At 37.4% G+C, this 70,685-nt stretch overlaps 6 protein-coding genes, 1 long non-coding RNA gene and 1 other non-coding gene across 13 annotated transcripts; 6 read left to right on the top strand and 2 right to left on the bottom strand.

Moving 5' to 3' along the window:
• Positions 1–23,526: 23,526 nt before the first annotated feature.
• Positions 23,527–23,600, top strand: TRNAT-AGU. Its single transcript has one exon. It is a non-coding gene; the product is annotated as a tRNA-Thr (tRNA).
• A 911-nt stretch (positions 23,601–24,511) lies between these two features.
• LOC113282876 (selenium-binding protein 1-like) lies at positions 24,512–28,225 on the top strand. Of its 2 annotated transcripts, none has more exons than XM_026531980.1 (7): positions 24,512–24,862; positions 25,735–25,930; positions 26,176–26,400; positions 26,593–26,824; positions 27,082–27,189; positions 27,278–27,550; positions 27,761–28,225. In XM_026531980.1, the coding sequence occupies exons 1-7, from the start codon at positions 24,712–24,714 to the stop codon at positions 28,040–28,042; spliced, it is 1,467 nt and encodes a 488-aa protein (XP_026387765.1). In that variant the 5' UTR covers positions 24,512–24,711; the 3' UTR covers positions 28,043–28,225. The 2 variants fall into 2 exon arrangements, with proteins under 2 accessions (XP_026387765.1, XP_026387766.1); XM_026531981.1 differs by lacking the exon at positions 24,512–24,862 and adding an exon at positions 25,284–25,483.
• Positions 28,226–28,383: 158 nt separating this feature from the next.
• Positions 28,384–30,624, bottom strand: LOC113282875 (O-glucosyltransferase rumi-like). Its single transcript, XM_026531979.1, has 6 exons — positions 30,483–30,624; positions 29,817–30,391; positions 29,423–29,615; positions 29,251–29,315; positions 28,966–29,176; positions 28,384–28,841 (listed from the first exon to the last, which is right to left on the bottom strand). The coding sequence occupies exons 1-6, from the start codon at positions 30,585–30,587 to the stop codon at positions 28,485–28,487; spliced, it is 1,506 nt and encodes a 501-aa protein (XP_026387764.1). The 5' UTR covers positions 30,588–30,624; the 3' UTR covers positions 28,384–28,484.
• Positions 30,625–36,524: 5,900 nt separating this feature from the next.
• Positions 36,525–39,836, top strand: LOC113282878. Of its 3 annotated transcripts, XR_003327224.1 has the most exons (6): positions 36,525–37,102; positions 37,425–38,541; positions 38,724–38,952; positions 39,133–39,240; positions 39,331–39,505; positions 39,616–39,734. It is a non-coding gene; the product is annotated as an uncharacterized LOC113282878 (long non-coding RNA). The 3 variants fall into 3 exon arrangements; XR_003327223.1 differs by lacking the exon at positions 39,616–39,734 and adding an exon at positions 39,781–39,836 and having other exon boundaries at positions 36,525–38,541; XR_003327222.1 differs by having other exon boundaries at positions 36,525–38,541.
• Positions 39,837–39,872: 36 nt separating this feature from the next.
• On the bottom strand, positions 39,873–42,125 carry LOC113282877 (protein O-glucosyltransferase 1-like). The gene is made up of 6 exons (XM_026531982.1): positions 41,912–42,125; positions 41,272–41,825; positions 40,934–41,126; positions 40,764–40,828; positions 40,455–40,665; positions 39,873–40,306 (listed from the first exon to the last, which is right to left on the bottom strand). The coding sequence occupies exons 1-6, from the start codon at positions 41,933–41,935 to the stop codon at positions 39,950–39,952; spliced, it is 1,404 nt and encodes a 467-aa protein (XP_026387767.1). The 5' UTR covers positions 41,936–42,125; the 3' UTR covers positions 39,873–39,949.
• Positions 42,126–48,799: 6,674 nt separating this feature from the next.
• On the top strand, positions 48,800–51,330 carry LOC113277867 (uncharacterized protein At4g15970-like). 3 transcript variants are annotated; one of them, XM_026526839.1, is made up of 5 exons: positions 48,800–49,136; positions 49,325–49,690; positions 49,813–50,297; positions 50,408–50,504; positions 51,274–51,330. In XM_026526839.1, the coding sequence occupies exons 1-4, from the start codon at positions 48,918–48,920 to the stop codon at positions 50,469–50,471; spliced, it is 1,134 nt and encodes a 377-aa protein (XP_026382624.1). In that variant the 5' UTR covers positions 48,800–48,917; the 3' UTR covers positions 50,472–50,504; positions 51,274–51,330. The 3 variants fall into 3 exon arrangements, with proteins under 3 accessions (XP_026382624.1, XP_026382625.1, XP_026382623.1); XM_026526840.1 differs by having other exon boundaries at positions 50,408–50,443; positions 51,274–51,314; XM_026526838.1 differs by lacking the exon at positions 51,274–51,330 and having other exon boundaries at positions 50,408–50,789.
• A 3,478-nt stretch (positions 51,331–54,808) lies between these two features.
• On the top strand, positions 54,809–58,958 carry LOC113282879 (O-glucosyltransferase rumi-like). The gene is made up of 7 exons (XM_026531983.1): positions 54,809–55,105; positions 55,234–55,420; positions 56,749–57,338; positions 57,432–57,624; positions 57,728–57,792; positions 57,940–58,150; positions 58,470–58,958. Exons 2-7 carry the CDS (start codon positions 55,256–55,258, stop codon positions 58,824–58,826), a joined length of 1,581 nt encoding a protein of 526 aa, XP_026387768.1. The 5' UTR covers positions 54,809–55,105; positions 55,234–55,255; the 3' UTR covers positions 58,827–58,958.
• A 348-nt stretch (positions 58,959–59,306) lies between these two features.
• LOC113279690 (rapid alkalinization factor-like) lies at positions 59,307–59,687 on the top strand. Its single transcript, XM_026528363.1, has one exon. The coding sequence runs from the start codon at positions 59,307–59,309 to the stop codon at positions 59,685–59,687; it is 381 nt and encodes a 126-aa protein (XP_026384148.1).
• The last annotated feature ends 10,998 nt before the right edge of the window (positions 59,688–70,685 follow it).

Here is a 70,685-nt window from a genome sequence, read left to right on the forward strand (position 1 = left end):
AGACAGATATGAGAAACACCGTTCACCTAGTAAACATCAAAACCATCTATGTTTTTCTATATCCATCTTCTTGATCTATCCATGTGATTAGTTTTGACTCCGGATATTGATGTCCATAGTGCAACTATCTGAGTAGAGCTCTGTCACTTCATATGAGTTTTAGTATGCTTGAGAGCAAACTCGTGTACAACAATTGGAATTTCGCATCAGGGTACTTCCTCCTGTAGTCAATAAGTATGCCAACCAAGGAGATTCTTTAGTGCCTTCCAAGGTTCTGTGTAGATAGCTAGGGTCTGGAGTAAAAAGGTTTTGTGGGTATACCTCTGGTAAGCCCTCCGGAGACAACAGTCCGCCACTAGGGACACCTAGGGGTTTAAAGGATTATTGCATACGCTAAATGCAATCGACGATGCCTGCGACAGTGAGTTAAGATTTTATTTCTATTTTATTTTTGCTCGAGGACTAGCAAATAATAGGTTTGGAGGTATTTGATAGACACATTTTTGTGTCCGATTTGTCTCGATTCTATAAATTGTTAGGGCTCATTTTTGTACTTATTATGGTGTTTTATTTATTTGTAGGTATTTTTTGCTAATAAACATTTTTGGAAAAAATTCGCTCGAAAAGTTGTCGGAAAGCACCCGGAGGACATTTTTTTTTCGGACTCTCACTTTGGATAAGGGGTAACCTAATTACTAAGGGGCATCCCATTTCCAGGCAGTTGCTAATCGCACCCCTATTCTGGATAAGGGGAAACCATCTTCAACGTTAAAAAAAGGATTTTGGATGGAAAAAAATGCAGTTAAAGAGCAGTTTTGGCAATCGTGATTTGAAGGAGTTTGAGGTCGATTAAACCTCTGATTTTCATAGGATAGACTCCTTATGGGTCTAGGAATCTGATATGGGTGTTTAAATCGATTAGAATGGGCTCAAACGACGGATTTTTCTCACAACAAAAAAATATGGAAAGTCACGTGTGTGACTTGTTTTAGGGAATTTTAGAGTGATTAAAACGCTGTAAACCTTCCCAAAGATTTGTATCTATCTAAGGAAGAGTTTAGAATAAAAAAGAAAGCTCGGAAACGCGTAGCCTAAAACAAGAAATTGTCGCAACTTGGCCGTGAAGAGAAGGAAAGAGATTTTGGAAGATTTGGGAGAGATTTAATCGGTATTTTTCATAAAAATAGATATCTTGGGTCATATATAAGAGGTGTCGAGAGTTTGGGAACCTAAGAAGAGCCAGAGAAGAAGAAATCAGAGCTTTACCAAACTCTGTTTCTGCTGCTGCTGCTGTTGAAGAAGAAGAACACGAAGAACATTGACCCTCGGTAGACAGTCGCAGAAAAGTGTCACTGTTTAACAGCTGAAGAACATTAAGCTGTTCAGGGCAGTCTTATTCTAGGGTCTTAAAATCAGCGACAAAGCAACAGTTTTTCTGTAACAATTCCATTGTAACATCTGTTTTGCAACACCAATACACTGTTGCAAACAGTCTGTGTTATTACTTTTCATTCTTTTAATCATCTTTTGAGCAACAAACATATATTTTGAGATCATGATTAATATGAGGAGCTAAACCCCAACACTGGGATGACGGAGGAAGCCATATTTCATACGTGTGGTAATAATATTTAATTCTTTTTTAGGACTTTTTGCATTAATTTAATCGTTTTATGATTTTTCTTAATTAATTGTGAAGTCGTATGATGATGCATGCTTGGTCTAAGTGCTTTTGATGCATCATGCTAGTGATTTACAGATAATCTTTTTAAAATCTACACTGGCAAAGAATTAGAGTCAATAAACAAGAGCTATGATTGTCTAAGAATTAATTTTTGAACCACATGGTATGAGGTTTGGTGGAATCCTGAGTCTCAGTTATCTCTCGACATTGTGACAAACCTTGTGTATATATTTTCTTTATTTTTATTGTTTTCTATTATTAAGTTTGAAATAGAGTCTACACAAGTCCGAGTTGAACGAACTTTATTTACCACTTAAAAAACTACATCAATGGTACGACCGAATATGTGAATGTATCTTTGTGGCATGCTTTTGGAGTCTAGTTGAGGGGAGTGAAAGCGTCCCATGCTGGTAGTCCCCATGTGTGGACGACTTTCATTGCATCGCCTTGAATCCATGTTTACGGGATTCGATACAAGCTCATTATACTCTTCCGGATGTGATGCTGGGATGCTCAGAATGTCACATGGACGAAATATTCTCATGAATCTTTGATGGTCGTCGGGATGGACTGCAATGAGCAGTCCCCAGTCGCACTTTTCTTCGGTTTCTGAAGTTGTTTCCTCTTAAGCAGGTGTTGATGGTGGTTTTTAGCTTAGGGTTAAAATCGTAAAACCTTATAGCTGACATGACGTCACTACAACCACTAGCTCATTTATTGAATCATTCAACATACCTACGTAAGAATTACCAGGGTACCTTTTTTTATATACATGTGTCATGTTCCACGGCAGAACCCTTAGTATTGACCTACATCATCTTCGTACATACCGAACCCTAATTCTCATGCTACCGCGCCAAGGCATGCCAACCATGCCAGCCACATCTCCGCACCAAGGCATGCCAACCATGCCAGCCGCACCAATGCGCCAATGGAAAACCATGCCAGCCACATCTCCGCGCCAAGGCATGCCAACCATGCCAGCCGCACCACTGTGCCAATGGAAAACCATGCCAGCCACATCTCCGTGCCAAGGCATTCCAACCATGCCAGCCGCACCACTGTGCCAATGGAAAACCATGCACGCCACATCTCCGCGCCAAGGCATGCCAACCATGCCAGCCGCACCACTATGCCAATGGAAAACCATGCCAGCCACGTCTACCGCGCCAAGGCATGCCAACCATGCTATCCGCACCATGCGCCAATGACATACCAAACCCTTGGACCCACCATGCCAAGCCAACCGCATCTTGCCTTGGCCCCAACCATGCTAGCCGCACCATGCGCCAATGGCATGCCAAACTCTTGGCCCCACCATGTCAAGACAACCGCGCCTTTCCTTGTCCCCAACCATGCTAGCCGCACCATGCGCCAATGGCATGCCAAACCCTTGGACCCACCATGCCAAGCCAACCGCACCTTTCATTGGCCCCACCATAGCAAGCCGTCCGTACCAAACCCTTGGCCCCACTATGCCAAGCCATCCGCGCCATTCTCCTTGGCCCCACCATGTCGGCCTTCCCTATGCGGCTACCAAACCGAAGGCGTGCGACGATCAACGGCTACCTTTCTATCCTAGATGCAAATCCTAGTCGTCCAAGGTCGCCAAACAACGCATGGTAACCTTTGGCCCAAAACCCTAGTTTTGGCCACGCCGAACTGCGCCAAGGAATGCCATGCCACATGTTCCAATGGCATGCCAACCACCTTGCCGCGCCATACCATGTCGGCCTTCTCCATGAGGCTACCAAAACGAAGGCGTGCGACGATCAACGGCCACCCTTCCATCCTGTATGCAAATCCTAGCCGTCCAAGGTCGCTAAACAACGCATGGTAACCTTTGGCCCAAAACCCTAGTTTTGGCCACGCCAAACCGCCCCAAGTCATGCCGTGCCACATGTGCAAATGGCATGCCAACCACTTTGCCGCGCCACACCATGTCGGCCTTCCCTATGCGGCTACCAAAACGAAGGCGTGCGACGATCAACGACCACCAGTCCATCCTAGATGCAAATCCTAGCCGTCCAAGGTCGCCAAATAATGCATGGTAACCTTTGACCCAAAACCCTAGTTTTGGCCACGCCAAACCGCGCCAAGGCATGCCAACCACCTTGTCGTGCCATACCATGTCGGCCTTCCCCATGCGGATACCAAAACGAAGGCGTGCGATGATCAACGGCCACCCTTCCATCCTAGATGCAAATCCTAGCCTTCCAAGGTCGCCAAACAACGCATGGTAACCTTTGGCCCAAAACCCTAGTTTTGGCCACGCCAAACCGCGCCAAGGTATGCCATGCCACATGTGCCGATGGCATGCCAACCACCTTGTCGCGCCATACCATGACGGCCTTCCCTATGCGGCTACCAAAACGAAGGCCTGCAACAATCAACGACCACTTTTTTTTATCTAAGATGCAAATTTTATCCGTCCAAGGTTACCAGCTAACGCATGGACACCTTTGTCCCTAGTTTGGTCGCGCCTAAACAAAGCCAAAACGCTAACTTTTGGCCGCGCCTAAACTGGGACATATTAAAGCCATACTGATCATACTTTCATGCCACTAGCTACCAAACGAAAGGTTGCAATAATCAACTACTACCTTCCTCTTAAGATGCAAAATATCGACCGTTGAAGGTCACCACCGAGTCGGCAAGTCTCCCAATCTCAACTTGTCAGACAACAACAACATGCTACATGTTTTCCACGAAAACACTCGAGACATCAACACATGTCACAAACTGGGGGATGCTCATTGGGTATTGGTTTGGCGGTTTACAACGTGCGGCGTATAGTATGCTCATTATCAGAAAGTGTCATAAGGATGAGGCGGTTAGTAAATACAGGGAATAATGGTGAAACGCTTTCTTTTATGGAACATCAATTCCAAGCGTTACTGGTTACCACCTCCTCCCATTTACTCACCCGTTTTCCATTTCTTAATGAGACCAGATTACGTTTCACTTCGACTTGTATAAATAGGCATTACCTATTTCCACCGAACAACAAGTCTTGGTCAGGAGCATACAACAATCAGAAAACGTTTGCTAGATTTCCCATCTGTTAGCTTCCCACTTTCTGATACAAGTCACAAAACAACTACTCTTCTAGAATCAACTATTTTGGTATCAACACTTTCTTCGCTTCCCGCCCCAAAACCAACCATTCTCCTCCACTTTGTAACCGAAGAAAGTCTGGAACGACCATTTCTTGGTTTAGGCCGGACTTGTATAGATTGATCTCTCGAGTCTAAAGTACTCCCTTGCAGTACATTGTTTAAGGTTTAAACTCGTTTCTCTCCCACACACCCGACATTACCAAAATCAGCAGAAATCGTTTTCACCCTCAAACAATTGGCGACCATAGTGGGAGATTGGTCTTTCGGTTACAATGTCAATTTTCAATCCTCGATCTCATACTTCGACCCAGACTTCAGGACGGTAAAGGCAAACGATCCGCTCAGGGATCAATGACTCAGCTACCAGACGGCCCGATACGATCCGCTCAGGGATCAACGACTCAGTTACCAGATGACCCGATTACCAGTCATGACACGGCAAGGGGTGACTGGGGACTTCCCAGAGGTTAAAAGCAAACAATCCGCCTAGGGATTGACGACTTGATTATCAAGTGAATCAGGGATGACTGGGGACTTTCCATAATTGCGGTGCTTCTCACAAAACTCGGACTTGTACCTGACTCATTTTTCGTTAGCAGATCCAAAAAACCGAGTAAGTATTTCCTAGACAAAATACATGGTTTACTATTTCAAATTTTCACGGGAATGATAAAACCGATAGCCATGTTATGTTTCATCCCATGTCATCTACCGACACGCAACGTTCACGGTTCCATATCTTCCCTGGGATGTTTGTGTCACTTATAATCATAACCAAAAACGGCATCATCCTAAAACAGTTCATCCCGAATAATAATCCAAAACCCTCATAGGTAACACTTGTCTATCAATCCAAAAATCTAGAAAATCAAAACCATAAAGCCAGGTGTTTCATTTGCCTTTCGAAAAAAAAAAACGAAACAGAAGAATTTTAGAAGACAGAAGTGCATTCAAAGGAAGCCATTCAACGGTGTTTTGCTCTTCTCGAAGAAGGCGTCCTTCGTCATTTGGAGGACCGCCTGTTTCAGCTCCAACTCTTTGGACAACCTTTCGACCTCCGCTTCTTGTTGTTTGACCACGTCCGCAGAAGGACTTTCGGTCACCTTGGCCTGCAACTTTTGGATCTCAGAGAAACCCTAACGCCCAGTTCCCCGTGGAATTAGTCACCTACCCGTACGTACCTACTTTGCATAATAACGATTACCAGTCACTATTCTTGAGGTAGCAGACGCTACTACAGTGATATTCGAAGAGAAAAACAATATTTCTACAAATTCATGGAAGGCATACCTATGGCTAGGATTTTCCCCAAAACAAGAAAACAAATTGAAAGAGAAACGCTGGAGTACATAGTTGGAACATGCTTGCCCACTTTATTGCGACCGCGCTACCGCTAACACCAGGACGTGAGAACAAATATACGAGATAAAAACGAGAGCCAGCCCCTTTCATACGCATAACACTTTTGGAATTTGAATAAGGAAATGATTTCCTATTTGAGCTATGTATGGAAAGAGGAAACTGGGCCCGCAAGAACAAGTCTGCACCACGCCAAGCCAGTGCCGTGCGAAGCCAACAGTCCGCGCCATGCCCAGCCAACAGTCTGCACCATACCAAATCCAAGCCAGCGTCCATGCCAAGCCAGCGCCTATTCCAAGTCGATCCAGCGCTAACAACTTGCATCTTTCCAGCGCCAGCAGCTTGCATCCTTCCATCGTTGCCTTTTGAACGCCCAGTAGAAGGGAATCAGCAATCTAATTTCATCACACATAAAGATCAGGAACGACTTCTCCAAAATCGAAGCAAAGAAAATCAGCAACCGCCCTGAGTTCACAAAGACTCTCTTCTTGTCAGGAGCTGCATGATTTCCGGGGACTTCGCCCACAAAATCATGCGGTCTATGATGAAAAAATTATGTGAGATTCTGTAGGCACAACGTCAAGACATATTCGCATCCCTCAACCGCACTTCATCAGGGAAGCAGCTGTTTCCAACCAGAGAAGTCGTTTCCAAACCCCAACCTCTCCTGGAAAGCACGATTGATAGATGGAACTGGGGACTCCTAACCATTGTTCGCTTGAAGGGTTTACAGTTTGACAACATACTGATTAACGTAACCGTTCCGCTTCAACGTTCGCTCCGACAGTCGCTCCCTTTAACGCTCGCTCAAGCAGCCGCTCCGCTGCAGCTTTCTCTTCATAAGCTGCTCCAGAATCCGAAGCCGAAGCTTAATCATTTGGATCCTTAAGTTTCAACATCCTTTTCAAGAGCTAAATCTTCTTCAACGTCGTTTCTTCCTGCAAAGGGTCGTACCACCACGCTCCCCATGTCAAGGATCATGATCACAACCATCCAACCTTTGTAGTCATGACCTCCTTTTGATCCATCTCGCCAAAACTCGTGATCATGGACAGTTTTCTCGCTTACGCGTCCAGCCAATCCTTTTACTTCCATGGATGCCCATACAAATCCAGCCAACCTACTTTGTTACCATGGCAATGTAGTCTCTTCTGATTACATATGCTACCAAGAACTGTTGCCGCTCATTTGTCGATCCCAGCCAGAGCTTCACCACAGCAGTAATCACTACAAAAGTAACCTGTACTCCTCCATATTTTAAGTTCCACGTGGAAGAAGTAACAGAATCACCGGTACGAATGCACGATGGTGATGTCTTTATCATGGTCAACCCACTGACCATACAAGATGGAAACATGTAAACCATACTTGGGGACTGAGGATATACACGGAATCCCTTGACTGTCAAAGCTCAGAAGACATGTTCAACCAAAAGGTCATTGATGGGCCCGGGAAAGCGTATAAAATTGAAGCGAAATGAAACGGGCCTACAGTAATACCGCAAGTGCACGGTCGTCAGATGTAGCTCGTGCAAGTACGGGTCGATCCACAGAGACTGGGGGTGTTTGGAGTTTCTAGCTATTTGGACTCTAAATTGCTATTGGGCTTCTAATTGTGCTTTGGGCTTAGTGGGTTTTTGTAACAATGAAATGGTTTTGGGCTCAGTGGGCTTTTGGATTGACTGTGAACTTATGGGCTTTTGGTCTTTTGAATTGCACTGGGCCTTGGGCTAACAGTGACTGTGAATTGGGCTCAATGTCTTTTGATGTGAACTGGGCCGTTGGTTTCTAAACAGATACAGTGGGCTTTTGTAATGACTGGACTTGTAGCCCAGAATTGAACTGGACCTGGAGCAGCAGCAGTGGTGGCTTCAGCAGCAGCAGAAGCAGTGCATAGCAGCAGCAGCAGCAACAGCAAGTAGTAGCAGCTGGGGGAGAACTGGCAGCAAGGCCAGGGAAAGAAAAGGGCAGAAAAGCCAAAAAGACCTAGTGCAGCTGGAGCTAAACAAGGCAGCAGAGCACTAGGCCAAGGTAAAACATGGATATTTACAATGGCAAAAGCAAACAGCAAACAACAATGAAGATAAACAGTGAAGCAAAGACAATAAAATGACAGTGTAATAAACCAAGGCCTAAGCCAAGGGCAGTGATGTGAAGAAAACAGTGAAGTAGAAATAAGAAAACAATGAAGACAAGAGGATGATCACTAGGACGTTGAATCCACCATTAACCTAAGGGATATTCTAATCACAGCTAAAATAATTACCAAAGTGCTAATTGTCTGATTAAAGCACAACTAGTCTAAGGGCTTAGCAACACTGAACATGAGCTGCACATGATGAAGACTATCTCAGCATTCCAAACACAACATGAATGTCATAATTTGATCTGACTCCTTACTGGTTCATAGCTTCATCTAATCCTAGCATTTGAGGTTCAGAACATGATAGACATGAAGATAAACATACATTAACAGTTGACGGTGAAACAAAACATGAATTTAAACACAATAACATAACATGGGAAGCACATAACAGTGGATAAACTTAGAACAATTGAGGAACTAAACATTAACATCACATAGTATTAAACATAAAACATCACAGTGAACATAAATGGAACAGCACAAAAATTGGAGAGACTGGCTAATCCAGTTCTCCCAAAATCAAACCAAATGACACTGGCTATTCCAGCATCTAGATAAACATGAACAGGAGCTTGATATAAAATGTAACAATCACACACTCAAATTAAATACATGTTGGAGTTCAGAACAGCTAAAATTAACAATGCATTTGAATTGAGAATCATGGAATTGAAAAGATTGAAACCCTCAAAGCTACAGTTCATAACAAAACTAAACTATTCTACTGATGCTCTGGTTAATCCAGGCATGATTCCAACACTCACCCAATATCCCCTTTTATACCCAATTACATAATTAGGGTTTACACCCTTTTCACCCAAAAATTCCCAAAACAGTAGACATTAGGGTTCTACCTAATGTGACAGAAAATCACAGTTAGGTTCAATTACCTACCCTATATCACCCACTTTATCTTCTTCATGCTCTATCTCAACCTAATTAGGATTTATGTAAAAACCCCCAAATTGACAGAACTAGGGTTTGGTAAATTCTTACCCAAATTGATGCGATTACACGCTACTGACTTCGACCCATTCTTCTCCTTAGTCTCCTGCTCCTCTCCATGCCTCTGATTATCTCCATCTCATCATCCTATTTCACACCTAGGATTTCTGTGGCGTGAGAGGAGGTGAAATTGGTTGTTGAGGGAGGTGTAGAGTGTGCTAATGATGAAGGGTTAGGTGTTTGGTGGTGTTTAGGTGGCTATGGAGTAGGTGGTGGCGATGGCAGTGGCAGGGTAGGTGGTGGTGGTTCTGCAACAGGGATGGGTGAAGAAGAAAGAAAGAAAAGAAGAAGAAGTGGTCGATTTGGAGGTATGGGTATTAGGTTTTTAGAGTGTTGAGCGGCTTCATCAAATTTTGATGTTCTGTGACTCTGAGCTGCGGGATGCGAAGATGGTTGGTAGATCTAACGGTGAGATGAGAGATGAATCGCTGCAACCGTTGGATTTTGAAACACAACGAAGTCAACGGTGTTAGATGATGTTAGGTACTGTAGTGTAGATCGGGAGTATCTAGTTTTGATGCACATGCATAGGAGCGACCGTAGGATTCAAATGCAATCTAATCTGAAGGCTTGGAATTTAAGCACTATGGTGTTTGACAAGAACCTCGGATTTTGATGCACTCTACTGAAGCGACCATTGGATTTTGATGTAATCCCATCTAACGGCTGAGAATGGAAGCGGGTATGGATATAGAAAATGGGTTTGGGTAAGGGTTTTGGGCCTTGGGTATGCCAAGCCCATATCTTCTTTAAGAACAATTCTTCCTTCTTGAGCCCATTCCTAGCTTTTTGGTCTTGTGCGCACCATTCTTTGCGGCTTCCTTGCGTAATTTCTTCCGGCTTTTCACCACTCTTCAGCTCTTTTCCGCTCCGCAAGTCATCCAGACTTTATTTATTACCTAAAAATGCAAAATTAAGTAAGAAAAATATTTATTCTTGAAAACAATGAAAATACAGAATATGGGATAAAATGTAGAATTACTGCACAAAAGATGAGTTAAATGCCAACAAAAAGGGATAAAATTATACAATATTTGGCACTCATCAGTCATAGCCACAACAAGGTCATCTACTCTTCAAGGGTGCAGCGCAAGAAAATCATCACCTATCTATACAGAAGACGCCTTCAACACTTTACAAGGCCGTGGAGGATCCCAAGCCTGCTCAGAGGAAAAAAACTTCGGAAACTGAAGAAAAATGCGACTGGGGACTGCTCATCGCAGTCCATCCCGATGACCATAAAAAACTCATGAGATAACTCCAGAGACGCGGCTGAAACATTTTCTTGAAGAAACAGAGGGAGCCATGATAAACAACATAACTCTCTCATTCCTACCACTTCACTATCCAGGATATTTCATCATATGATATTCTGATCACCCCAGCGTCACATCCAGAAGAGTACGATAATCTTATATCAAATCCCGTGGACGTGGATTCAAGGCGATACAATGAAAGTAGGCTACACATGGGGACTACCAACATGGGACGCTTTCACTCCCCTCAACCAGGTTATTTCTGATTTCAACATCATCACTGTCGAAGTTTTACGAGCCGCGGGAATTTATCAACATGAAGTCGTACATGTGCAACGAAGACTCCAAATGCACGCCACAAAGATACATTCACATATTCGGCCAAGCCATCGGATCTAACAGAAGCATAACTAGGGACTGCTCACCACATCCCATTCCACACGATAGTCCAAGATTCGGAAGATGGTTTGAAGGATGCCACTTGTAACCAAGTCCTTGAAGACTTGATAGTAGCACATCACCAACGAAACGTCTCCCAACTCATCTATTTCATCTAATGTCTCCGGAAGATTTCGACCAATACAAGCATCCACAACATATTGTCATCGCGATCAGAGGGTCCAGGCACTGAACAACCTAAAATCAAGGATGGACCGAAAACGCAACCACATCCATCCATCCCAAGAATGCAATGGAGTTTGATAAATTTTGGAATCCACTGGAGAGACACTGCAGACGAAAGCACGGATCCGGATTAGCAACAGAAAACATAAGAAGGTCAATATCTCTTTTCATGCGTACGGAGTTTCTAGAGTTTGAACAAAATAAATATTCCTTCTTGCTCCATGAAACAGATGACTGGGCGCGAATATGCCACCTCGGGACCGAAACATCCCTCCTGAGTTCTTCCTGAATTTTACTGTCGAGCTGTTTTCATCTCCCGAAAGAGCTCAAAACCTAAATATTCCCGCGTGAGGAGATAGGAAATTCTTTTCTGTTTAGAATGGAGTGGCGGACCTTCAAAATACGAGTTCGTACGAGAATTCTACAGCGATTCTAGTAAGGGGCGCTAATTAGGGTTACAGCATGCTAAAAACTGAAGCAAGTTGTTACCTTCCCGAAGCCAGTCGTCACCTTCCCAAGGAACTGAAGCAAGTTGTTATCTTCCTGAAGCCAGTCGTCACCTTCCCAGGGAACTGAAGCAAGTTGTTACCTTCCCGAAGCCTGTCGTCACCTTCCCAGGGAACTGAAGCAAGTTGTTATCTTCCCGAAGCCAGTCGTCACCTTCCCAGGGAACTGAAGCAAGTTGTTATCTTCCCAAAGCAAGTCATCTTCTTCCCAAAGAACTAAAGCAAGATGCCATCATTCAACGGGCCAACAATTCTTCATGTATTTTACTATAGAGCTGTTTTCACTTCCCGAACGAGCTCAAAACCTAAATATTCCCGCGAAGGGAGATAGAAAATTCTTTTCCGTTCAGAATTGAGGGACGGACCATTAAAATCCGAGTTCGTACGAGAATTCTACAGTGATTCTAGTAAAGGGCGCTAATTAGGATTTCGGCATGCCAAACCCTAATTCAGACAAAGTTGTCATCATCCCATGAAACTGAAGCCGGTCGTCATCCTTCCACGGAACTTTATACTTCCAAAGAACTCAAGCTAGATCCACTCCAAGCCGAGCAACGCAAGCAACTCCACTACAAGACGACCAATGTTGACGGATCCCATGCCAAGCCGACCAACTCCTGCGGCTCCCATTCCAAGCCAACCAACGCCTGCGGCTCCCATTCCAAGACGACCAACGCCTTCGGCTTCTATTCCAAGCCGACCAATGCCTGCGGCTCCCATTCCAAGCCGACCAATACAAGCGGCTCCGCTCAAGCCGCACCAACACCGACAACTCGTTAATCCAGCACCTCCGTGTTCCCTAGCCCATCCAAGATGACGCGTCACCAAGCCAAGCCGACAGTCTGCATCTCAACCAGCAACCGCCTCTACCATTTCAAGGTCTAGCCAGCAACACCACGAGTAGAATTTACGCAAGGCCGCAAACACAAGAATCACGAATTCTCCTTACCTCTAAAAAAGGGTTAGTCGGGTCTTCCTGACCATCTTTTCATGACTTGCCATTTCGATTTTATCCTGGACAGTCACCATCTTATGTTTACCTCATAACAATGCTCCTGTTCCGAGCTAAGCAGGGGACTTAATATTGACGGTGGTTTTTAGCTTAGGGTTAAAATCTTAAAACCTTACATCTGTCATGATGTCACTACAACCACTAGCAAATTTATTGAATCATTCAACATACCTACGTAAGAATTACCAGGGTACTTTTTTTTTATATACATGTGTCATGTTCCACGGCATAATCCTTAGTATTGACCGACATCATCTTCGTACATACCAAACCCTAATTCTCATGCTACCGCGCAAAGGCATGCCAACCATGCCAGCCGCACCACTGTGCCAATGGAAAACCATGCCAGCCACATCTCCGCGCCAAGGCATGCCAACCATGCCAGCCGCACCACTGTGCCAATGGAAAACCATGCTAGCCACATCTCCGCGCCAAGGCATTCCAACCATGCCAGCCACACCACTGTGCCAATGTCAAACCATGCCATACCGGCCCAAGGCATGCCAACCATGCTAGCCGCACCATGCGCCAATGGCATGCCAAGCCAACCGCGCCTTGCCTTGACCCCAACCATGCTAGTCGCACCATGCGCAAATGGCATGCCAAACCCTTGGCCCCACTATTTTTGTTGGGACTTTATTATAGGGGTATTTAATTAATGTACCCTTGATTATGTCTAGTAAATCCTCAATGGATCGATACTAGGTGAACTAGAAGTTGTCTATTTTATCTGGTTTATTTGAGGTGTCATTTCCTTCAATGTATTCACCATAGTATGAGTCGTGAAAACCTTAAAGACAAACCCAATGCAAAATTAATGATCTTAACTGGTTACTTTTATCTTGTCAAAATTGTTCATTGTTTTGGACTATAAGAAATTGCACATCACAAAAACGCCTAACAAATGAGATTCTACATCCATAGCATCAGTGTACGTTGTGACTGTAATCACAACTAGGCTTCACTCACAACAAAAAAATATCATTTTGCAGGGGCGAACCTCTAGAAAATAAAATAATATATACAAGGGGATAATGAACACACGCACATCAAGCTTTCAATATAACTCCTATTATAAATCCAAATCTTCCAGTAATCCAGTAATATAATTCCATTTAGATCATCATCATCTAAATCTAATAATAGAATACAAAGATGTTCTTCTAAAAAACCGATTGCCTTAATAAAGGGGTTCTCACATTCTCAATCAAAATGATGGTTTCATCTTTGTCTTTCCATCATCCATGCATGCACAAACACTAATAATAGTAATTCACAAAGTTAGTAACATGGATGTTGTCATAATCGAACTCACCTTTTCTTGATGCAAAGAAGACCAATATTAAAAGAATAATATTTAGTCAGAAGCTCATTTGAGGTATCAAAATCACTACTCCTTGTACTGCACACACATAAAATCAAAAAATATAAAATCATAAGCAAATAACAAGAAGCAACAACATAATCAAACTCAATATTAATCTCTTCAAAACTTACAATACCAACCAATCTGAATTAACTTGTAAAAGTTATTAAAATTAAGCAAAACTTACTGTGTAAATCAACCTAAATGATGACCCTAATTTGAAATCCCCAAATGTTTTCGATTTTACAAACCCTGATATCAAATCTAATTCATAAAGTCATAATGTCAAAGTCTGTTCAAATCTAACTCATGATTTCAAAATCAAAGAAGAAAATGAGGTAAAATGGTACACGCAAACTCAATACCTTTACTTTTATAATCAAACTCATAACCAGTCTCTTTTACTCCACCTTCTAGGTTCGAATAATGGTCAAGTTTGTTACTTGATCAAACTAAGCGAAGAAGAGGTAAAAAAAAGTAGAATAAAAATGTGATGGTGGTATTGGTGGTGGTAGTTTTAGGCTTGAGTAGTGGTGGATTGGTGGTGTTTGTCTGCTTTCAGGGAAGAACCGAAGAAAGGAGGATACAGTTTTGAGAAACTTAGGGAAGACTCGAGTGAATTTATTAGGGTAAAATATCTACTTACATCCATGGCTAATATTATTTCAATCCTATAGCCAGTAATAATTGGTTAACCAATAGGTTTTCGGTTTGGTTTTGGGGTGAAACCTAAACTGAAACCGATAGTGTCGGTTATCTGGAACTGACAACCATGAATAAACCATTGGGATCGGTTTCGGTTCGGTTTAAAATAAGCGGTTTCGATTTCGGTTCATGATTTAGGTTCGGTTTTGTGCAGCCCTTGTAATAATGGAAAGAACAAGATAAAAAATAAATAAAAATAAATTGTTATCATCCATTTTGATTGGTACCAAAGGATGTTATCATGTCTCCTCGTTTAATTTATTTATTGATAAGGTTTTTGTAGTGTCAATGGCAAAACCAACATTCAATCTTTAAAGAGGCTATTTACCTATCGGGGTAGGACCGTTGACATGATTAGGATGACATAATCTTGACATTTTAGCGCCATTTTTTTACTGAATCCAACCGGTAATGAATATGAAGGCATTTTTTTGGTGACATGTTATTCTTATAAGTATCTACACTCCAACCAAAAATGGGAGCGTTCCGGGATGTATAAGACTATCACCTGCAATTTTGATTATCGACCGTTGAAGATTAACGATTGAAATTAAAATTGGTGGATGGAGAAGTTTCATATTTTGGAATACTATCATTTTTGGTAGGAATGATATAAACCCTTGAATGAATATTTTGAATCAACATTAAAAAATGTGTCACCATATCATGCTAATTTCATTCTAACCATGTCATTGGATCCTTCCCCTTACCGTCAAAATACATGAAATAATAAGTGGGAATGATATAAACCCTTGAATGAATATTTTGAATCAAATTCAAAATATCTCCTCGGATATTTAGAACAAAATTAACGGCTTTATACTTCTCAAGAATTATTAATGTTTGGCTAAACTCAACTAATTTAAATGACTTGAACAAAGAAGTGACTCGAAAGGTCTAAGCATGCGATCTTACTATCCCCGGTTAAGTGTTTTGTTTGAGAGGATTGTGGAGCAGTTCATGTTTTTGCGTGCAATGCATAAGTTGCAGCTTCAGGATGGAAAAATATGATAAGGACAAGGAAGAGAATGGATGCTCGCCGGATTATGTAAGAAAACCAGGTTGTTGAACTAAGAAAATTCTTATGGTAGATATTTGGCACACTTTAACTGAAAAAATATCAGAGACAATATCTGTAGACCGGAGTCGATCAAATTTTACTACTTGAAGAGTTGGTCCTAGACACTCTTTTTTTCTTTCTTGATAATAATATTTTATTAAAACCAAAGAATAATCCAAAAATACATAATTTCCTAGGCCTCAGGCAGGGAAATAAGAAACACGAGCATTTATAGGGTAGGCTTACAAGTAAATGAATGTTAATAAAATCCAAGATATCTAAAAAAAGGAGTTTCAAGTTTTGATAGGAAGGGAGGCCTTTCACTATATACAATATACTCCCTTTTATTCATCCCTGCACCTTTCTTAGCTAAAGAATCTGCTGAGAAATTAACCTCCCTAAAGTTGTGTATGAATTACCATTGTATTTTGCTGCAGATTTTCTTCCATCTTGTGATGGCTATCTAAGGAAGTTTTCCATTCTTAAATGCTGATATAGCTGCATTTGAGTCAGTTCTGAAGCAGACACTCAGAAAATTATTAGCAACTGCCCATTCACCTACAAACAAAACTACCATGATTTCTGCTAAGAAATTTGTTGCAATACCCAAACCACATGTAGCAGACTTCCAGCCCAATGTTTTCATATGAAACCAAAACCAGCATCTCCAGGGTTCCCTTTTTGGAAGATGAAAGAAACATTCCTGAACCTCTAGATATCTCACTTTTATATATATGAGATTAAAGAATTGGGAAAATATCGTTTGGTCCTTTTTTAGGTGGGCCCATGTTTGTTTGGTCCTTTGGTCAAACGCCTTTACTGTTTGGTCCATAATTATTTAAAAATATTAAACTGACAAAAATACCCTTCCGTGTTAATTTTTATTTATTTTCTTGTAGCAGTTCAATCCAGAAATGAAGCCCATACAAAAACCTAAAAAAACAGACTTCATTCCAAAAATAAACTCCATACAAAAACATAAAAAACAGACTTCATTCCAGAAATGAACTCCATACAAAAACCTAAAAAAATAGACTTCATTCTAGAAATGAACTCCATACAAAAACCTAAAAAGCAGAGTTCATTCCAGAAATGAAGTCCATATAACAACCTAAATAAACAGACTTCATTCCAGAAATGAACTCCATATAAAAACCTAATTAAACAAACTTCATTCCAGAAATGAACTCCATATAAAAACCTAAAAAAACACATTTCATTCTAGAAATGAAGTCCATATAACAACCTAAATAAACAGACTTCATTCCAGAAATGAACTCCATATAACAACCTAAATAAACGGACTTCATTCCAGAAATGAACTCCATATAAAAACCTAAATAAACAGACTTCATTCCAGAAATGAACTCCATACAAAAACCTAAAAAAACAGAGTTCATTCCAGAAATGAAGTCCATATAACAACCTAAACAAACAGACTTCATTCCAGAAATGAACTCCATATAAAAACCTAAAAAAACATAGTTCATTCCAGAAATGAACTCTGTTTTCATATAAAAGCAGAGTTCATTTCTGGAATGAACTGCAGCATCATCATCTTCGTCGTGTTCAACGACAACAACAACATCTTCGTCTTCAAAAACACCACCGTCTTCATCATCAACGGAAGTAAAAGTAGCAGATCTTTATCTTCTTCATCTTCTTCATCATCATCATCAAAATCAAGATTAACACCATCGTCTTCATCGTCAACAGCAGCAACAACAACATATCTTCATCTTCTTCATCATCTTCATCGTCAACAGCAGCACAAAAAGAAAATCAAGATTAACACCATCGTCTTCATCTTGTTCATCATCATCATCATCAAAATCAAGATTAACACCATCGTCTTCATCGTCAACAACAGCAACAACAACATATCTTCATCATCTTCATCGTCAACAACAACAGAAAAAAGAAAAAAAACCCCTAAAAAAATTGTATTCAACAGGCTCAACATCATCGTATTCATCGTCTACAACTACCGATCTAAATATCTAAATCGATTTTCACCTTAATCACCATCGTTTACAGTAGCATGAAGAAAAATAGAAGAAAAAAATGGAGACGCCATTAACAGGAGGAAAAGAAAGTAGAAAAAAAAAAAGAGAGATTAGATCTGGAAAGATGAGAGAGAAAGTAAATCTGATAATGATTTATTGCCTCTTACTTTTTGACTATATATATATGGTCCTAATCCAAAAGGGTATTTCTACCACTACAAGGTGACATTTACATCATCCATGACATCACCCTAAGACCAAACCATAATTTTTAGGACCAAATTATAATTTATATTACCAAATAGGACCAAACAGACAATTGACTAGGTCCACTAGACTAGACTGTCTCTAATATATTATTTTTAGGACCAATTGGTATTTCCTTGTAAAGAATTTGATAAACTGGAGATCATAGGATGAATTCCACATATAAGCATACATTCTAATATCACTGTCAGTAATAGACTTTAGGATTCTTTTCTTGAGCATCTCTAAATTAAATACTTCTTCACCATAGACCACTCTGTTTCTTGTAAACCATATTTCTTTCATGGTAATGAATGCAACATTTCTCTAAATCTCCTTCACAGCAGGGCTTTTTGACTTTGCAAATGAAATAATGTCTTCAAAAGAACTTGGATTAAGAAACTGGAAAACTCCACCAAGCCATTTCCAAATAATTTCACTATAGTCACAAAAACATAATATGTGTTCAAGTGTTTCTTCTGATTTTATATAAAATGGGCATCTTTATGTCATTTGTATTTTTCTCTTCTTCATGTTGTCATCTAATGGCACCACCTTCATAACCAACTTCATACATTACTAGATATGCTAGGATGAACACTAGCATGCCATAATTGTTTAGTCCATTGCAGAGTTGGATATTTTATTCTTATTACTTCACAAGCAGAAGCTACAGAAAAAGTACTTATTGAAGAGCCACACCAAATTCTTCTATCACTTGCATTATCAGACACTGGAAGCTCATCTGCTCCAAAGAATTGAGCATAAGCTGGAGGCACAACCCATTCACCATTAATCAAAAGTTCTGACACTTTCACATTAGGATCAGAGTTCATAAGATCATTTTCTGGAAAAAATTCACATAGTGGTCAAATTTTTATCCATGTATCCTGCCACACTGAGATTTGTTTCCCATCACCTAACAACCATCTTGAATTAATAGCCACTTCATTTATTACTTGTTTTATACAAGGACATATGGAAGATTTTTTGTAATAAGTAATCCACTCACCTCTATTGTTTTTGAACTTGGCTTCAAAGAATTTTTCTCATTCTTCTTCACCATATAGGATTTTCCAGTAAAGCTTCATTAGTAGAGCTTTGTTGATTATTTCAAGTCTTATAATCCCCAAACCACCTTAAGTTAAAGGATAACAAACTTTTGTCCATTTCAGAGTGATAGCTTTTCTCACATAAGGGGTCACCAGACCACAAAAAATTCCTTATAATTTTCTCACATTCCTATAGAACTCTTGATGACCACGTATAGACAGACATATTATAAATGGGTATGATGCTTAAAACATATTTCATAAGAATCAGTCTTTCTTGGAATGAAAGTAGATGCCCTTTCCATCCTGCTAGCTTGTCTTGAAGATATTCTAAACACTCCCAACCATGAGATGCTTTAATACTCCCAGGAATTAACATTACTCCAAGATATTTGTCTGGAAAAGAAGCTAAAGACATATTGCATTCTTCTTCCAACTACAATTTTATGGTTTCACTTGTGCCTCCAATAAAGCATTTACTCTTTGTTAAGATAATAGTTTCTTCATAAGATTTTTGATAATCATTCAGCACTTGCATCAGTCTTCTTACATTTCTTTTATCACCATTGCAAAAAATAAATATATCATCAGCAAAAAATATATGAGTTGGTTGCACCCCATTTTTATTAACCATTGGAATCAATTTCTTATTTAAGACAATTGAACTCAACTGTCTACTTAGAACATCTTCTGGAATGACAAATAGCAGAGGTGATAGTGAATCACCCTGTATGAGACCTCTACTCACTCCAAAGTAGCCAGCAGAACCACCATTCATTAAAACAGAGATTTTGGCAGATTTAAGTAATATTATCCATTTGATAAAATTTGCAGAGAACCAAATGTCTTCATAGCTTGAAAAAGAAACTCCCAACTAAGTGAACCATAAGCTTGAGTTATGTCCAGTTTTAGACCCACATTACCTCCTCTTCTTTTGATGTCAAGCTCATTCACCATTTCAAAATCTAGCACAATCTGTTCTTATATATTTCTCCCTTTTATAAAAGCTCCTTGTTGTTGATAAACTATTTTATCCATTATCTAACACAATCTAGAAGTAATAATTTTGGTAAACACTTTAAAGCTGAAATTCATCAGACCAAGGAGTCTAAATTGGTTTGCTCTCTTAGCATTTTTAAATTTGGGAAACAACATTAAGAAGTTGGAGTTCATACTAGATGGAAAGAAGCCGATGGACCAACAATATTGAATGGCATTAATAAAATCTTCAGCAATTATGTTCCATGCACATCTATAAATCCATCCACTAAATCCATCAGGACCAGGAGCACTATCTGGATCCATGTCAAAAACAACTTTTTTTATTTCTTCAGCAGAAGGAGTTGTCTCAAGTAAAGTGTTATCTTCTGATTTAACTTCTTGAGGACATCACCAATAATATTTTCTACTATTTGAGTCTCCTGAAATTTGAACTTTTCTTCAAAATATGACACCATTATATCAGATATCCCCTGTTGACTAGTAATTAGAGATCCTTCATTATTTTCTAGCTCAACAACAGAATTATGTGATTTTCTCTCATATTAACATGAAAAAATATGGTATTTGAAGCTCCCTCTTTCATCCATCTAATTCTTGATTTTTGTTTCACAATTTCATTATTTTGGTGAGCTAGAACTTCAAATCTCCCTCTATTAGTAACCAGTTTATCCATTAAACTATATCTTCTGGAGTCTTATTTGAAACCAAAGCATCTTCCAAAACATCATATTCAGTCTTTTTAAGTTTCTTTCAAATATCTCCAAACATATTCCAGTTCCTGTCATTTATCACCTTTTAAAGACTTTTCAATTTATTCAAAAAAACAACAACTAGGATTACCAGTAACCTATTGCTTCCAATGGTCCTCCAATACTTTCAAGAACCCCTCATGTTCAAGCCATACTTTTAGAGATCTGAAGGGCACATTTAAGGGCTTTGGAATTGATGCATTAACACCATAAAGAACACCATGATCAGAGATCCCCTTACACCAACTTTATAACCCCAACTAGGATGTAACTCTAACCATCTAACATTATAAAAGGCTCTATCCAAGTTATAAACTATTATTTTAGCTCCAACTCTATTGTTGCACCAAGAATTTTCTAAACCAGTTTTAGGAGCTTGGATAAGACCACAACTTTGAAAACAATTATTGAATTCCAACATTGCTATCTTTAATGGACTTCTACCACCTTTGTTTTCCTCAATACTCAAGACAACATTAAAATCACCAATGACCAACCATGGTTTATCCTGAGAGTTAATTTCCAGCATCCTGCCCCACAAAAGTCTTTTATCCACTGAAAGAGATGCATCATGTACTCCAGTAATTAAAGAACCGCCCACTTCCACTGTTATTTCTTGTTTAGTATTTGAAATTAACACTGAATCAGATATTGAAGAGCTCCATAGTAACCAAATACAGTATTGCCTTTGTTAATTTCAGATGAATTATGAATAATCATATCCTTCATTCCAAGCAGCCTTAGTTTTTTAATGGTATCTTTTTTCGCTCTTATTTTTGGCTCAGCCAACCAAATCAAAGAAGGACCAAAAGAATAAACTAAACTTCTTACTTTGTCAATGGATTTTGTTCTTCTTAAGCCCCTGACATTCCAGTAAAAGATCTTCATTCAGAGGAAAGATTTTGAGAAGATTTATGACTTCTCTTACCTTAATGTTTCTTGCTACCAATAACATCAAAATCTTTTAATTTAGGATCAGAGCTTGTACCAGAAGCAACTTGTTTTCTTGTAACCACATTAGGTTTTAAGCATTTTTCTTTTACTAAAGGTTTTTCCTTCATTGGATCCATAGACACTTGGTTACCGACAGGAGTAATAGGAGGTGCAGAAGTAATAGGTGGTTTCATAGTAATCACATTATTAATACAAGGAGCATTGGAACACAAGTTTAGAAGCTTATCCACAGAATGTATTGGAAACTTCTCATGAGAATTCAAAGCTCCTTTAAACTCATCTTCTTTGTCTTGTAAGATATGAAAACTTCCTGATGAAGCTTCACCTTGATGTAGAATAGGAGGAATTATAACATCAATCTCATTGTTACTAAGGAGAGATTCTTCAAAATTTTCCTTAAATTTATCTGAAGCTTTTTCTGGAAAAAAAATGTCGAAACCAATAGTTTCTGGCTGCTTAAATGTTTTGGGTCTCCATTTATTTTTTGGCTGTCCGCCCAATTGTTTTGATCAGAAGTAAGAAGAGTTGCTTCACTTCAAATTTTGGAAGTTTTGGAATCTATAAAGCTTGTTCAAATTTTCCATACTTTGATTCAAACCATATTTTGCTAGGAATATATTTTGCTAAATCAGTTTCAACTTAAACACTAGCATAATAACCAATTTCCTTCTTCAAAGCAGTTTCATCAACTTTTATTGTTCTACCAACAACTGTATTACCCATTTGTAAAATGATATGCTCTTTCCAATATTCAACACTAAGGCCTGGAGACATTACCCATACAAAGACTGAAGTAGATTTATGATTTTCTGGGTTAAAATTAGGTTCCCAGGCTCTGAGTTTGAGATTTTGTCTTTCAACAACCCAGAGAACCTTCCAGATATAATTTATATCATCAATATTACCGAGCTTAATAATGAAGAATCCTTTTCACAGAGAAATAAGTTGAAGATTACCTTTAAGTGACCATTGTTGTCTCAATGATGCTTCAACAACCTTCATCTTCAACTTAACAAAATTGAATCGTCCAATCAAGCTGTATTTCCATTCATCAAAGCAGTCGTCAATAACTTCATCAGGAATGAACATGGAAGGAATACTTTTATTCCTCCTATTCTCAAATTGTTAAGAAGAATCTTCAAAAAATTTGCTAAAAGATGAAGAAGGTTTTTCCAGATTGGATCTCGAATGAGATCCATTTTCCGACTTATTACACCACTAATCATCAGTTTAACTGAAAAATCACCTGAGACTAAGAATCAATCTACACAAAAAACGAAAACAATCGAAGAAAATTTCGCCGAGTTGGGGCCCAGTTATCGCCGATTTTCAAAGCTCAACTCAGTTCTTAATAAGCGAGTAATTGTTGTTTTTAATCTTGAGTTGGTCAAATCACCTGAGATTAAGAATCAATCTACACAAAAAACGAAAACAATCGAAGAAAATTTCGCCGAGTTGGGGCCCAGTTATGGTCGATTTACAAAGCTCAACTCAGTTCTTAATAAGCGAGTAATTGTTGTTTTTAATTTTGAGTTGGTCCTAGACACTCATATTCTTTGGAGATTGTGAAGGCTATTTGAAGTATATGTTCCTTTATCCAGGTAATATATTTGTGAGAAGAATGGTTTTGCGTGTATAAGAGATAAATTGACTATACACGAAAAAGCTAACACGAAGCTTTCATAGCTCAGTTGGTTAGAGCACCCGTTTAGTAAGCGGGAGGTCTTGAGTTCAACTCTCAATGAAAGCAGCCAGCTTTTTAACATTTTTCATTTTCTTTTTGCTTTCTTAGGTTACGAAGAACAGCTGATCGGTCTGAGTCACTGGGGCTCTCAAAATCTGTATGGTCTACTGGAGCCCGCGGAGTCATGAAGAATCGTAAAAAGTTCACAACTTCTACTTTTTAAGAAGTGAATATCTCAAGTTTTTGGAGTCAAGCCTACTACAACTTCTAGTTTGTAAATTAAAACACGGCAGATCCCTGATAGCTCACATTTTGTTGGTATCACAAAGGACCTTTAAAGAGGTCAATTTCACTGTGGATCTTAACTGAACCGGTTTAGATTATACTAATTGATTTACTTGATACACGTTAACGTTAATGTCAGTAGTTATTATCATCATTTTCTTGGGTGTCTCATAGGAGAAAAAAACTAAGGAAATCATAGGAAGTATATATATGAAAAATACGTCAAAAAGAACATAAAATGAAAAATACGTTTCGGTTAAGGTTTTTGGAAACGAAATCCTTTTTTTGCTTAGCAACATAGTTTGAAAGTACAAAATTTTCTTGGCTTCTAATTTATGGAATTGGTTTCAGGGTTCAAAACATAGATGGTGAATATCAAAACTCATTGACCCATATCTTATTCCAGACTCCAGAGTCCTGACTCATTTTCACGTGTCACCATTCAACTGCTGCTGCTGATGCAAGCAAGTACAACGTGAACAGCCGTGTTAGTTTTTATCACACCTTTTCCCAACCAATCAAAATCAAACACCGCATTACAGATAACACAAAGCTCCACATTTTAATTTCAACACTTCCTGATACATCAAAAATGAAAGGCCGTCATCAAAACTTCTAAGCTACGCCGTCAAACTTACAAGATAAAGGTACATCCCCCTGGACATAAATAAGCATACCAAAGAACCTAGTAATGAAACTTAACTTCGTAACTCACGTGTCCTATATAAGTACAAGAACTGTAGTTGTAAAGATATGGTCCATTCTCGGGAAAGAATCCATTGCAGTGATCTCACATTGAGAAAGTAAGTGACCGGGAGAAAACTCTGTTTTTGTAGCAAACTGAACTCCATTTGAAGAAGAAGAAGAAGAAGAAAAGAGAAGAAAGATTGAGATGGATCCTGTTGTTGTCCAACATGCGGAAATGAGTACTAAAACTAATGGTACTTGTTGTAGTAATAAGAAAGGACCTGGTTATGCAACTCCAATTGAAGCTGTGTCTGGTCCTAAAGAATCTCTGCTCTATGTTACTTGTGTTTACTCAGGTAAACCAACTATTTACTCCAATTGAGGAATCCTTTTTTTTTTTTTTTTTTGAAGTTTGTTTTTGTGGGGTTTGGTTGATTAGTATTAGAACCCTGAAATTTGATTCTGGGGTTTAATTTAATTCAGAGTTGGTTAGATTGTTGCTATTGCTTTCAGAGTTGAAGAATGAGGATTGAATCTCTTTATTTACTAAAGCAATAGTATGCTTAAATCTCAAATTGGGCTTATCAGTAGATTTTACTTGGACTGAGATTGTAGGGCTTTTGAATGTCACTATCTAAATTTGCTGAGGATTCAATAATTGAAAAAATTAGGTAGGTGGATCTGAGGAATCTTTTCTTTTTGTTTTGTTTTTAGAAGATTATAATCAACGACAGTCAAGGTGTGTTTTTTCTTCCCTGATTTTCCTTTGTATTGATTTTGAATAATTTATTGTTCCTGATCTGGATCCAGTACACATCTTCTAATATTTGTTATTGATATTCTTCAAGTACAGTAGTTATTTCTGTTTTAGGATAATTAATTGTGTAAGGATGGATATTATTAACATGTCCTTATTGCGAAGACGAAGCTAGTCCATTAGTTTTCTCTATGTTAATCAGGCCGCTAAATTATTTCAGGTGTAACATACTAACATGCAATACTTATTCCTTGATCTTTTTGTCTTGTTTCCAATTTCAGATGATTTATTTTCTAATATATCCTATTTCCATCTCATAATATATCTATAAGTTTATACAACTAAATCATTTTTTAATCTCCTGCAATAGTCTAACAGCGAAGCATGAAGCTGAACAAGTTTTATCTGATTCTCAGAAGTAAAATGTATGAAGACTAATGCTCGTATTGTTGTTGCTGTGTATCTTTGCAGGAACAGGAATAGAGAAGCCCGATTACTTGGCTACAATAGATGTTGATCCAAGCTCGCCAAGCTATTCGAAAGTGATCCATAGGATGCCTGTTCCTCATGTGGGTGACGAATTGCATCATTCTGGGTGGAATTCATGTAGCTCTTGCCATGGAGATCCATCCGCCAGCCGCCGTTTCCTCATTTTACCGTCACTGTTGTAAGATTTGTTATCTTCTTATATTGCACTACCTCTCTTTCTTAGAAAACTAATTTCTTGCAGTAAGCAGAGAATTTGATATTTTCTGTGCGACTGCGGCAATTTTAAGCAATAAGTATATCAAACGATTCTCAAAACTTATCCAACTTGAATAAGTTTGCCAAAAGCATTATCTAATTCCAGCAGAAAATCACGATTTAGGCACACGCATTCAAAGTTGATAAACTATTTTTTTCTTCTATTAGGTCTGGTCGTATATATGTGGTTGACACAAAGGATCCAAAGGCTCCTAGTGTGCACAAGGTTGTTCAGTCAGAAGAAATTGTCCAAAAGACTGGATTAGCATATCCACATACTTCTCACTGCCTTGCCTCTGGTGATATCATGGTCTCATGCCTTGGAGATAAAGATGGAAATGCTGAGGGAAATGGGTTTCTTCTTCTTGATTCAGAATTCAACGTTAAGGGAAGGTTAGTATTCTTCTTGTAGTTTGAGAAACTGAACTGTATTAGAGCCAAAAGGAATTTCCATTTTTGTGCTCGCATTGTATCTGTTGTATTTGTTGGTGAACTCGAGCTTTGTGTTCTGTTCAATTTCTTCACGTTTTCTTATTGTGAGACCTCCACATTTAACTTCAATGCCGCTTTTCCGACTCTGCTCAGGTGGGAAAAACCAGGACACAGTCCTCTTTTTGGTTATGACTACTGGTACCAACCACGACATAATACCATGATCAGTACATCTTGGGGAGCTCCATTGGCTTTCACAAAGGGCTTTAACCCTCAGCACGTATCTGATGGTCTGTATGGAAGACACATATACGTCTACAGCTGGCCTGGAGGTGAACTTAAACAAACACTGGATCTTGGCAACACAGGGCTGATTCCCTTAGAGGTATGCTTTGGAGAGCTGGGATCTGTTTGACCCCTACTACTGGTTAATTACTTTAACAAAACCGCACTATCCTACCATCATATAGATTCAAATGCTAAGGTTTACTGTCGATCACTTGAGGCCTCCCACCAGAACAATACTAAGTGTCACTGTTTCTTTTGCCCTACTTTTTGGAACTTCGTGCCTTGTGTTAATTCCTTATTTTATATATCATCTTTCCTGTAAAGGTGCCTTAAGTGTATTTATGCTCATGACAGATTAGGTTCCTTCATGAACCTTCAAAAGATACAGGGTATGTTGGGTGTGCATTATCTAGCAACATGGTGAGGTTTTTTAAGGATCCCAATGATTCCTGGAGCCATGAGGTGTGTATATAGTCATGTTCTATTTCCTGTTAGCAAGAAACTTGCAGCAAATTCAATGATATCCCTGACACCGACCTCTATTATGTAGGTTTCCATCTCAGTGAAACCATTGAAGGTGAAAAACTGGATTCTTGCTGAAATGCCAGGACTTATCACTGATTTTCTTATCTCTCTCGATGATCGTTACATGTACTTTGTTAATTGGCTTCATGGAGATGTTAGGCAATATAACATTGAGGACCCCAAGAATCCTGTTTTAAAAGGACAACTTTGGGTTGGTACACTGCTTAAAAAGGGAAGCCAGGTTGTGGCAGAAGATGAAAATGGGAACGACTGGCAGTGTGATGTTCCTGAGGTTCAGGTATGTCTACATTAATATAACCTTTCTCTTTCCATATATTTAGGCTCTGATTTGCTGCAAACAAGCCAAGTATCTATGTAAGGAATCAATCACCATTTGGCATAGGACACGTGCATACTCGTAGTCATCGTTTTCTTCACAATGTTTTGTCATGCTCCATAATGTGTGTTTTTAGTGCCATTGCATTCCTAAAGGTGCACTAATTTTCAGGGTAAGCAACTGAGGGGAGGCCCTCAAATGATCCAGTTAAGTTTAGATGGAAAACGGCTTTATGTGACAAATTCTCTCTTCAGCAGTTGGGACAAACAATTTTATCCAGAGCTCATGCAGAAAGGTTCTCACATGCTACAAATCGATGTTGACACTGAGAAAGGAGGTTTAGCGATAAACCCCAACTTTTTTGTCGATTTTGAATCTGAACCTGAAGGTCCTTCACTGGCTCATGAAATGCGGTATCCTGGTGGTGATTGCACTTCGGACATTTGGGTCTAAACCATGAACTTCTCATATCAAAAAATAAATGAGGTCAACTTTGTCAATTGTCAGAATAAGCAGCCCCACAAGATTTATTTAAATTTGTAGCTCTGTATCATCAAGTTACATGTTCTGTTGGCAAGTGAAATACTGTATCCTGGATACTTGTTATGAATAAAATTGATCTGAATCTTTGCTCCACCCTCTTGGATTTTCTGGTTACGGTTCTCGTTAACATCAATTCATTCAGCAATTGCATCAGAGTCGAGCCAACGGCTTGACAAACCAACAAATGTCTCAGACTACCAAATCAAGAAGAACAATCAGCTGCTGCAACATTGCACTCCTTGGGTCGACTCTCCCAAAAGTATTACTGTATATAAATCTAAGGTAAAGTAATTTAACAAAACAAAATACCAGTAACTACATAAACTATGAATTTTGCATATAAAATTGAGCTCTACTTGGGTTGACTCTCCCAAAACTTATTCTCCCACATCTCTACTTGTTTGATAGAATCAGTTTTCTGTCTAAAGAAATATTGAAGATAAAGAGCATCAAATGGAGGAGGCATTGTACATGGACCAATCTCACTAGCATGCTCTACCATAGATTCCACCATAAATTGTTTCTGTAATCCTTCTGAAGGGCATAGCATTGTCTCAGAGCAGAACTCCACAGCGTTGAGGGGTATAACTGGTTTGTATCGCAGTAGTTTGGCATATTCGTTTAAATGATGATACAAATAGTCATAAATATAATCCATCTTTAGTTGTTCTTGAATGAAGTTACTCGCCGTTTTACCAATCTCTTTAACCTGTACAGTAAACAAAATTAGGTGCTACAATCCTTACGAAACAAAATGGAAAATGCTTTTTATTGGAATATGCATGGTGCAAGAAGTGAAGCCACCCAGGTGATGGTGCAGAAAAAAGAATTACCTTTTCTGTATGGTTTTTGCCCCATTCAACAGCAAACTTAATTGACCTGCACTTGTCGCCATACTTGATCGGCCAGTAATGTTTCATAGGTAAAAGACTTCGTGTATAGAAATCATGATACTTGGGCTTTATCAGTAAAGTTAAAGAGTCACAAGCTAGAATGTATTTTTCACTAACAGACCAAGCAGATCCTTCGACATAAATCTTATACCTGTTAAACGGTCATCAGTTAGTTTCATAAGCCATGCCAAGAAAAATTGTGTCCACTGGAAGATATAAGCTGACCTGTGAGTGCATTGATTTGCCACATTTGATTCACCGAAACCTTTTTGAGTTTCTTTATCCCAATCCTACACATTTAATTGTCAAATCTAAATACTGCAATGAACATTGAGTATACTAAGCCTTGTTAAAGTAAAACGACAAAGACAAGTCGATTATAGTATGAAAGCGTTACCTGCGCATATAGACGGGCATTCCAATCCTGCTTTTCAGACACATTGCAAAGCATGAGGTCTTTCCTAAGACCAGCAACATTTGGATTTCCTTTCCAGTAGGCATATGGGTCTCTATCCTGCCATCTTGTTCTCATATTTCCTTCTTTTAGTTCTTCTAATAATGTATCCCATGGTTTAATGTTAGTCTCAGGCCTGTAAAGTAAGCAATTTTTAAACGGCCAGACAAAATGGATTAAACGGCCTGACAAAATGGAAATTCATGCATGATCTAAAAATGAATGTGGGGGATAAGTTTTACGTCCGGGATCTTTCACCGGTCGCTGAAAGAAAGAAATGCAACTGTGATATACAAGATGTCCTACTGGAAATTTGAATGAGCAATTACTCACTTACCAACCCCAGAAGGACCAATCTGGAAGTACGAGATCCATAAAGCCGGGATGGTTGCAGTAACGAAAAATCGGTGGCGGGGCAGTCGCATTGGGACCTTGATAGTCATTAGATTTGATTACAGGTCTATCATGGGAATCAAACATCAAATCCAGGTCAGGCAACTGGTTTGGGTACTTCCTTAACAATTGCAGAATACCCCAGAGTGAAAATATGTCCCTGGAATTGGTACCTAAATCCTTTTTATATGTCTCCACGAACACTTTTCCATCAACAATCACTAATCTGAAACCTGCTCTACTCTTTGCGCTTCTCACGACCTCCTCCGTGATTCCGGTGTTCCTCCATGGTTGTAAATCTTCATGAATCCAACGGAAGTACTCAGGGCAAACTTCCGTCGACGATGATGAAATAGTACTATCTTCATTACCTGGAGAGTTTGATGGGCAGGAGTATGTCTGGTTTACTAACACGCAGCTGAGTGAAGCTTCACGTCTGTTCGGGATCTTTCCTCTTGGAATTTTGACAGTATTTTTGGAGTTTGGAGTTCCTCCGATCCTGTTTGAAAGTAGTATATTCTACAAAATATAAGCAGAAATGAAACATTGATATATTATACTTCTGTTCTTCAACCATTTTGAAATGTGCAATCTCTCTGGAAATACTTACACTGTCAATGCAATCAGAATACATGTAAGCACCGACGAAGAGGACTACGATGAACGCTGCAATAGCAGTTTTTCCAGATGCATAGCCGAAAAATTCTGATGTCATCTCCGACACATGCAATTATGTACAGTAGATCCGGCAAAAAGATTTACCCCAAGGCTGTTGCTTGATGTTTATACATCCTTCGATTAAGATATTTGTTATAACTTCTAATTGATTGTTCTTGCGAGTTCCAAAGTTTATTACTTTCAAAGTACATCTAATTAGTAGTAAAAATTAATGATCCCGATAGTCTAGCCTTACTGCAGGCAGTTAACGTCATAAAGAGGTACATTAGATATTAATTAAAGTCCTCTGTGTTGACATTTGGATGGCCTTTGCTAATTTCAGTATCCCCATGTGACAAACTTTAGCCGCCTTGCATAACTTCCGGAAGGAAGCATATCGCTGCTCACAAGTCTCACAACCTCCAAGGTTAACTACTACTATGATGCAGCAGTTTCCGCGCTTCCTTTGCTACTTTCTGACGCCTTTGAATGGGTTATAAATTTCAAAGGTGAATGAAAATTGGAGTTCCCAATAACAACAAATTTTTTTTTTTTTGATAAATTTAAGTACCACATGACAGACACGAACACGATTAATCGAGTGGAAACCTCGTATCCCCAGATTATCAATTTTACTAGGACGGTCCTTTTAGTATCGAATACTCAACCTATTTGTGCACTTGAAGTGGGATATGCACGAAGATGGTACATCCCATGGTGGTGGTAGTGGGTAGGTGCAGAGCCGAGATTTCTTGGTTGGTTAGTGTCCCCAGAGTAGATATCCACACCATACTTGACATTTTTAAGAATTTTAAACTATACTATTATGGGTGGTGTGTAAGGTGAAAAGCCACAGTTCCAGAATGAATGCTAAAAACTGAAAAAGGTATATTGCAACGAAACAAAAGTACAAAACAGAAGAGGAACCGAAAACAGACAGACACATAATAATAGTTTAGTTTGAAGCATGCAGTAAAATAGAATTTGTTAACCAGCCTGAAAATTTATCGATTTTGCTTCATTTACATGGGAAGCTCTCTTTGCCTGTTAGAGCACTGCTCGGTCGAACTCGTAAGTTTTGTTATCTTAACCTTGTTGTCAAATTTAGTTGCATAAAACTATATGTTGATTTCTAGTCTACGTATTAGTCATGTATCAGACTAAGATTAGAAGTGTGTAGTATAGTTGAGTATCAAATATCACTGAATCACTTATTAATCAGATCGGATTGGTTCAAGTCTAATGCTCGTGGTGCGTTACTGTGAATCTTTGCAGGAACTGGAATAGAGAAGCCTGATTACTTGGCTACAATAGATATTGCAATACAACCCTTTCTTAGCAAACTAATATTCTTTTTATCGCTTCTTTCTTGTGGTAAGACTGAATGTTTGAGTTATTTTCCTTTACTGCTGCAATTTTAGGCATACATATCAAATGATTTGTCCAACTTGAATAAGTATGCCAAAAGCATCAGTCTTTCCTTTTCTTGATCATGCACTTGGTTAGATAGGTTATAATATAATTCCATTAGACGATCAAGATTTAGGCACAAGTATTCTCATCTATTTGATGAGTTTTCTATGACTGAAAATGGTGCGGTAGTAAATCATCTTCATTATGTTGATGACACCATATTCTTTATGGATAACAAGAAAGAAGAGCTCATTAACCTTGTTTGAGGGTGAAAACGGTTTCTGCTGGTTTTGGTAAATTCGTGTGTGTGGATGAGAAACGAGTCTAGACCCTAAACAATGTACTGCACGGGAGTACTTTTGATTCGAGAGATCAATCTATATAACCCTGACCTAAACCAAGAAATGTCCGTTCCAGGCTTGCTTCGGTCACAAAGTGAAGGAGAAGGGTTGGTCTTAGGAAGGGAAGCGAAGAAAGTGTTGAGACCAGAATAGTTGATTCTGAAGGTGTGGTTGTTTACGACTTGTATCAGAAAGTAGAACTGGCTAGCTGAATGAAAAGCTATCAGGTGATTTCTGGATACTGTGTTGCTCTCCTGACCAAAACTTGTTCTTTGGTGGGCTAGGATTTGGCGTCGTGGCCAAAGTTAGGGCTTGACGGGGTGGCCAAGGCTAGGATTTGGCGTCGTGGCCAAAGTTAGGGCTTAGCGGCGTGGCCAAGGATAGGATTTGGCGACGTGGTCAAAGTTAGGGATTGGCGGCGTGGCAAGGCTAGGATTTGGCGCCGTGGCCAAAGTTAGGGCTTGGCGGTGTGGCCAAGGCTAAATTGGCTCGTGGCATGTTGTGGAATATGACCAAAATTAGGGTTTCATCTAATGCTACTGAAGCAAAAGTCTTGTTTTGATCATGAAATCCTAATTGGAGTCCGTTATGGCATTGGCCACGAATAGAAAGTGGATTAGCACGTAGTGGCGTCATTTTTGGCACATTGGCATGTTACTGCGGCAGAGTGGCATGTTGTCATGTTACTGCGGCAGGGTGGCATGTTGGCATGCCAATGTTGTTGTGGCAGAGCGCGTTTGGGTTGCCAGTTAGTATGGTGGCGCGGAAGGGTGTGTTTGGCCTTTAATATATAGTGGCGAGTTTAGAGCGACTTGATTGGTCAAGAAAAGGGGTCGTCCAAACATAAGGCGCGGCTACACCTCTAGTGCTCGTGGAGCATTTTAAAGTGACATGATTGGTCGGTAGGAAGGAGAGGGGCCGGCCAAGCATGGGCGTGACCACACTTCTGGTGTGAGTGTGGCGGTTTTAGAGCAACCTGATTGGTCGATGGGAAGTGGGGCCGGCAAGTAAGGGCCCAGCCACAACTTATGTGCGCGTGACTAGTTTGAGGCAACCTGATTGGTCGAGGGAAATAGGGCCGGTTTAGGATGGGGCGTGGCCAATGGAAAGTGGCGCCAGTTGGCCTAAGGCATGGCCACGCCTCCTTTTGCTGCCGCGACTCCCTGTTTTCTGATTCTGGGCAAGATTTTGCACCTACTAATCCATGGCGGATTAATTACCTAGTTTTCCTAGGCTTACTTTCGACAAGCAAGGACTGGTATACTGCGCAAGGCGTAAAAGAAATTGATTGAATTCTATGTGTTGACACAGAGTTCTTTAAGTTCATTGCCAGAGAGCAGCATGCTTTATGATTGAATACTTTATGCAAAGACCTTATCCTTGATATTTGGAAATGCGTTCTACTCTGCTGCGAGTGAACACAAATTGTCATGACATATCAACATTAAGGGTTCAGCCGAGGAACATAGAATAGAAAGCATTCAAAGAAACTTATATTAAGTGAATATAGGCAAGGCGCCGAAATTTACAGAACATCTGGGATGGTTGCTACATGCGCCAGTATGGACAAATTTCATGTAAGTATATTGAACGGCTCAATAAGTATGCCAGTGGAGAGGTTGACACTCATGACTCTGTTTTCTTAAAGAGTGACGTCACATCAGATGCAGGGTTTTACAGTTTTAACCCTAAGCTAAAAACCACCATCAACAAACCTATTTTCAACTCTAAAGTGTTTTGAGTATATTGAAGGCCTTCAGGAGATTACTTCAAAAACAAGAATCACTGCCATTGGAGACATTTCGGAAATCAACGAGTGGGCTGAAGAGTTAGGTTGTAGAACTGACACTTTACCATCACGTATCTGGGAATGCCTCTTGGTGCAAAAGTTTCTTCCAAAGCAATCTGGGATCCAATATTAGAAAGATTTGATGCTCATATGTCTATTTGGAGTCAGATCTCTCTGACCAAAGGTGGTAAGATGACTTTGCTTAAATGCATTTTTACTTCTCTCCCCATGTACTACTTCTCTTTATTTAAAGCTCCTATATCTGTTATCAATGCTTTGGAAAGGAACCTGATTATTTTTTTTTATAAAAGCATCACAGTGGTAGTGGTGGGAGTTGCTCACATCTAGTTAACTGGAACCAAGTTAATGCTACTAAAGAGAGAGGGGGACTTGGTGTGCTTAATATGAGAAAGATGAATCAAGCGTTATTGACCAAGTGGTGCTGAGATTTGGTGTTGAATAGTCTCAGTTATGGTATACGCTGAATTATTACAGAGAAATATTATCATACTGGATTCCGGGTACTGTTAAAACACGTCATGGCGTATCATGTTGGAGAACTATAAATGAAACTAGATCTCTAATATCTTAAAGTTTTATTCTCACATTACATTCTGGTACATCGATATCGTTTTGGCATGATATCTGGATGAGAAGCTGTAGTTTTGCTACTTCTTTTACTTCTTTATATAAACTGGATAGGTTACAGTTTGCAAGTGTTTCTGATCACATTAGTGAAGAAGGGTCTTGGAAGCTTGATTTTAAGAAAATTTTATCTAACTTGGAGGTAAACTCTTTGTCTGCACTGTTAAATATCATTGGTTCGTCACCTCCAGCAAGAGACACATCATCTAATACTAGGAGATGGTCAACTCACTCCTCGAGAATTTTTTCAGTCAAATCTTTATACTCCAAGCTCATTGCGGATGTAGGTATTCCATATTTTCCTTACAAATTCTCATGGCAGTCAGGTGTACCTCCCAAAACAAATTTCCTCCCTTGGTGTGTTGTGCATGGTAAGTTAAACACGTTGGATATGATGCAACATAAAGGAATGAACTTATACAGTTCTTGTATTCTCTGTGGTAACAGTCCAGAATCGCAAGATCATATTCTCATGCACTGCAAGGTAGCTTGTAAGATTTAGACAAACATTACGCCAAACTCAAAATGGGCATGGGTGTTTCCAGAGATTATGATCTTTTTGGCGTATACATGGCCTAACTCTCCTTTTTCTGGCAAACTGATATGGGACATTGCGGATGTGATTTGGGTGTTATGGAGGGAAAGAAATTGCAGAATTTTCGAAGCCAAATGCAGTTTCAAAATAGATGTGGAATTATGCATTGAAGCAAAAACTCTTATGCATTGAAGAAAAACTCTTATTCTTACTTGGACAACGGCTATGGAAAACATGATACACATTAATTTTTACTATAATGTAAACAACTGGGACTTAGAACGTGTTTGTTTGCAGCTGACTCGGCGTCTGGGTCTGAGTCAACCCCTGACTCGTGCCAAGTCAGCAGTCAGACCGTTTGTTTTCTATTTTCAGTCAGATCTGACTCAACCTCTCTGACTCAGACCTAACCCCTGCCTCATGGGACCAAACCACTTACTCATATTTTTGAGTCAATTAAGTCAGATCTGACTCAAAACAAACATATTGAGTCAGATATGACTCAAGTCAGATGATTTCAGTCAGATCCAGACTACTCAGATGAGTCAGGAGTAAACAAACATGGTGTTAGCCTTTTGTTAGTGTCTCCAGCTTCTCCTTTTGATTTTCGTTTGGTCTATATTCTGTAGACTTTGTACATTCTTCTTTCTATTAATAAATTTCTCTCTTCCTATCAAAAAAAAGATTTAGGCACAGATAGTAAGTCACGTTCACTACAACTGAACAACTATTTTTCTCTCATATTAGGTCTAGTTGTATATATGTGGTTGACACAAAGGATCCGAAGGCTCCTCGTTTGCACAAGGTTGTTTAGTCAGAAGAAATTATTGGAAAGACTGATTAGCGTATTCTCACTGCCCTGTGTTAGAGTTAGAAAATGTGTCTTGTATTTATTTCTTACACTAGATTTACACCAAGTGTTTATGTCGTCAAGTATGAATAGCATGTTGTAGTATGAGTCTTGTATTGAAACTCTTTATCAGTAATACACAATGTATAAATCTTTCATGGTATCAGAGCTAGGCCCATATGTGAGTGGTATAAATTCCATTTGTATACGATCCACATGTTAAGAGGCTTAAATCGCCCTTATACGTGAAGGGGAGTGTTAGTCTCACATCGTCTAAAACCTCTAGCCTCTATACGCATATAACTCTATGGGCCTCTCTCCGCGTATTGTCAAATTGGTTTTGAATAGAAAGCCCAAAAGTTTTTCATGGTATCAGCGCGCGAACAAACCTTTTTGCACTAACGAGTTGTTTCTTCCTTCGATCCTTCGTCTTCCGCTCACAATCACCACCACCACTGTTACCGACCTAATCTTCTGCTCCTTATTTCACTAACAAATCTCATTATCCTTTCCTTTCTTCAAACCCAAACTTCGAAAATTTTCAATTCATATATCCAAATCACTTATAATTTCTTCAAATCTGTATTTCAATAGCGACCTCTTCTACGACTCTGATCAAATTTGTTCTACCTTTTTGAGCTCTTTCCAAGTTTCAACTCCAATCAACAACAATCTTTGTTTCAATTGCTGATATTTTATCAATTCTGGAAAACCAGATGTAACACTTGCATATTATTTCTCACCGCACAAATTCACAATTACATCCTTCAAATCACTTCTGTTTGCATTGGTGATACGATTTCATGAATTTACAGTGGAGATCTGGTTGGTTTTGGAGATGGCATTTAATCCAATTTCTTCAATCTTCAGCAAAGCACTCTTATCTTCGACATCGACTCTTCTCGATCCACAGGGATTGCAGTTCCTTTGCTGATTTCAAAAGTATTACTGAATTTTTGGGTGCAATTATCGAACGAGTTGTTGAATCGGTTATGGTGAGGTACGCATTGCTTGAGTTCCGTTATTCATTTGTGATTTCTGCTCAGCCTAGAGAACTTGAATTTCTAATGCCAATTGATAAATCAATTGAATCTTGTTTCATTCTCGATTCACAAACTTCTGTTTTCTATTCTTCACATTCATCTCATGCTAGATCTAGTGGTTCCAAGAATAAATGTGGTTATAATTTTGGTAGCAGTAAGATGATGGGTATTACAACTAATCGTCATCTATTTCGATTTTTTCTTTAAGTGACTGCTTGTTCATGTGTTGCTGGTTTCTTTTGCAAAATCTCTTTGCTGGTATACACATCCCAATTGCAGATGCTCAGATTTGGCTTCAGTGTTTGGTTTCTTCACATGCCTACAGGATGAATCATTTACCTTTCTTATTATTTCTTCTCAACCACAACTGCTATAATCGCCACTTCAAATTGTAGTATACATCATAACTCTTGTGTCTGTTATCCAATACAGAACATCAAAATCCTTGTGTCTGTAACCAACACCGAACATTAAAACCCTTGTGTCTGTTAACCAACACAGAACAACTTAAACCTTTGAAGAGAATTTCAACTTTTTCATACCTATTACCACTATATCTTTTCCACATCTCATCCAATACAACACTTTTCTCATTGTTTTCTACAACTTCAACTACTTCATCAAAACCCTCTGATCTCTGCTCATCTTACTCGAGTGGCCTTGTTTCACAAAACAAATCTTGTTTTTCAGAAGGTTTCTATTGCAAGCTGGATAATACTCTTTGGTGTTATTGATCCACCATGTGATGCAGTTCTGTCAAGCTAATGTACTGTGTGGAGTCCTTCGCTTGAGGGGGAAGTGTTTGTTGCTCTTTCTTTGTAATGCAGATCTATACCTTTCGTGTAATTGCTCCAAGCACCTCCATCAGGGATAACATTATTTATCGTGTTTGATAAGCTTTAGGCTTGAGGTTTCCTGTTTGTTTCAAGACTAGACCTTGAAGATCCTTGAAATGTCATAATTCCAAGTTGTTTCTCCATGCTAAACAGCAACACTAATCTCAGTACAGTCAGAACTGCTATCAGACTTGGTTATTCTGTATTTTCCTCTTTAGTTTATAGTACTTGTTTTTTTTTCTTTCATATTATGTCTTTCTTTTGTGTGCCAAGCTGATGTCCAGTCCTGTAATCAAGCTTGAGGGGGAGTGTTAGAGTTAGAAAATGTGTCTTGTCTTTATTTCTTACACTGGATTTACACTTAGTGTTTATGTCGTCAAGTATAAATAGCACGCTGCAGTACGAGTCTTGTATTGGAACTCTTTACCAGTAATACACAACGTAGAAATCTTTCACCTTGCATCTGGTGATATCATGGTATCGTGCCTTGGAGATAAAGATGGAAATGCAGAAGGAAATGGGTTTCTTCTTCTCGATTCAGAATTCAATGTTGAGGGAAGGTTAGCATTCTTGAAAATTCAGAAACTGAATGATATTAGAGCCAAATGGGTTCATATTCTTGCATCCATATTATGTTTGTTGTATTTTTGTATGAACTCGACTATTTTGTTCAAGTTCTTCACGTCTTATGACTGCTAGACTCCCACATTTAACTTCGTTCCCACTTTTCTGATTCACTCAGGTGAGAAAAACCAGGACACAGTACAGCCCTCTTTTTGGCTACGACTACTGCACACCATAACACCATCATCAGTACATCTTGGGGAGCTCCATTGGCTTTCACAAAGGGCTTCAACCCTCAGAACGTATCTGATGGTCTTTATGGAAGACACATATATGTTTACAGCTGGCCTGGAGGTGAACTTAAACAAACACTTGATCTTGGCAATACAGGGCTGATTCCCTTAGAGGTATGCTTTGAAGAATCCAATCTTGTAAAGTTGATTATGTTCAATCATTTCACTCCTCCCACCAAAACAAAATTGGCTTTCATTTACCCACTTGCTGGAACTTCTTTCCTTTTGTATTCCTTGTATTTGATATCATCTTGCCTGTAAAGGTGCCTGAAGTGAATTTTTTGCTCATGACAGATTAGGTTCCTTCATGAACCTTCAAGAGATACAGGGTATGTTGGGTGTGCGCTCTCTAGCAACATGGTGAGATTTTTTGAGAATCCTGACGATTCATGGAGCCATTAGGTGCGTATATAGTCTTATCTTATATTTCATGTTAGCAAGAAACTCGTAGGAAATTCAGTGATATCCCTGAGGTCGACCTCTATCATGCAGGTTTCCATCTCAGTGAAACCATTGAAAGTCAAAAACTGGATTCTTCCTGAAATGCCAGGACTTATCACTGATTTTCTCATCTCTCTTGATGATGGTTACATGTACTTTGTTAATTGGCTTCATGGAGATGAAAATGGGAACGACTGGCAGTGTGATGTTCCTGAGGTCCAGCCAGGTATGTCTATAATAATAAAACCTATTTCATTACATATATTTATATAGACTCTGATTTTGCTGCAAGTAACCCAAGTGACTATGTAAGTAATGAATCACCATTTGGAACAGGACGCATGCATACTCGGATTCATCGTTTCCTTTACAATGTTTTGCTAGGCATACTGTTGGCAAGTGAAATATTGTATCCTGGATACTTGTTATGAATACAATTGATCTAAATCTTTGCTTTAGATTAGAAGCTCTCTTTGATTTTCTGGTTACCGGTTCTCGCAGACATCAATTTGTTTAGCAGCATATGCAAGACAATGGCTTAAGAATTTTGACAAACCAACAATTGTCTCAAGTTACCAAATCAAGAACTATGAATTTTAGGTAAAGTAATTTAACAAAACAAAATACCAGTAACTACATAAACTATGAATTTTGCATATAAAATTGAGCTCTACTTGGGTTGACTCTCCCAAAACTTATTCTCCCACATCTCAACTTCTCGGATAGAATCAGTTTTCTGTCTAAAGAAAGATTGAAGATAAAGAGCATCAAATGGAGGAGGCATGGTACATGGACCAGTCTCACTAGCATGCTCTACCATAGATTCCACCATAAATTGTTTCTGTAATCCTTCTGAAGGGCAGAGCATTGTCTCAGAGCAGAACTCCACAGCGTTGGGGGGTATAACTGGTTTGTATCGCAGTAGTTTGGAGTATTCGTTTAAATGATGATACAAATAGTCATAAATATAATCCATCTTTAGTTCTTCTTGAATGAAGTTACTTGCCGTTTTACCGATCTCTTTAACCTATACACGATAAACAAAATTAGGTGCTACGTACAATCTCAAAATGGAGAAGGCTTTTATTGGAATACAGTGCACGAAATGAAGCGATCCAGATGACAGTGCAGTCTACGCAGTCCTTGAGTCGATTCGAGGAGAGAAAAGAATTTACCTTTTCTGTATGGTTTTTGCCCCATTCAACAGCAAACTTAATAGACCTGCACTTATCGCCATCCTTGATCGGCCAGTAATGCTTCATAGGTAAAAGACTTCGAGTGTAGAAATCGTGAAACTCGGTCTTTATCAATAAAGTTAAAGAGTCACAAGCTAGAATGTATTTTTCGCTAACAGACCAAGCATATCCTTCGACATAAATCTTGTACCTATTAAACGACTGTCAGTTAGTTTCATTAGCCATGCCAAGATAATAGTGTCCACTGGACTGAATGAGCTATATAAACAAGAGAGGACATAAGCTGACCTGTGAGTGCATTGATTTGCTAAATTTGATTCACGGAAACCATTTTGAGTTTCTTTTTCCCAATCCTAACGAATTTTGTTGTTAAATATAAGTACTACGTATATTTAGTATCACAGGCTTTGTTAAAGTAAAACGGCAAAGAAAAGGTGACGACAGTATGCAAGTGTTACCTGGACATAAAGACGGGCATTCCAATCCTGCTTTTCAGACACATTACACAACATGAGGTCTTTCCGAGGAGTTGCAACATTTGTATTTCCCTTCCAGTAGGCATAAGGGTTTCTATCCCTCCATCTTGTTCTCTTATTTCCTTCTTTTATTTCTTCTAATATTGTATCCCATGGCTTAATGTTAATCTCAGGCCTGCAAAGTTATTGGTAAGCAACATTAAAACGGCCTGACAGGATGAAAATTCATGCATGATCTAAAAAGAACGTGGGGTATAAGATTTCCAGTTGCATATCTTACTGGAAACTTGAAACTGTTAAATGAGCAATGAAATACTTACCAACCCCAGAAGGACCAATCTGGAAGTACAAGATCCATAAAGCCGGGTAGGTTGCAGTATCGAAAAATCGGTGGCGGGGGTGTCGCATTGGGTCCTTGATAGTCCTCAAATTTAATTACAGGTCTATCATGGGAATCAAACATCAAATCCAGGTCCGGTAACTTTTTTGGGTACTTCCTTAACAATTGCAGAATACCCCAGAGTGTAAATGTGTCCCTGGAAGCGATAGATGAATCCTTTTTATATGTCTCCACGTAGACTTTTCCATCAACAATCACTAATCTGAAACCCACTCTACTCCTCGCACTGATCACGACCTCTTCTGTAATTCCTGTGTTTCTCCATGGCTGTAAATCTTCATGAATCCAGCGAAAGTACTCAGGGCACACTTCCGTTGACGATGATGATGAAATAGTACTATCTTCATTACCTTGAGAATTTGATGGGCAGGAGTATGTCTGGTTTACTAACACGCAGCTGAGTGAAGCCTCACGTCTGTTCGGGGTCTTTTCTCTTGGAATCTTAAAGCTATTATTTGAAAGTAGGAATATATTCTGCAAAATGTAAGCGAAAATGAGATATTAGACATTTGTTCTATATCAACATTTTGAAATGTGCAATGCTCTCTGGAAATACTTACACGGTCGATGTAGTCAGAATACATGTAAGCACCAACGAAGAGGACTGCGATGAAAACAGCAGTAGCAGTCTTTCCAGATGCAACTAAGTTCAGTAGATCCGGCAAACCGGTGAAAGTTGCTTAATGTTTACACATCCATCGATTAAGATTTTTTGTTAACTTCTAATTGGTTGTTCTTGGGAGTTTCAAAATTTACTACTCTCAAAGAAACACCCAATTATAATTTCATAATCTAGGCTTTCATAATCCTGCAGATAGCTAACTAAAGTCAGAAGGAGTTGCATTAGATTGGTAGTGGGGTGAACATGGGAATGATCAAAGATCTGGATTGATCGTGCCCCGAACTGGCCCATGTTAGTTGTCCCAATTTTAGAGTTTTCAATTAGAAACTAATCAAAGTCTGCGTTGATATATTTTAGATAGCCTCTAACTTCAACGGAGACAGTAAATCTCTACTGGTGCAGTATCCCATGTAATGTGACAAACTTTAGCCGTGTTGCATAACTTCCGGAAGCGACTATTATAATTTGATGCACCACTTTTCGCACTTCCTTTGCTACTTTCTGACGCCTATAAATTTCAAAGTTGAATGACAATTTGAGTTCCCAATAACAACAAAAAATTGACAATTTTGAGTACCACATGGCAGACACGATCGATGAGTTGATGAGTATCTACTGACAATCCAGTTTACTTACTGGAAACCTCATCCCGATATCACCAGTTTTATTAAGATAGTTCTTTTAGTATCTAGTACTCTACCTAACCCATGCACCATTTTTGCACTTAGGTTGACCAGACGTATGAAGATGGTATGCACGTGATTAAAGTGGGATAAATAACCTTAACGCAAGTATCTAGTACTCTACCTATCTGTTTGATGTTTGCCCCAAATCTTTTGACGAGTTTTTCCGGCAGAGACAGCAACTCCGACGATTTTTCTGGCGGCCTCTAAGTTTTCAGGCCGGCAAAGATTCTGATAAACTAGTTTTGGAAAGTCTTGGTCTTCGGAAAAAAATTAAAATCTGTTCTAGGGTTGTGGATCATGCCTCAACGATCCAAGCTCTCTCGTATGTAAGCGGATGTTACTGCTACTGTTACTGGTATCTCCGGGTGTTACTCCTATTGTTACTGGTTACTTGGTCCTGTTTGAGAGTAGTTCACGGTCAATTCTATTGTTTTTATTTTGTGATATCAGGTAAGTTGGTTGTGGATCATGCCTTAACGATCCAAGCTCTCTCGTATGTAAGCGGATGTTACTGCTACTGTTACTGGTATCTCCGGGTGTTACTCCTATTGTTACTGGTTACTTGGTCCTGTTTGAGAGTAGTTCACAGTCAATCCTATTGTTTTTATTTTGTGATATCAGGTAAGTTTCAGGTTTAGTACCTGCTTTATCTAAAAAAAAAAAGAGACCTTAACGCAAGTTTGAACTCCGTATCCGTAGTGGTAGTGGGTAGCCTCGCCTAAAAACCCAAACCTTTTTTTTGTTTTTCTTAACATAACTAGTAGTAAAACACCAAGGTGATCAAATTTGGAGTACAAAAACTTTGTTCAAATGTTGGGACCATTGAAACTCCATATTAAACAAAATTGATACAAAAACCCCAAATAAAATTGTTTTCATCAAATTCTATGATGAAACCAAATTTGGTTTCAACTTATTTTTGCTTATTTTGTATCATGAAACCAAAGATTTTAATGATGAAACCGTAAGTTTATGATGAAACCGTAAGTTTTTGACGGTACTATTTCTGGTTAGTGGTGGTGTTGGTTGGTCGTGGTGCTTTTTATGGTGATGATAGTGCTAGTATTTGTTGGTGGATGTGATGTTGGTTGCTAATAGTGGCAATGATGGTTATGAAGCTGATGGTGATGGGTGGTGCTGGTTGGTGGAGATGGTGGTGCTGATATATATTGATGGTGGATATGGTGGTGGTGGTTGGTGACGGTAGTGGTGGCGGCGATGATGGTGTTGCTGGTTGGTGATGGTAGGATAGTGGCAGTGATGTTGTTTGTCATGTTACCATTGATTAGTAATGGTGTTACTGGTTGGTGGTGATTGATGGTGGATAGTGATACCTTTGGTTTTTTTGTGTTACTTTTGTTTTGATGGGTTTTCATTGGATGGATAGTGACACCTTTGGGGTTATCACTCACGACTTGTTTTCTTAGAGCACCTAAGGCCAAACCTATAACTTAATCATAGTGAAATCCAATTACTATAGTCTTCTGTGTACTTACATGCAACAATTGATCAGATCTGATGCACCTTGTAGCTAAGCGAAATCACACGAAACTGAATTTCCGTTGAAAAACTATTTTAAGGAAACTCAGTTTCCGCGTGATTTTCAACGGATGCGTAGTTTCCGTTAGGGAATTATCGATTTTACTCTTCTAACTCTTTTATTTTTACTAAACTCTTCTTTTCTTATTATATCTCCATTTTTTCTCTTATATTTTTTTTAACGCATAAGTAATATCTATCTAAATCCCTAGAAAAAATTTGAGAAAAAAGAAACAAAAATTGAGTTTCCGTTTGACATTATTACACCGAAACTCGTGTGATTAAGTTAGGGATGCCTATCATCCACAGTGAGGTTGGTCTCAGACCCATTTCGCTTAGCTTCAAATAAGCCATTCATTGTGGACTCTTCAAAGTAATATTTGTGTAATTGGGACATTATATGGGATTAATTTGGCGTGTTTGGTTGCTCAAATTTCCGGAATAACGCTTTATGGGACTAGTCCTTTATGATGCTAAAACTTTTTTATTTCTTTTGAAGCATAATTTATTGGTTTATTGAGAGAAGTTGCTGGATTTTTCCTGTTTGAGTAAGATATATCTAAGATTTTTTCACATACACCGGGAAATTTGTATTTGCATTGATGAAGAGCTTCGAGAAGCGTATATATAAAGTTTATAATGTTATTTAATTTTATAAACCAAAACACTTGTATGGTATTTAAGAAGAAAGTCTAACCAATTCTTTCTCTTTTAGAAAATAACAATTTTCTTTAGAATATTGTTCACAATTTTATTTTTTTAATGATAAAGAAAGGCTACACCTATATTGATCAAAAAGGGAAACAAAGAACTTTATTATCAGGGCTGCACGCACTTGAGTTTTTTGGATGACTACATGACAAAAAGTGGTCATGAAATAGTAAATGTCATAACCTTTTATCCTACTATTTTCAATAATGGTTAATTTACTCTTAATTAAATTAGTACTAATTAGGGTGATTAACTAAACTAATCAAAATTAGTGAATGGATTAGATTAAACGAATAATTATTCTTTTGAAAATCAAAACTTTTTGTTCTTTTGTTTTGTTTTGTTTTGTTTTGATTTAGACGAAAAAGAATGAAGATTTTGATGATTTTTTTTGAAAGTCTTGTAAGCAAATGATCACCAACCTTTATGCATATGAACGGCCGGGAAAAATCTCCCTTCCAAGCCGTAAAGGAAAGTTACTGTTGGCAATCTAAGAAGTCCTAGCCGTCTTTCATGATTACGACTGGGTGAGGATGAATTCCTGCCCGAATCATCATCCAGAATCACCTTTAACTATAGGTTATTCTTAGGGTGGCAGTGAGAGTGGGCCTCAATGATGATGGTGGGTGCGGTGACACAAATATTCTAAATTTGGGTAAATTCTTTTTTGTTTATGACTGCGTGAATTTTTTTGTTAGTAACCTATTTCAATCTTAGTTAGATCCAATGAGATGCGAGACAAATGACATGGGCATACGTGGGAAAGGAGGTGGTGTCCTTCCCCACAGTGGATTAGTAGGGGCGTAATTTTTTATGGATCTTCGGAAGGATGCCACATCATATTCCTCTCAATTTTCCACTGTGTCATATTTGTCCAATGATTTTTGAAAACGCGGGGTACTCAGTATACCACAAAAATTTTCGTTCAGGAACCAGAATAGACAATCCTTTAACAATATATACGTTCGAATACGAAACAATATTTAAGATTGCTTTAACAATGTAAACACAATATATACACGAACTGTTTACGAACCGAATTCCAACAAGAACAAGTTTTTTAATCTATACTTCAATATATGAATTTACCAAGAAGAGTCTGGTAGGTTCTTACAGTTGTGTTAATACACTATAGGTTTAGATACGCACAACCTGTGATATTTCAATTGTTAAGATGAAACAATATAATGCGGAAAAGAAATAACATAAACACCAAAAGTTTTGTTAACAAGGAAACTGCAAATGCCGAAAAATCCCGGGACCTAGTCCAGATTGAACACACATTGATTATAAGTTGTTATAACAATTACCTACTACCTATTCAGACTAGATGTAACACCTGCTTCAGCTGTATTCAAGCACTTGTAGAACTCCTAACAGAACACCGATTCCCTTTAAGAATTATTCTCGTAAATCTTCTATCAGAACACCAATTCTCTTTAGAAGATACTCTTGAAAATCTTATAGAAGAACATCAATTCTCTTTAGAAGATATTTTCCAATAATTAGTTTACGAAACCGTGAACCCTAATTGAGTCTTCCTCACAAGATCACTTAGAAACAACTAAGAATATCTTGCTATATCAATTCTAGGGTTTATAAAAAACACCTAAGAACAGGAATTGAAACTATCAAAGAAGATAGATTCCCTGTGCTTTACGATCCCCAAGTAAAGTCTTATGAAGCCTCACACTTGTTCGTTAAGAACAAAGTTATATAAAACAACCTTATGTGACCAAACACCAATTTTCCAAGGGATAGGTTGTATTGTCACATTTTTGAAACTCTATTTATCGTGAATACCCAAGTCTAGGTTGCTTGGGAACCAAGTTACCTTGTCCAGGAGATAAAAACTCAAATACATGGCAAAAATAGGGTTTAGTCACTTAGGTACGTGAGAGGGTACACGTACCTTTGCAAAAGTCCGTGTACCACTTCCTATTCACGAATCAACCTTAGCTACACAAATAAGTGTTGCTCTAATGAATCACTCGTAACTTCTTCGTTATAACTCGCAATTGAGTGATTCTTGGTCCGTTGACTTCGTATGATCATCCACTACTACATGGGAACCTTTCCATGGATAAAGGTCATACTCATTAAATTCATGATCTCAAACTCCTCTAGTATATACATAAATGTGTATTTACTGTCATAAGAATTATTCCATAGAATGAGCACTAGATAGAGAGGTAGAGTAAACAAGAGAATCAAGTATTTGTACTAACCTTTAATGAAGTTCTTCAATCTCCATTATTCAAGGATAACTTCGATTCTATACTCTACTTTTTAGACCGAATCTAGTTTGAAACTAGCTTTAGTATACTAAATCAAGAATACGTTTTGGCAACCAAATTTGACAACTAACTTGACATACCAACGTTAGTGGGTTCAACTGAGCAATGCTCTAACACTTTTAGCCTTAGTTTTTATCCCACCGTTAGCATTTTCAATCTTTATAACACAGATATTTTAAATCATTTACTCTTTCCAAATTATGTTTTGCTCTCCTTCTAACAAAAACTTCATTTTTTTTGGAAGAATATCATAAAAATATAATAACAGTAGAATCATTAAGGATGCTCAAAATGGTTGACATGATTGCTAAAAGAATGGTATAAGTTTTTATTAGGACCGATATCAGTTTAAAAATCCAATGGTCAAAATTTTGTTGTTTTATATAAATTAGTACCATTCTAGCAAAACTGATCCCATCTTTAACCATCATGGTAATCAAGTCTGCCTCAAAATTCAAGCAATGATTCTACATTGAGATCCTGTCTTTAACAATCATGATAATCAAGTTTGCCTCAAAACTCAAGCAATCATTCTACATTGATAAAGGGTTCTACTGGGTTTATTCTCGTGTGAGCATCTAAAAGCAGTCATTCATGACTCAAGCATTCGTTTTGGGGACGAGTCAAAGAGGATGCCTTATTTGAAATTCAAGGCCATTTTTGATCAAATAATTCTATGTTGACCATAGAAATTTTGGGGGACAATGTCCAGGAGGGAAGGCCCAGGGGCCTTAAAGGCGATGGCTAAAGTTCTCTCTCCTAGGATTTTCTACGGTAAACAATTCATGTTCGTTTTTGACTGGTTGTAACTTTGGATTCATATGTCCGTAATTCATAATTTATATGGGCCAATACCAGCTCTATTAAGGGCTAATACCAATCCATATAGGATAAAATAATCCTGACAATCCTGATCATTGGATCGATGGACTGGTATCAACCCATAATAAAACTGGTATCAGTCCATATAAATCACTTCCTACTAACGTGCTAGTAGTTTCTTTGAAATGTAGTCCACCTTTTAGTATTTTATGTATTAATTTGTTGGGGGAAGTGTCGTAGCTTATTTTATCTTGGGATTGACTTTAGATCACCTACGATTAACATCAAGTAGGATATGCTTCAAAAATAAAAACAAAAAAACATCAAGTAGGATTAGTTTAAGCTTAGTTTAATGGGGCCCTAGTTCAATGATCTTAATTAATCCGAAAAATGGGTCATCTGTCCAAATATTAACATGGTTTAAATGGATGAGTAAAAATTAATATGGGTGAAATGGACACTAAAAAATAGCAAGGATGAAACTGGATTCATCTTGACTTAAACTTAAAAAATAGTAAGGATGCAACTGGATGCATCCTGATGTAAATTAAAAATAAGAAAAAATATTCGAAAATGGGTAGGATGAAACTGTTTACATCCTGGCTATTTTTACATTTTTGTCCATTTAATCAATATCAAAATCTAAATGTCCTCTTCATCCAAAAATTGTTGATTTTGGTCTTTTTAACCAATTTTGTGTGATTATTCTATATCTAAAATATAAAGTTGCGGATAGCTTTAGTTCAAACTTCCAAGTACTGAAGTACAAATCCTGTGTCTTTATCGGCTCTCTTTCTCTTCTGCACCTCAAAGTACATATGTTTTATTTTGGGTATTGATCGATCCCCCAGGAAATTGATTATACCAGCATACCGTAGTCTGCAGTAAGATGGCGACTCGACGAAGAACGTCAACATCTGAGAGTAACAAAAACACTAAGCTAACAATATTGCCTGATCCCGAGAGCCGCTTTCGCCGAATCCTAATGCTCGTAATGCTGTTTGCCATCGTTGCATTACCTTGTCTTGCTCTTTACAACGCTGTGTATCCGTTACGATTTTTTCATAGTTCGCCACGGAAAAATCTCGCGGCCGCCAATCCCTCTTTGGTAAGTGTATTATACTCAGCTTATATACACTCATTATTTATAACTAAATGCAACAGATCAGGGCAAACATGAGTTTTTGTTTTTGTTCTTCTTAGTTCTTACTGATACTAGCAGCAGGGAAGGATGCAAAGTTATTTTGCAAGGTGCTCAACTATCTCTAATCATGAACAAATTGATTACTTTTGCAGGACACGGAAGAGGTTAAACTAGAGAGAGTATTAAAGGCAGCATCCATGAAAGATAAAACAGTGATCATAACAACACTGAATGAAGCGTGGGCTGCTCCATATTCAATATTTGATCTATTTCTTGAAAGTTTTAAAATAGGAGAAAACACAAAAGGTCTTTTGAAGCATTTGGTGGTCATCGCGTTAGACCAAAAAGCGTATAAGCGTTGTTTGGAAGTACATCCTCATTGTTATGCTCTTACAGTTGAAGGAGTTGATTTCTCCGTCGAGGCATATTTTATGAGTAAACCATACTTGAAGATGATGTGGAGTAGGATCGATATTCTTCGAGTTGTTCTTGAATTGGGGTACAACTTCCTTTTCACGGTAAGTACGTATTTCTAAGAAAGTTTATTCCCAAATACTATGTGAATTGTCCTTTTTAAGGGAATTATCATCTTTCACATTTATGTACGTATAATGCATTTTTTGTAATTTTTCATGATCAGGATGCTGATATAATGTGGTTTCGAGATCCATTTAGGCGATTTTACGAGGACACAGATTTTCAGATAGCAACCGATAATTATGCTCTAAACGACTCTTACAACATGAACAACATGCCAAATGGGGGATTTACTTATGTTAAATCAAACACTAGATCAATAGAATTTTACAAGTTTTGGTTTATGTCGAGAATTAAGTACAAAAATAAGCATGATCAATCTGTACTTATGTTGATTAAACATGATCCATTTCTTGAAAAGATCGGATTGAAGATTAGGTTTTTGAATACATTGTACTTTGGTGGATTTTGTGAAACAAGTAAAGATTTCAATCAAGTTTCGACGATGCATGCGAATTGTTGTTTTGGTTTGGATACCAAAATTCATGACATAAATATTATGCTGGATGATTGGAGAAATTATGCATCTTCGTCGCCAAGTCTCAAGAGTTCATGGAATTCCACATGGAGAGTGCCACAAAATTGCAGGTACTGTATATGTTTATCTATTTAGTTAATTTCATGCAATACCCTCTTATGCTCATTTACTTCGATGCTTGTGTCAAGTACTTACTTCAATTTTCTTGTTTGGTAATTAGCATCAAAAACTTCGACCGGGATTATAGACCAAAGAGGTTGGTGCAAAAGGGAAAGAAGGATTAATTAATCACGAAACTTCCTCATTAGAAGATTAAGGTCAACCGATGGACACTTAATTCTCTGTTAGAGTTCGATCATTTGGAGGATCATTTCTCTATTGTATTTCAACTTTCAACAGTTAATAAAACTCTTTTGTTCCGTAATGTGGTACAAATATGGCATAGTAGGAAATACCACATGGTCCTAGGAATAATATATTAGGATGAGTTTAGTTCAGTTGACCCAGTCAATTATCTGTTTGGTCCCTTTTTAAAATATAAATTATAGTTTGGTCCTAGAAATTATCGTTTGGTCCTAGGATGATGTCATGGATGATGTAATTGTCATCTTGTAGAGCCAGAAATACCCTTTTGGGACCATTACATCATCCATGACGTCACCCTAGGATATATATAGTCAATTATCAAGAGAGAAGATATTATTTTCAAATTCTCTTTCTCTCTCTTCTTTATTTTCAGATTTATTTTCTCTCTCTTCTTTATTTTTATATCTAGTTTTTTTCTTTCCCCCTTTTTTTCTCTGCCCATGATGAAGAAGATGAAGATGATGATGAACGACGGTGTTTTTGGGTTCTTTTTTCTCTCCTAATGTTGATGATGATGATGATGATGAAGGCGATAAAGAAGATGATGATGATGAAGTTTTTGCGTTTCTTTTTCGTTTTCTATTGATTTACTGCTGCTGTTGAAGATGATAAATACGATGAAGATGATGTTGCTGATGCCGTAGATGATGATGATGATGTTTTCTAGATGTAGTTTTTGTGTTCTTTTTTCTTATTTGTTGTTTGCTATTGTTGTCGAAGATGATGAAGACGATGAACATGACGAATACGATGTTGCTGCTGTTTTGAAGACGATGATGTTTGCTGCTGCTTCTGTTGAAGACGTCGAAGAAGATGATGATGTTTTTATATGGAGTTCTTTCCAGAAATAAAGTCTGTTTTTTATATGGAGTTCATTTCAGGAATGAAGTCTGTTTTTTTTTTAGGTTTTATATGGAGTTTATTTCTGCAATGAAGTCTGTTTTTTTAGGTTTTTATATGGACTTCATTTCTGGAATGAAGTCTGTTTTTTTTAGGTTTTTATACGGACTTCATTTCTGGAATGAAGTTTGTTTTTTAGGTTTTTATATGGACTTCATTTCTGGAATGAAGTCTGTTTTTTTGGGTTTTTATATGGACTTCATTTCTGGAATGAAGTCTGTTTTTTAGGTTTTTACGTGGACTTCATTTCTGGAATGAAGTCTGTTTTTTAGGTTTTTACATGGAGTTCATTTCTGGAATGAAGTCTGTGGTTTTAGGTTTTATATGAACTTCATTTCTGGAATGAAGTCTGTTTTTTAGGTTTTTATATGGACTTCATTTCTGGAATGAAGTCTGTTTTTTTTTAGGTTTTTATATGGACTTCATTTCTGTTTTTTTTATGTTTTTATATGGACTTCATTTCTGGAATGAACTACTGCAAGAAAATAAGTAAAAATTAACACGGAAGGGTACTTTTGTCAGTTTAATATTTTTATATAATTATGGACCAAACAATAAAGACGTTTTCCTAAAGGACCAAACAGACATTGGCCCACCCAAAAAAGGACCAAACGATATTTTTCCCTATGGCATATTAGTTGTTCGAACTCATACACAAAACTTGGAATTACATATAGTGTAAAGGGTGTGATTTATTGTTCACACAAGATGATCTTTAAATTATGCTGATTGATTGCGAGACTAATTTTATTGCATCACAAGATGATCTTTAACAAACCCACGGTAGGCACCTGCTTGAAGGCTTAAGTTGCAGTAAATTAGTGAATCCGGACATATTCCCAATTCTCCCTTGTGTAACTATGCATTTATGTATAAGTTAACTAAGCAAAAATTCTCAAATAGTCATCCTCAGTAAAAAAACAAAAATGATATTTACCGACCACGCAAAATTGAATTTCGTTTACAAGGATTAGAGCTGAACATGTTTTCGGTTTTCCGTCGGAACCGAACCAAACCAGACCGATTAGGAAGAAACCGAACCGAACCATTTACTAATGGATTGGTTATGGTAAGTTTTTTGAAAAACCGATATTATTGGTTCGGTTTTGCTTTGACCCCAAAAATCGAATCAAAAACTAATGGAAAACCGGTTATGTTCAACCGTGAGATTAAAATCTAATATTTAATTTACATCCTTCGTTTTTCTTAACCCTAGTACTAGATATTAGATATCTTTGACCAATTTCTTAACCTTGCTTCAGTTCTTTATTTTTTTTCTTCGCCTCCTTCTTCGGTTCACAGAAGAGAACTGTATTCTTCCTAATGATGTCAAGATTTGTTAAAAAATCAAATCATGATCTCTAGTAGGTTAAAATTCTATTGTGATTATTTTCTTTTTAAGATTTGAATTGTCATTTTCAGAGAATTGGCATACAAACGGTTTTCCATTAACCCAATGGAACAAACTGAAACCGGTTAAAACCATTAGAAAACCGAACCAATGGTTAATAGTTCGGTAATGATAATATTTTTTGGAAACCGATAGTATTGGTATTAGTTTGGTTTGGATGGAAACCAACCATGAACAACCCTAATAAGAATTCATGAAGACACCTCACACCAAGCAGGATTATTTAAGTATCTTATTATAGGGGAGGCATGGTTTATTAGCGGGGCGGCACTCTAATAGGAAAAAGAGGGTCATTACATGATCATTCAAGGTGTCCCTTATCAAAAAAAAACTGGAAATGACAAATTAACCCTCATTATTGATAACCTAGTTTAGTGATGATAATCAAGTTTAGTGTTAATGATTAATTTCACTTATATTAACTCAAAATCAAAACAAAATCATATTTTTAGAGTTAAAAAAAAAAGTTCAGAGGACAAGAAAAAGAAAAACTTTTGTGATATTTGTGAAACCCTAGATTTTGATTCACTCAACCAAAATGAGTGATTCCAGTGACCCGATATACTTCTAAATTAGTTCCCATTAGATTTTTCTCGCTCAAAATCATCTAAAGTACGTAACAAAATCAAAACTTTTAAATTTTCAGAAGAACTTACGGTTGCAATTTTGCTCGTGACCAACCGTAACTCTTAGTTACGGTTCGTAAGTTGTCGAATACCAACCATAACTGGTTAAATTTGGGGAAAATCCAATCGTAAAACCAGTTACGGTTGGTAATTAAATTTGGACAACAACCGTAACTAAATTACGGTTGGTAACTAATGAATCGAGACCAACCGTAACTACCTTACGGTTGGTGTGTCAACTTAACTTTTGAACCGTAAATCATTATTGGATAAAATTCTTAAGAAACATGATTATTTACGCTTGGTATGGTTGTTTGAGTAACAAACCGTAACTCAATTACGGTTGATAAATATGATGCAAACACAAACCGTAACTGAACATATTTCTCAAAATTAAGAACTTACGGTTGGTATTTGAGTTAAAACCAACCGTAACATCAACCCAATCTACAGTTACGGTTCGTGTTTGAGTTATTACCAACCTAACTCACATGCAACCAGAAATTTCAATTTCAATTTTCATACAAAACCCTAATTTTTGATACAAAATTAACTTAAGTCCAACACGATAAACTAAACCCTAATTAGGTTTTTCCAAACATTTTTCAAATCGCCGATTAATCGAAGACAATGGAATTTTCAGTTTTAATGGAGATTACGGTTGATGGAGGAGAAGAGAAGATGAAGAAGAAGATAATAAAAAAAATGATTTGATTTTTTCTGATTTATTAAATTTTAAAAAAAATTGATTTGATTTTGGTTGATTTAAGACGAAAAGGGTAATCTAGTCAATTTACATCTCCTTTAGAACATCCCGTAACCAACCAAAGGGACATCCCCTGGACCACGCAAACTTCTTGTGCCTTGTACGAAAATTTTCATAAAAAAAACTGGAGCACAAATAAAGCCAAAATGAAAATGGATATACACCTACCCTAATAGCTTGGGGTCAAGCTAGTCGTCTCCAAAAGTAAACGAGACCTATCCATTCGCCCTCAGCGGAGCACTCATAAAGTAGTGCATATGCCTGATCTTTAAATGCTAGCTAAAGTCAGCGAGAATTCATGGATTCCATTCTTGATTACCGAGAGGCGAGAGTTACATTGACGGTGAAAAAGAAGGTTTCGTATTATTCAAGTTACACTTCGCAGAGCTGTAAACAAATGCTTTGGTATCAAGTATTAACTCCACGATAAAAATAAAATAATGTAATGTAATAAGTCAAAAATTTAGATCCAAATTTCAAACGCAACCTTAAAATATTGTCTATTAAATAGAGAACTCTCGACAAAATCTTCGAACTACGTCGCAAGAGAACGCTTTTTGAGAAAGTAACAATTCATTAGAAGCACCTCTGCATTAATTTTCAAGTAAAGGGTTCTGTTTAATCTATTCTTAACAAAATATTAAATATTTGTAGATTATGAAGCTATATCTTCTTGGCTATATGTGTGTAGAGAGGTGATGAGAGCAGCCCAATGTGTACAGTTAAGGTTTTAGAAGTAGTTGATGAGAGTCTTTGTAGGTGGCTGAAGGTTCGGTTCCTGTATGCGATAATCGGACAAAAACAAAAGGGTAAAGATCATGGCTTGACCGGTTGATGAAATCTTTGTAGGTAAGTCATTTCATGGCTTTCTTTTCTACGCATTTCTTGGTTTACTGTTTGTTGAGGCTCTTCAAGTCAGATTGATTTGGAGAGCTGCCCTGAAAACCAAGTTTTTCTGTTTTTCTAAACTATGGCAGTTGAAATCGTGGTTCTCGGGAAATGGTCAGTGATCATCTAATGATCAAAGCTAAGGCTCCTAAAGGAATCAGATCTGAAGCTGAGCGTACGAGAATGACTCTGGCGTCTGCGAGAAATAGTACTACTATTCTCTTCGTCTTTCTTCTGTTTTCCGGTGCCTACATGTACTCACGTTGCATCGGTTCGGTAAGATTCCATATACTCGCTCAAGCGTTATTAAATGTCTCATCATTAACTAGTGTATAGCACCGGTGAGGTGAGTGTCTTATTCGCTTCTCCATGTCGGATGTGTACTTGTCTTTCCAACTAGCAATTGGATAATTCTGGTACGGGTTCATAGAAAATGTAAGAGAAATATTGATAATGATATTGGTGGCTTGGCACCAATATAAGACTTTATAGAAGAAAAGAAGATAAAAGCCCTGGTCCAAAAAGCCAGGCGCATGACATTTTGAGAGTGCACGAAAACAATTAGTGTAAAATCTTGTACGTAAATAAAAATGAATGTTGTTAACTTATATATTCAGCCACAAGTTATGCTTCAAAAAAAAAAAAAAGACACAAGTTATAAGGTCTAATAAAAAAATTGAGTGAAACCAAAATTGGTAAAATTTGAAAATAACGGGCTAGACTAATAGATTTTTCTTTTGATTAGTCATTTTTTATGTCTTCGTCCTCGATACGTAAAAGTTATTATTTATTGTTGTTTTTCTTTTGCCCCGAGCTATTAAAAACTCAGGATTTTCCGAATTGACCTGAAATTAGGTGATAGTCTTATAATTTTTCCAGGATTTTCCGTTAGGGTTGCTTATATTTTAAGTTCATAAAAAAATTCTTTAAGTTAATTATTGATAATAATTACTGAGGTACGATTCGTTGATATGATTATGTATTGATATTATCTTATAGTTTCAATATTATTATTTTTTCTGTATAAAAGATAAATAACATTGTTTTATAGCTAATTTTCTGTAGCATGTTCTTCAAAGTGATCTACATTTTTATGGAAAAGATGCACAATGCCTATGACACATAACACTGTTATCTACCACTTTGAAAATCGATGGTTGAAATTCACGTGGGTAAATGATAAGAAGACATTTCAGGAAATGCACTTATCTAATATTTATAAGTGTAGTGCTCCATGAAAATAAAAACATTATATTAAACATTAGCATCTAATTAATGTTTACTTAATTTCTATAAAGATAATTGGGATTGGGATTTTAAAATAATGTCAGTTTAACTATGTTAACTGATCCTACCTCCTAATTATCTTAGAAATTTTATCGAGAATAATACACCAACCTTCTTCATTTTTCATGGAGTATATTGTATGTCACTATTCTTACCTTATAATTACTTTAGAGTTTGAAAGATATTGCCAATTTTAATCAAGTCAATCGCTAAATTCCCAAGTACTTGAAAAATCTCAGAATTGTAAGATAGTGTCAGTTTGTAAGCCACTGTACAAAGATTTTCAGTACATGTCATTTCTCTTGAACTTTTTGCAGAATATACTAGCAAGCGTCAACAGGTTTAGCCCTGGAAGTGTAACCTCCGCCAGCACTCCTCTACCTGTAAAGAAAAAAATCCACAACCAACAACCAGCCCCATACTCCCCACTCAATTGCACAGCATACAACGAGATTAAAAAATGCACAGTAAACAACCCTGAAACACTGACAGACGAAGAAATTGACAGTTCATCATCTACAAAGGAGTGTCCTAATTATTTTCGTTGGATTCACGAAGATTTGCGACCATGGAAAGATACAGGAATCACTGAGGAGATGATAGCAAGGGCAAACCATTCATCAAACTTCAGAATAACAATCGTAAATGGGAAAGTTTACATGCAAAAGATTAGGCCGGTATTTCAAACTAGAGATTTGTTTACAATTTGGGGTGTTGTGCAACTCATGAGGAAGTACCCTGGAAAACTGCCTGACTTGGATTTGATGTTTGATGCTGGTGACAAGCCTAAGAACAAATTTAAAGATTATCAAGGACCAAACGCTACTGCTCCGCCACCAGTATTTGGCTTCTGCGGCCAAGACTCCTTTGTAGCTATCCCGTTTCCTGATTGGTCCTTTTGGGGCTGGTAAGTTTCATCAAGCTTCTTTGCAATATTGGTCCAACTGTATAAGACCAGATGGTAGCACTCCAGCTGCACACTTATAATAGAAATTTTCAGGCCTGAAATCCGCATAAGACCGTGGGATACGTTGTTAGAAGACCTGAAGGAGGGAAATAGGAAGACCAAATGGATTGATAGGGAACCTTATGCGTATTGGAAAGGGAATCCTAAAGTTGCTCCCACCAGAAAAGATCTTATCAAATGCAATGTCTCCGAGGAGCAGGACTGGAATGCTCGTCTGTATCCAATGGTAATTCCTTACTATAAATGTCTATTCCTTAGATTACATGAACCTAAAATGCATAGTTTCTGCACAATGCACATTTTCCAACCATAGCATTTGAACTTTGCAGGATTGGGATGCGGAGGATCGGGGAGGGTTTCATCAATCCAATTTAGCAGATCAATGCATTCACAGGTCACGCATAATCTACTACTTCTAACTTGATTCTCGATCTACATACTAAATCACCTGGCGCACTAGCGTGTGCAGTACTAGAAATTGCTTGCTTTAGCGTAATCATTCATTAAGCTAACAAGTCTGGTTTTTGCAAAATATATGCAGGTATAAAATTTATATAGAGGGGGTTGGCTGGTCTGTAAGTGAAAAGTACATATTAGCTTGTAATTCTCTCACGTTATTGGTAAAGCCTCTCTACTATGACTTCTTCACAAGAAGTCTAGTGGCGATGCAGCATTACTGGCCAATTAAAGAAAATGACAAGTGCAGATCAATCAAGTTTGCTGTTGACTGGGGCAACACCCACAAGAAAATTGTAAGTCTCTGCGCTCTGCACAAAGAGATTAGATTTCCTATCCAACCCAAACATATTATGATTCACTATGTTGTCCGGTTTAATCATTGAATCACTCAATCACCTATAGGTGCTAGCGAAAGTATACATTTAGACATGCAGTGTAATAGTTTAATCATTGAATCACTCAATCACCTATTGGAAAGCTAAAATGCATTAGCTTTGAGCTAGAGTTGTCCAGTGATGAAGCTAGTAGATGGATTCCGAAGCTCGACCACTTACAGCAAATTTTTGGTTCAACCTTCGGGTATACTAATCTTGGTTCTAATCTTTTTTCTAGGTACGACAAATTGGAACAGCAGCCAGTAATTTCATCCAGGAGGATCTAAAGATGGATTATGTTTACGACTATATGCTCCATCTGTTAACCGCATACGCCAAACTAATGAAATACAAGCCTATTGTACCTCCGGGCGCAGTTGAGATATGTTTTGAGAGCATGGCATGTCTTGAAAAAGGAATAAGGAGACAGTTCATGATGGAATCCATGGTAAAGGCTCCTAGCAAAACTAAGCCATGCACTTTGCCTCCAGAATTTGATCCAGCACAGCTTCAAGCTTTCAATCAAGAAAATGAAGATTCTATTAAAGAGGTAGAAAGTTGGGAGAACAAGTGTTATAAAAACCAAACCAAGTAGATCTGTATGTTCTTATACTTACACCCTTCTTACACTAAACACATTCTTCAGAAAAATTAGTAAAAAAATATACCCATTTCTATTGATGCATAGTAAGTGATGAATTAGTAATGAATTGACATTTGACACAAATGGATCTTGTGCCATTAGATACAGTGCTGCTTATTTATAATAAGTAACCAGCACCGACTAAGCTGTATAATGACATAAATAAGCAACCAGCACCGACTAAGCTGTATAATGACCCTCCACTGACCACTACCTTGTACCAGTTACCACTACTTGTCAAAAAGTGGCACTATGTCATGGGCCCCAAATTTAGGCCAACCACATACTAGGAGCCACTTGTTAGTGGAAGGCAGTCAAAATTGGCTAATAATGGAGAGTGAACTTTATACGATGCAGACACTCACGAACTGAAAGTTGATTTAAAGATAGAAGGTTAGGAAAAGATTGAGCAGAGAGAAATCTAGAGAGAAAATGGTCAATGGAAATAGGAGTTCATCTGTGATCATCACACTGTTAGTGCTACTAGTACTGCAGCAAGTAATTATTGATACCAGTAATGCTGAATTTACAAACAATTCGAGAAATAATTGCAGTGATTCTTCATCTTCTATAGGGGAGTGTAATGAAGAGGAAGAGAAGCTAATGGATTCGGAAGTAAGTAGAAGATTTCTTGCTAGTGTACAAGGCATTTCATATGGAGCTCTGAAGGGTGATATACCGGCTTGCGGATCCGGCGAACACAAACCCAAGAGAGCAGACTGCAACCCTATGATAGCAGCAAATCCGCATGTCGGTGGCTGCTTCAAAGTATACCGTTGTAGATCAGGATCACAATCGCCAGGGAGTAACTAAGAGCATCCATCATCGGTACCAGCCGTCTCGTCTAGTTAGCAGTAGCAGTATTATATCATCCTCGTCTATGATCACTTTCTTCGTATCGAGATGTAATTTATATTTACTATACATTCAAGTCAGACTAGACTACTCTGTGTCAAGAACCTTGCTCATGCATATATTGTTCTGAAACTTCATGCATATATTGTTAGTAATGAAATACTATATTCACAGATGAAATGAAAGTTCTTAATAGAAGAGGTTTGACTTTCATATCATCTGATAATCAGTTGTTTATCAAAACCTTATGGAAAGGTATCAAAGCTCCTTATTCATTGGACCAGCTGCGGTTATTTTATTTTTTAATCGTTCAAAGAGAATAGATAAAAATGTACACAAACCGTGTGCGAGTGAATATAGCGGACAAAGACCTAAAGCTAAAACAAATAAATTAAAGTAAAGAAATTTCTAAGAATACAAGGAACGTCAATAAAAGAAAACACGACTTGTAAGACATAAAACTCAAAAAACATCTAGAGAACTACAATGTGGACCAGCTACGGTTATTGACAGCAAAAATGATTAACATGCACAGGTTATTACCCGTGTGAGGAGGGATGATGTACCGCTCCATCATTCCCAATCCCTATGATTGAGTCATTTCCCGTTCCATCATTGGATCTCCATGAGGGGATAACTCATGTGCTGATATCTCAAGATTTATATGGTCTGATACTAATTTTAGAGGATCCCGTTTAATCGATCCAACGATTCGGATTGCTTAGAATCTTTTGTCCCGCTAATGCCGGCATCTTCTTTGTAGTTTGTGTGATATTCGGTGAGTCTTGAATTTTTTTGTAAAACTTTATAGGAAATACCATAAAATTGCATTCTACAGGCCAATTGGATTAGCGTATGTCGATTGGCTCAACTGTCTCGACCACTCCAGAATGGACACTTTTAATTGTGCATAACTAAATATTCAAGTATTTGATTTTTTTTAAACCGAAAATATGTAAAATAACTACTTTGGGAGGTTTTTTAGGTAACAATAGTTTATTTGATAAATAATTTACAGTAGAACTTCGCTAAGCTAATCCGTGATAAATTAATAACTTCGCTAAAATAATATTTTTTGCCGGTTCCGACTTGGCTCAGTGTGCTAAATTAATAACATCATTAGATTTATAAGATAATAAAAAATTTAAGTCTCTAATACGGCTCAACGAATATACAAATGAATAACAAGTGTAATAGCATCAAATTATGGTGCCTTATCAAAATATGAACAAAATTATTTGTTTCTTGTTCACATTTATATAACATTCGACTTCATCTGAAATTTTTGGTAGTCCCTTGAGATGTTCCGGAGTAATTTTGTTGTGTTGTTCCTCCTATTGTTTTAATTTTTACATCAAAATATATCTATTTACACACAATATGCAATATTCTTAATTATGGCATAAAATAATTAGAATTTTTTTTTGACTTAAACACAAAATCTCTAGACATTTGTTATTGTAGACAAAAATTTGATATGTTTCGATATATATTAATAACTTATTAATTTATCAGCAATTAATACTTCACTATGTTGATAGAATTAGCAGTCCCAAAGCTACTAATTTATCGAAATTTTACTACAGTTCAGTGCTAAAAGTGTCTGTGCTACGCAATTAGCATGCTTAACTTTTATTAACATATTTGTACAAGTCAAAGTTTTTTTTTTTTTTCGATTAAAATTGATAGACGTCCGTGATAATGAAAACTGATAGTTATCCGTGCTTTTTCTTATTCTTTTTTTTTCCCCGATAAAAAGATGATAAAAACTAGTAGTTACCTTATTATCATACTCTCCAGTGAGGTTCTTTTTCATTTTAATAATAATAATTCAAAATTGATAGTTAATCGGTGTCTTTTAATTTTGAAAAGACGAGGGTAGCCAAATACGCCACAATCTTTTTATTTCAATCCATAAGTAATCTACCGAATGTGATCGTCTATGGATAAATTCGAGACAATATGACAATTCGGTTCACACTTCGTGTGATCGTCTATGGATACGAAATCGAGACCATACAACAACAAGATAACTTGTTTGATTGACTATGGATACAAAATCGAGACAATACAACAACAAAGTGTGTTACTTGATAATAGGTTCTGAAATAACCAAACTCTATAGGATCATTATCAAGTATTATGGAATTAACGTAAAGTGCAATTTAATTTAATTATAATAAACAATTATAATGCGGAAAAGTAAAGTAAATGGCACAACAAGATTTTGTTAACGAGGAAACTGCAAATGCAGAAAAACCCCGGGACCTAGTCCATCTTTGAATACACTCAGAATTAAGCCGTTATACTAAATCTAATATAAACTTCGTATAATTGATACCAAGCATACTACCCATAGCTACTTAGTTCCTTCAGTATCCCCGCACCTTCGACTTATAGAGTCACGCATGTGAATAGCAAGTCCTTTGGATCGTATTCCAAATAGCAAAGGAAGAATTTGTTTGGTCACCAGTTTAATCAATCTTGCTACAAGATATGGATTGTCGTTGACAAAAGCTTTTCCGTTTAATCTAATAAACTCATTTTTCTGGTTAGATCAATCTAACTATAACAATCGAAATAGTCAAGTATAGATTTGCATTCAATCAATATATATCTAAAAGACAAATATACAGAATGCCAATTTCACGTAACTAATCAATCAGATCTATCAAAGATAAATCGATTCTAGTTGGATCCCAGCCGATCAAGGTTTGTGTACTAAATCCACAAGATACAAAAACTAATAAGAATTCTTCTTCGTCTTCAAATCTTCTTTTATCTTATAAAACCTGCACAACACCACTTAAATCTCTTGTGATCAATCACGCACAAAACGGAGTCTGTTAACAACGGATTATGACAAGATGTATTTAGATCTATTAACAGTTCTAAATATCCCCTTGATACTTCGATCTAGTTTGAGTGAATCTTATATCAGAAGAGAAGATTCCCAGTAATAAACAAACTATGTGCGATCAAAGTTTCAACAATCTTCAGTCAATCAAATCAAATCGAAAACTAATAACACTGTAATTATCTAGTTTCCCACCAATGGTACTCGTAGAGATTCTTGATCCTACAGAATTCTTTAAACGAGCGTTCGTAAGAGATTTTACCTAATCATGATACTTTCCCCTCTGAATAGACGGCTCCCAGAAACAACAAGAAATGAAGTTTGCCTGGCTCTTAGTATAGTTTGCTAGAAATGAAAATTTAAGTACTTATATACCAAGGATCATTGGACAACAAAGAATTTCCAAAACCTAAAACATTCTCAAGATATGCAATGAACATCAAAATTATGTTTTCATAATTCCAGTAAATGTTGGTGTTAGAGCACTGCTCGGTCGAACTCGCAAGCGTTGCTATCTCAAGCTTGTTTATCAAGTTTAGTTTCCAAAACTATAAGTCTGGATTTCTAGTATACTTATAGTTAAGTCTCGGACTAGGATAAAAAGTGCAGTTGAGATCTAGACTCCATGATGTTCATCATGCAAAGACGAAGAACTACTCAAAGAACTGGTGGAACTTCATCGACTAAAAGTTATGTGGAGACTTGAACTTATCTATCACTTAAAAGTCTATCTACTCCATATCCTATCTTGAGACAAAAGTCGTATTGCTATATAGACTTCAATTATACACATTTTCTATTTCGGGTCGAGTTTATCTCGCTTATCTATTTCTCGAAATATGTGTTGGTAAGTTTTCGCTTTGGCCAATTTCATCTTTATAATTGACGAAAGTCATGTTGATTGTTTCAATCTATTGAAAATCGCTTTGATGAAAAATAGTGTGTGAATAACCGCTATATAACATCCTCTAAGAATGTTTCAATGATTGAAATAAAGAGTTCAAAACATATAACCATCTTTGGATATAAGCATATAGTGTGTGTTCGCACATTAGTATATAAGTCCAAAATCGGGAACCAAATGTATGCATACTTGTGTGTGTGCTAAATGGTAGATGGAGACTGGGTAAGTATGTGTACCCGTACGTATACTAGTGGAAGTTCACGATCGTGAATTTGTGCTGAGTTTGGAAATCAAAAGAAACTCATTCCGGTTACCTAAGTATGCGTACCCGTACGCATACTGGCGGAAAGTTCATGTCTGTGAATTTCTGCTGAGTTTGAAAACCAAAACAAACTCAAATCTGGTTACTTAAGTACGCATACCCGTACGCATACTTAAGTATGTTACTTTCTAAAATTGGTTTGTTCATGAACTAAAACATTTATATAATAAGGAATGCAATTTACAAATCGTGGCTATAATGTTCATGAATTGATTCGAGTAAATCAAAACCAATATTGCTTCGATTGTGTCTTGTATACTTCTATAAGATCTAAGCAATTGAACAACTCTCGAACTAGTTCATTCGAGTCATTTGGACTAGTTATGGTGAAGATGAATAAGGTTGATATGAAAGTGCTCATATGGGTAATTATTTGGTTAACTACTGTTGAACCAACTAGGTGTACACGTTTAGGTACGGTTACACAAACCTAAATGATTGTGCATTTCATTTGTGTATAACAAGATAAGATTCGATCTAACAGTTGAAAGATATTAGCTTGAATCTAATCGGGTTTTCATCTAACGGTGAATATTGAATGCTTTGTTACCAAGTTAACTTAGATAGTAAACCCTGATTTGAATACTATATAAAGGAGAACTCTAGCAACTGGGAAACCTAATCCCCACACCTCCTGTGTGATACTATTTGAATAAACTAGAGTCGATTCTCCTTTAACCTTAGGTTTCTACCGACACCCTATAGGTTAACGAATTGAAGACTTCATTGGGATTGTGAATCCAGACCCAACTATTTTCTTTGTAGTTGCGTGATAAGATCTTGTTGTTTCTATCGTAATTGTAAAATTGGCACGAGATTAATTTCTCCGATAGGAAAGATAGAAAAGTAGTCACAAACATCTTCGTCTCATCGTTTGTGATTCCACAATATCTTGTTTCGCTAGTCGATTAATATTATTGTGAGGTGATTGATATTTCTAGGCTGTTCTTCGAGAATATAAGTCTGATATATCAATTGGTTCCTGTTCACCTTGATTTATCAAAAGACGGAACAAAACTCTTAGGTATTTATGTGGGAGACAAATTTATCTATTCCTGTAGACTTTTCTGTGTGATACACATTTGTTTATTAAAGTCTTCGACTTTGGGTCGTAGAAACTCTTAGCTGTGGGTGAGATCAGCTAAGGGAATCAAGTGCGTAGTATCCTTCTGGGATCAGAGACGTAAGCGAATCTGTACCTTGGATCAGTGTGAGATTGATTTGGGTTCAACTACAGTCCATACCGAAGTTAGTTTGTAGTAGGCTAGTGTCTGTAGCGGCTTAATACAGTGTGTTCAATTTGGACTAGGTCCCGGGGTTTTTCTGCATTTCCGGTTTCCTCATTAACAAAACTTATGGTGTCTGTGTTGTTTCTTTTCCGTATTATATTTTTTTATATAATTGAAATATCACAGGTTGTGCGTTGAGTCTATCAATTGGTAAATCCAACCTTTGGTTGTTGATTGTAATTGATTGATCCTTGAACATTGGTCTTTGGTACCGTTCAAGTGATTTCTCTAGTATTCAATTAGACTCTCAAATTGCTATTTTCTTGAGTAAGTATTGAATCGACAAATTGAGATATAACTCCTTGATATACTTTTCTTAAGATTTAGTCTGATTTTCTAGTTGATTCTCTTGGAAGTATATTGGAGTTAGTCCATACATATTTCTAAGATAAATATTGGGTGAGGTTGTTAGACCTCCACTTTTTCAGTTGGTCCAATATTTCTGAAATCTTTCAATAAAAAATCTCCAATTGGTATGCACATTACTAATTTTTATTCTCTAGAGCTATGCATTAATTGCTGGTAATTAAAGCATATAAAATCAAAAACCTTAATTAAAATATTTTTGATTAATTTCGGCACAGGATCACCCTTGAATACCAAGGAATATCTTTGAACAATAAATGATAAGAGTTACTTCTCGTGTTCAAAGTATGTGGACATCTTTTCACTACCAATCCTTATTTCGTATTTACATGGATTTGCTTCTTGGAATCAGTTATACCACACTTCCAAAAAAGTTTAGAATTGGTTTTCCAGTATTCTAAGACTACTATGTGATTGGTTATACCATATCACAATGGTTAGTTGTGATTTGTCTTTCCAAGTCACATATATGGGTTCAGATAGGTTATACCTAAATATGGTACCTACTTGTGATCGGTCACACCAATTACAAGGATCGGTTCCATCAACCCATGGTATCTACTTGTGATCGGTCACACCAGTCACTAGGATCGGTTACACGAATTACAAGGATCGGTCACACCAATTACTAGGATTGGTCACACCAATTACAAGGATCAATGATACCACCTCATGGTGATTACTTAGGATCAGTTTACACCAATTACCAGGACCGGTCATACCAAATCATAAGTCTAGGCATTGTGATTGGTTATACTAAGATACATAACCTGAGTTAAGATCGGTTCTACCAACTCACACATATTTCTCATCCAAAGATATGCAATGAAGCCGGACCAATAAACCTATTGATTTTCTTTTCGATTCACAAAACAAGTTCATGAATGTACTTCCTTTAAACAAATGTAAAACATTGTTTTCTAGGATGAAATCTTCACCATAACCCATACACATAATCATAACACTATATACAAGATTATGTCGATTTCATATTTATGTAGTTCAAAAGATAAGCGTTATACTTTGTAGTCTAATTCCTTAACACTACGATCATACTATTATGATCATGTCACATCACTAGAGTATAATATACAATAGATATATCTTCACAGTCATGTTTTCAATATAGCACGACTTGAAAGATACGTTAGGAATGACACATTTCAAGTCAATATTACTAACATCAAGTGGAAAGATGATGTCGTCATTGTAGTTCGTTACTTCTTCATATTATTCAGGTCTTTGGGGTGATACTTGTATGTTTTAACATTCCGAGACTTTATAGTCTAATCAAAAGGAAGTTGACTCTAGTATTTAATCAAGCAACTCTAGATGAGTTTTGATGCTAAAATTGTTAGAGAACTGCTCGGTCGAACTCGCAAACGTTGCTATATCAAGCTTGTTGTCAAGTTTAGTTGATTAAAACTATATACTTGATTTCTAATCTACTTATAACTATGTCTCGGGCAAGGATAGAATGTGTAGTTGATCTTTAGACTTCACGGCGTTCACCAATTTAAGAAGAATATCTACTGAGGAGCTTGGAGGAACTTCATCAACAAAAGGTATGTGGAGACTAAAACTTATCTATAACTCAGAAGTCTATTCTATTCTATATTCTAATGAGACTAATTCGTATAGTTATATAGACTTTTACATTATACGCATTTGATATTTCGAACCGAATTTAACTCGCTTATCTATTTCTCGAAATATGTGTTGGAAGCTTTTTGCATTAGATATGTTCATTATATTCTTGACAAGTTTAGTTGGAAACAATTTATTTGTTGGAAACCAAAATATTAAGTCAAAATATGATCATGTGAAAATTACCTTGAACATCTTATATGATTTGTGTCGGACAGCCGTTTGATGTTTTCTTGGGATGTTTCGTATTGATCATTTGATCACTTGAAAAGTACTTGGAGATAATGGTACGTGTGAGACTACCGTTGTCTTCTTCTGAAGATGTTTCGATGATTGAAATGAGAGTTTAGAACAATTACTGAAAAAGTGGGGGTCTAACAACACCACCTAATATTTCGATTAGAAATCTGTATGGACTAACTCCAATATACTTACTAGAGAATCAAATAGACAGACAGACTCAATCTAGATAAAAGTATATCAAGGAGTTAATATCTCTCTATTGTTTTGATTTACTCGAGCTAATAGAAAACATCGAGTCTTTAATCAAACACAAGGAATAACTTGAGACTAATTCGTATAGTTATATAGACTTTTACATTATACGCATTTGATATTTCGAACCGAATTTAACTCGCTTATCTATTTCTCGAAATATGTGTTGGAAGCTTTTTGCATTAGATATGTTCATTATATTCTTGACAAGTTTAGTTGGAAACAATTTATTTGTTGGAAACCAAAATATTAAGTCAAAATATGATCATGTGAAAATTACCTTGAACATCTTATATGATTTGTGTCGGACAGCCGTTTGATGTTTTCTTGGGATGTTTCGTATTGATCATTTGATCACTTGAAAAGTACTTGGAGATAATGGTACGTGTGAGACTACCGTTGTCTTCTTCTGAAGATGTTTCGATGATTGAAATGAGAGTTTGGAACAATTACTGAAAAAGTGGGGGTCTAACAACACCACCTAATATTTCGATTAGAAATCTGTATGGACTAACTCCAATATACTTACTAGAGAATCAAATAGACAGACAGACTCAATCTAGATAAAAGTATATCAAGGAGTTAATATCTCTCTATTGTTTTGATTTACTCGAGCTAATAGAAAACATCGAGTCTTTAATCAAACACAAGGAATAACTTGGATGGTACCAAAGACCAATATCCAAGGATCAATCAATGACAAACAACAACCACAGGTTGGATTATTCTAATTGATGATCTAAACCCACAACCTGTATTATTTCAATTATAAATATAAAACAATATAATGCGGAAATAGAAATAACACAGACACCAGAAATTTTGTTAACGAGGAAACTGCAAATGCAGAAAAACCTCGGGACCTAGTCCATATTAAACAGACACTGTATTAAGCCGCTACAGACACTAGCCTACTCCAAGCTAACTTCGGACTGGACTGTAGTTGAACCCCAATCAGTCTCCCGCTGATCCAAGGTACAGTTGTACTCCCTACGCCTCTGATCCCATTAGAATACCGAGCACTTGATTCCCTTAGCTGATCTCACCCACAACTAAGAGTTGCTACGACCCAAAGTCGAAGATTTGACAATAAAAAAATGTTTATCACACAGACAAGTCTATCAAAGGATCAATCTATCTCCCACAGATAAACCCTAAAAGGTTTTGTTCTGTCTTTTGATAATAATCAAGGTGAACAGGAACCAATTGATAATCCGGTCTTATATTCCCGTAGAACATCCTAAATTTATCAATCACCTCACAACAATCTTAATCGTATGGTAGAGAAACAAGATATTTCGGAATCATAAACAATGATACGAAGATGTTAGTGATTACTTTTTATATCATGACTATCGTAGATATCAATTTCAAGACAATCAATCTGATTGTACTCGTACGATAGAAGATACAAGATCAGATCACACAACTATGATAAAAGTAGTATCGGTCTGGCTTCACAATTCCAATGAAGTCTTTAAGTCGTTAATCTGGTTATAGAAGAAGAAAACCAAAGGTTAAAGGAGAATCGACTCTATTATGCAAACTAGTATCACAGTGAGGTGTGAGGATTAGTTTTGCACAGATATTAGAGTTCCCCTTATATAGTCTTTCAAATCAGGGTTTGCAATTAAGTTACCTTGGTAACAAAGCAATCAATATTCACCGTTAGATGAAAACCTTATTTAGATTCAAGCTAATATTTCTCAACCGTTAGATCTAAAACTTAGCTTGTTATACACACTTGACAATGCACGCTTCTAGGTTTGTTGTCGTACCCAAACGTATGCACTTGTTGGTTCAACAATAGTTAACCAAATGGTTAGCCATATGAGCATTCCATATCAACCATGTTCTTCTTCACCATAACTAGTTCAAATGATTTCAAATGAACTAGTTAGAGAGTTGTTCAATTGCAAGGAAATCTCATGTATTACACAAGACACAATTGAAGCAAAGATGATTTGATTCACTTGAATCGGTTCATGAACTTTTATAGCCACGGTTTGCAATAGTCTTTTTAAGTTTAAGTTCAGAAATCATCTTCAGATATATAACCTTATCAAGTTCGCAGACTAGGTTCGCGGACTTAAGTTACCGGGAAGAGTTTACAAACTCCAGCAGAAATTCTCGGGTATGATAACTTCGCCATTTCGCGGACTGGGTTCGAAGACTGAGTTCGCGGACTTAGTTTCACGCAAATATTTTGTCAACTCCAGCAGAAATTCTCGGGTTTGAGAACTTCGGCAGTTCGCGGACTGAGTTCGCGGACTTGGCTCACGCCATTCTTCCGGTTCTCTAGATCAACAAAGTTCGCAAACTTTGGTTCAAGGAATATGACTTATACATAAATGTGTTTCCACAACAATGCTTATGTCCTCCATTGGTTATGTAATCTAAACTCTCATTTCAATCATTGAAACATTCTTAGAGGACGTTATATAGTTGTTACACCATTTCTCGTCAAAGAAATTTTCAAGATGATTGAAACATATCATGACTTTCATTACATGGTAAAGATAAACTTGATCGAAGCGAAAATCTTACTAACACATATTTCGAGATATAGATAGGCGAGGTATACTCGGCTCGAAATACCAAATATGTATAATCCAAGTCTATATATATAGCATACGACTTCTTGTCTCAAAGAGTAGGAGATAGAGTAGATAGACTTTTGAGTGATAGATAAGTTCAAGTCTTCACATACCTTTTTGTCGAGAAATTCCACCGGTTCCTTGAGTAGTTCTTATACTTGTATGATGAATCGCCATGAAGTCCTTGAGTTCAACTACACTTTCTATCCTAGTCCGAGACTTAGCTATAATAGACTAGAAATCAAGACTTATAGTTTTGATCACTAACATCGACAAACATATTTTAGTGACAAAACTATCAATACATATGGAATACAAACTATCAATACTATGTTTGTTGATCACTAACATCGACAAACATGCTTGAGATAGCAACGCATGCGAGTTCGACCGAGCAATGCTCTAACAATCTCCCCTTTGTCAATTTTAGTGACAAAACTATCAATACATATGGAATACAAAAAAGATAAAGAAACTTT

The sequence above is a fragment of the Papaver somniferum genome, chromosome 5, assembly GCF_003573695.1.
Source record: "Papaver somniferum cultivar HN1 chromosome 5, ASM357369v1, whole genome shotgun sequence".
Classification (NCBI taxonomy): domain Eukaryota; kingdom Viridiplantae; phylum Streptophyta; class Magnoliopsida; order Ranunculales; family Papaveraceae; genus Papaver; species Papaver somniferum.

What these genes read in the sequence shown, in the direction of transcription:
- LOC113282877 (XM_026531982.1), bottom strand. Translation starts at nt 41,935, where the DNA reads ATGTATTCTGACTACATCGACCGT. An exon ending in ATGCCCGTCTTTATGTCCAG is followed by an intron (nt 40,829 to 40,933) that starts GTAACACTTGCA and finishes AAAATTCGTTAG; the next exon opens with GATTGGGAAAAAGAAACTCA. An exon ending in GCAAAAACCATACAGAAAAG is followed by an intron (nt 40,307 to 40,454) that starts GTAAATTCTTTT and finishes TATCGTGTATAG; the next exon opens with GTTAAAGAGATCGGTAAAAC.
- LOC113282879 (XM_026531983.1), top strand. Translation starts at nt 55,256, where the DNA reads ATGGTCAGTGATCATCTAATGATCAAAGCTAAGGCTCCTAAAGGAATC. An exon ending in ACTCACGTTGCATCGGTTCG is followed by an intron (nt 55,421 to 56,748) that starts GTAAGATTCCAT and finishes AACTTTTTGCAG; the next exon opens with AATATACTAGCAAGCGTCAA. An exon ending in GATTGGTCCTTTTGGGGCTG is followed by an intron (nt 57,339 to 57,431) that starts GTAAGTTTCATC and finishes AGAAATTTTCAG; the next exon opens with GCCTGAAATCCGCATAAGAC.
- LOC113282875 (XM_026531979.1), bottom strand. Translation starts at nt 30,587, where the DNA reads ATGACATCAGAATTTTTCGGCTATGCATCTGGAAAAACTGCTATTGCA. An exon ending in ATTCTGATTGCATTGACAGT is followed by an intron (nt 30,392 to 30,482) that starts GTAAGTATTTCC and finishes TATATTTTGTAG; the next exon opens with AATATACTACTTTCAAACAG. An exon ending in GATTGGTCCTTCTGGGGTTG is followed by an intron (nt 29,616 to 29,816) that starts GTAAGTGAGTAA and finishes CTTACTTTACAG; the next exon opens with GCCTGAGACTAACATTAAAC.
- LOC113277867 (XM_026526839.1), top strand. Translation starts at nt 48,918, where the DNA reads ATGGCGACTCGACGAAGAACGTCAACATCTGAGAGTAACAAAAACACT. An exon ending in CGGCCGCCAATCCCTCTTTG is followed by an intron (nt 49,137 to 49,324) that starts GTAAGTGTATTA and finishes TTACTTTTGCAG; the next exon opens with GACACGGAAGAGGTTAAACT. An exon ending in GGTACAACTTCCTTTTCACG is followed by an intron (nt 49,691 to 49,812) that starts GTAAGTACGTAT and finishes TTTCATGATCAG; the next exon opens with GATGCTGATATAATGTGGTT.
- LOC113282876 (XM_026531980.1), top strand. Translation starts at nt 24,712, where the DNA reads ATGGATCCTGTTGTTGTCCAACATGCGGAAATGAGTACTAAAACTAAT. An exon ending in TGTTACTTGTGTTTACTCAG is followed by an intron (nt 24,863 to 25,734) that starts GTAAACCAACTA and finishes GTATCTTTGCAG; the next exon opens with GAACAGGAATAGAGAAGCCC. An exon ending in CAGGGCTGATTCCCTTAGAG is followed by an intron (nt 26,825 to 27,081) that starts GTATGCTTTGGA and finishes TGCTCATGACAG; the next exon opens with ATTAGGTTCCTTCATGAACC.
- LOC113279690 (XM_026528363.1), top strand. Translation starts at nt 59,307, where the DNA reads ATGGTCAATGGAAATAGGAGTTCATCTGTGATCATCACACTGTTAGTG.